The sequence below is a fragment of the Episyrphus balteatus genome, chromosome 2 (assembly GCF_945859705.1).
Source record: "Episyrphus balteatus chromosome 2, idEpiBalt1.1, whole genome shotgun sequence".
NCBI classification, from domain to species: Eukaryota; Metazoa; Arthropoda; class Insecta; order Diptera; family Syrphidae; genus Episyrphus; species Episyrphus balteatus.
The window spans coordinates 19,862,723-19,934,811 of record NC_079135.1 but is presented as its reverse complement, the minus strand read 5'-3'; the positions used below and the strand labels follow the sequence as shown (position 1 = coordinate 19,934,811).

At 30.3% G+C, this 72,089-nt stretch overlaps 4 protein-coding genes across 4 annotated transcripts; 2 read left to right on the top strand and 2 right to left on the bottom strand.

Moving 5' to 3' along the window:
- The first annotated feature begins 33,294 nt into the window (after nt 1–33,294).
- On the top strand, nt 33,295–33,900 carry LOC129910594 (uncharacterized). The gene is made up of 2 exons (XM_055988027.1): nt 33,295–33,644; nt 33,707–33,900. Exons 1-2 carry the CDS (start codon nt 33,372–33,374, stop codon nt 33,869–33,871), a joined length of 438 nt encoding a protein of 145 aa, XP_055844002.1. The 5' UTR covers nt 33,295–33,371; the 3' UTR covers nt 33,872–33,900.
- Nucleotides 33,901–39,521: 5,621 nt separating this feature from the next.
- Nucleotides 39,522–66,744, bottom strand: LOC129910586 (MATH and LRR domain-containing protein PFE0570w-like). The gene is made up of 6 exons (XM_055988015.1): nt 65,717–66,744; nt 58,711–58,946; nt 58,411–58,646; nt 58,029–58,337; nt 57,836–57,950; nt 39,522–54,415 (listed from the first exon to the last, which is right to left on the bottom strand). Exons 1-6 carry the CDS (start codon nt 65,796–65,798, stop codon nt 40,712–40,714), a joined length of 14,682 nt encoding a protein of 4,893 aa, XP_055843990.1. The 5' UTR covers nt 65,799–66,744; the 3' UTR covers nt 39,522–40,711.
- A 2,312-nt stretch (nt 66,745–69,056) lies between these two features.
- On the top strand, nt 69,057–69,624 carry LOC129910595 (immediate early response 3-interacting protein 1). Its single transcript, XM_055988028.1, has 3 exons — nt 69,057–69,255; nt 69,337–69,435; nt 69,497–69,624. Exons 1-3 carry the CDS (start codon nt 69,168–69,170, stop codon nt 69,550–69,552), a joined length of 243 nt encoding a protein of 80 aa, XP_055844003.1. The 5' UTR covers nt 69,057–69,167; the 3' UTR covers nt 69,553–69,624.
- On the bottom strand, nt 69,597–70,191 carry LOC129910593 (biogenesis of lysosome-related organelles complex 1 subunit 2). The gene is made up of 2 exons (XM_055988025.1): nt 69,825–70,191; nt 69,597–69,765 (listed from the first exon to the last, which is right to left on the bottom strand). The coding sequence occupies exons 1-2, from the start codon at nt 70,128–70,130 to the stop codon at nt 69,631–69,633; spliced, it is 441 nt and encodes a 146-aa protein (XP_055844000.1). The 5' UTR covers nt 70,131–70,191; the 3' UTR covers nt 69,597–69,630.
- Between the last annotated feature and the right edge of the window lie 1,898 nt (nt 70,192–72,089).

Here is a 72,089-nt window from a genome sequence, read left to right as displayed (position 1 = left end):
CATCAAATATTATAGAGCACTTCTGATTATCGTAGAATCTTGAAATTTGGTTGAATGGTAGAGCTGGTAGTTTATACAAATGAAAAAATTTGAAATTTGAGAATTTTAGACAGGGGGCGTGGCAACCGCCCATTTTCACGGAATTTTCATCAAATATTATAGAGCACTTCTGATTATCGTAGAATCTTGAAATTTGGTTGAATGGTAGAGCTGGTAGTTTATACAAAGGAAAAAATTTTAAATTTGAGAATTTTAGACAGGGGGCGTGGCAACCGCCCATTTTCACTGAATTTTCATCAAATATTATAGAGCACTTCTGATTATCGTAGAATCTTGAAATTTGGTAGAATGGTAGAGCTGGTAGTTTATACAAAGGAAAAAATTTAAAATTTGAGAATTTTAGCCAGGGGGCGTGGCAACCGCCCATTTCCGCTGAATTTTCATCAAATATTATAGAGCCCTTCTGATTATCGTAGAATCTTGAAATTTGGTAGAATGGTAGAGCTGGTAGTTTATACAAAGGACACAATTTAAAATCTGAGAATTTCAACCAGGGGGCGTGGCAACTGCCCATTTTCATCAAATATAGAGATTTTCAATTCTACAGCCATACCTTGCAAAAAGTAGTGAAATCACAACAAAAACATTACTGTTAAAAAAAGAGCCAAGTTCTCCTATGTTGAAATTATGCTGGCAAAAAAAGGATTGAGATATAAAAGTGTACCAAGTTCTAAAGTTTGGGTTCAAATTCGTATCAATAAAATTTTGATTGTTTACTTGGCAAATTTTTGAAATAACTTTAAAAATCGGTATTTAAAAGAAAAATTGTCAAGTAAACAATCAAAATTTTATTGATACGAATTTGAACCCAAACTTTAGAACTTGGTACACTTTTATATCTCAATCCTTTTTTTGCCAGCATAATTTCAACATAGGAGAACTTGGCTCTTTTTTTAACAGTAATGTTTTTGTTGTGATCCTTATTACTCAAAGTCACAACCAATGATCTTTCCTGAACCAAGTAGTGGACCTTTCTGGAAGAGTCTATGATACTTAAAGAAGCAATCAGTGATATTTTGTGATATTTTTCAGTGGCTAATCTTGATAATTTTTTAGGAGATTGATGATCTTAACGAAACATTCTGTGATTTTTACTTGAGCTTTCAGTGATTATTTACTGGAAACTTGTTATAATCACTGAGTACTGTCAAATTCACGAGAACAAACTGTAATACATATCTGTGAAATACTATCCGCCTATCTGTGATATAAATGCAATCTATGTATTTTATTTAACAAATAAATCCGTGATACTTAACAAGGCAACCGTAGATAATAGAGAAGATGACATGTGATACCTTCTGGACACTTACTGGTGGTACCCGTGATACTTTCCAGAATAATTCATGATACTTACTGAGACAACCTATGATTTGAATGGAGAAATATATAATACTAAATATGCCAAAGCATATTTTTAAACATAACAATCCGTCATACCTATGGGAAAAACGCATGATGTCTTAAAGGGGGTAACCAGCGATACTAACCATTGACTTCTTAAATACGTGATAATAAACGATGCAACCCGTGATACTTATCAATGGAACCTTAATACATACTAGGCAGCTCGTGATACTTACTGGGCATCCTGTTAAGCAAAGCGACCAATGATACTTATCGAAAACTCACAAGAGTTTAGAGTACAAAGCATGATACTTACTGAAAAATCCTGTGATACCTACGAGGGAAACTCGTAATACTCACCGGAGTGACCTGTGATAACATCTTAAACAATTCGTGATTCTTATTGGGATAACGCATGATATTAAGCGGAGTAATTTGTGATACTTAATGAAGCAATTGATTATATTTTCCATGATACTTTCGGAAAAAAATACAATATAATAACTGTGATATCTTCCAAAGAAATTTGCTGAACTCAACGGAGCTTATTGGGACATGAAGCTATCCATGGTACTTTCAAATGCAAATCGTGATACTTTCGGAAACAATATTTGATACTTACTGTGATACCTATCAAAAAACTTCATCATACTCATCGAAGCGACCCCTCTTAACATCAAAAATAGTTTGTGATATTTATTGGAACAATCCGTGATACTAAGAGTATCATTTTGTGATACTTAATCGAGCAATCCACTTATTTTTTTAAACGAAATATTGGTACTTTCCGAAACAATTTATGATATTTACTGTGATACCCTCATAATCAAAAACATAATACTTATTGAGACAATCTATGATACCGACATAGCTGCCTCTGATGAAATACGTGATACTCACTGCCTCAGTTTAAGGATATTTTTAGATAATCTTTCAAATAACTATTTAGATTTTCGTCTTTATAATTTTATATACATGTACTCAAATAGCTTTTCTATAGAAAAATAGTTAACTCTGGAGCAATTTCGTTACCTTTATTCAATTCAAAACTTATTTAGTGTGAAGAAGCTTAACGACACTCTGGCATCACTGGTTAAATCTCTTGAGGTATTTCCTCCCATGGGTAGAGCCAGATAGAAAATATGTAAATTGGAGCGCATGAAGTTAAATATCCATCCGTAGATTTATCTCGTTTCTACATTATGCAGATATTCTTTTTTTTTTTTTTCTTTTTGTTCACTTGTCGAGAGGGTATATAGAATGATAGAGATATACTATAAAAAAAACCTACTTCCAGGATAAAAAAAAGGTCCAACGGGGCAACAAAAAAAAAAAAAAATCTACCTAAATGATGATAATCTACTCTTGGAATGAATGAAGGAGAAATTTATTTGGCATTTTTATGAATTGCAACTTCCTCTCATCGTGTGCTTTTGGCTTTTAAAAATGGAAACATTGCTTTTTTGGTTACTAAATTTTTTTTTTATTTTCATTAAGGTATAAGGTACCTCTTAGAACCTAAAAACGAAACTGAAATGGAATTTTTCATACATAAAAAAGCTAAAAGTAATATGAATGAAATCAATGGCGTAGAAGATTAATGAATTCTTTGCATCCAAAAGAGTGTTAAAAAGGGAATCCAATTTTTTTTTTTTTTTTTTGCTTCTGCTGCCCAAAATCACTCAACAATACCAAAAGAAATTCGTTATTGTCAATTGATGCTTTTCAACAAAACCAACCTAAAAAGGGTTTCGAAAAGAACGAGTTGTATAGTGGATTCACCCGCAAAAAAAAAATAGAAGGACCATGAGTTAGTCCTTTTTTTTCATATCGCCTAGTGCCACTATAAGAGCACTTTGTTTGTTCCGGTTGAGTCATTGTAATGTAATTCTGTACCTATGCCTCAAATAAATGTATTGTATAGGTTCCATAGGAATAGGAAAATATACTCAACTCATAGTGCAAACAATCGATAGAATTTTTCGTTTTTTTTTTTTTTTTTTTTTTTTTTTTTTTTGAAATTGAAGCAAGGAAGCAATTAGTTGGTTGGCTGGTTTTCGGTTACACAGCTTCCATGTGGGACACGGACAGAGTTCTATAGTGAAAGTGGACATAAATCAAAGTCCTGACTTTGAAGGGCTTTTAAATGAAAATATATCCAAGTGGCTTTAACGTTCAGCCTTCAGAATATACTAATCACTCAAACTCTTTGATTGTTAGACAGCGCAGGTGGCCATATAGTAAATTAGTACCTTCTCTCACTAAATTACATACACCTACACACATTCTTGTTGTGATGAGTGACATTTGAAACATGATAATTTACGTAAAGGCTCTTGTTAGTTATTCTTTTGTGTGATGAAATGAAATGTATACAAAAGAAATGTAATTTTTTGGAAATGTAATTTATTTCTTTTCAGGATTTAAGCTATCATCACATAAGTCAGGCTAATTGGGTAAACAAAAAAATTAGACAAACTTATAGTTTAAATGGCGACTGTCGAGTTATTTATACATAGCTCATAAGGTTAGAGGTTAAATTTGATGTTTTATGATTAAATTTAATTAGCATTTCTCATTATGTCAATTTGTTCAGTCCTTTAGTAAGCCTTAAATTTCTTCTAAAGAATTAAACCATAACTTAAGTCTATACATTTTGTGAAAAGTAAAAAAATATTTCTAAAATCACACACTTTTCATGAAAAAAAAGCGAAAAAAATTTACTTTTTTTTCATTACACATTATAGTGTCAATATTTTTACATGACAACCTTTATTAAATTTTATATCATTGTAAAGCTTATCATTTAACCTTTAAAAATATACATCAACCATATCTGTACGACACCTAAAAAAAAAGTAACAATTTTTTTAAAGACACCATGTCAAAATTTAAAACTGAGCTTACGGTACTTCCGTCATTGGCCTTGATTCAGTCCCCATGCCAAGGCCCGCGATAATATCTATGCAATAGCTTAAAATAAGAACTTCTATGTGGCAACCCTGTTTTAAAGAAAAAAAATTGCCATATAAATTAATTTATCATACTATATAAATAAATGTTTAAAAATGTTTAAACTATTAAGCCTAAACAAAAATTAAGAAAATAGTTTATGGAATGTATTTTAGTCTAGAAACATGGTTACTCTATTCAAATGAAAAAAAATCTACATACAAAAAATTTGTTGAACCAAAAAATATGATTTTTTATACAATTAAAGGTTAAAATATACAATAAAAAAAAATAGTTTTTGATTAATTACAGAATTGTTCCTAATTTATTAACCAATATGTTTGTAAAAAATGTATCATAACTTAGTAATTTTTTAAGATTTTATAAAGACCGCATTTGCGTTTTGTTTTTCTGCTGGTTATAAATTTTGCAATAATTTTGTGTACGGCGCCATCTAGAGGCAAATACAACAAACTATCTAGGGATGGGTTCTTACTTAACCAACTTTTTTGTAAAAATTATTTAAAAGTTTTATTTCGATAATATATTTGCAGATCTAATGCACATTGAAAATACAATTAGTATTTCAAAACTTTTAACTCAAGGTGGTGACATATTAGTAAATTTTCTACAAATAATATATCCAGCGGACAAACAAGACGCGCTTCCAACGATGCCTTTTTTGACAAACTGTAATGAGTGGTTTAGAAGTTATGAGGGAATATAGATGCTCACATTCATAAAAACCAGTTAATCACGTAAAAAAAATCTTTGGATGAAAATATCTCAGGAAGCAGACCTACAAGAAACTTTTGGGTTTCAATTATGAATAGAACTTAATGAGACCTTTCTTTTGATATCTCACTCGATGAATTCGGAGGAAATTTTTTGAAATGCATTTTTTGTTCTGCAAGGGGTTAACCCCTTGTAGCCCCATGTGACATTTTTGTAACAAACCGAAAAAGATCGCCAAAAAGCTGTAAAAAAACATATTTTTATTCTTTTAAAGCTTCTTACATAATCTTTAAGAATCAAGGGGCACGGTAGTGCCCAGCCAAGCTCTCTAGCAACTTTGGCACTACACCCTTATTTACAGGAAACAACTCAGGCCATATTCGACCCCCCTCTAACTTCCACACCAAAGATGCTAGAAATTTCAAACTCACTACATTTGTTGAGCTCGTAAAAACCAAACTTTTCACAAAATTTCAGCCTCCTACGATGAGTAGTTTCTGAGATATAGGGCTTCAAAAATCGCAAAAACCGTAACTGACTCACTGACTCACTGACAGATCATCAAAATTATGGAGAACTTCCCGATATCGTAGAAACTTGAAATTTTACACGGTGATAGGACTTGTGGTGTATACAAAGGAAAAAATCGAAAATTTGAGATTTTCAATTCAGGGGGCGTGGCATCCGCCCATTTCCGCTTAATTTTCATCATATATTATAGAGCACTTCTGATTATCGTAGAATCTTGAAATTTGGTAGAATAGTAGAGCTGGTAGTTAATACAAAGGAAAAAATTTAAAACTTGAGAATTTCAGCCAGGGGGCGTGGCAACCGCCCATTTCCGCTGAATTTTCATAAATTATTATAGAGCACTTCTGAATGTCGTAGAATCTTGAAATTTGGTAGAATAGTAGAGCTGGTAGTTAATACAAAGGAAAAAATTTAAAACTTGAGAATTTCAGCCAGGGGGCGTGGCAACCGCCCATTTCCGCTGAATTTTCATAAATTATTATAGAGCACTTCTGATTGTCGTAGAATCTTGAAATTTGGTAGAATGGTAGAGCTGATAGTTTTTACAAAGGAAAAAATTTAAAATTTGAGAATTTCAGCCAGGGGGCGTGGCAACCGCCCATTTCCGCTGAATTTTCATAAATTATTATAGAGCACTTCTGATTGTCGTAGAATCTTGAAATTTGGTAGAGTAGTAGAGCTAATAGTTTATACAAAGGAATAAATTTAAAATTTTAGAATTTCAGCCAGGGGGCGTGGCAACCGCCCATTTCCGCTGAATTTTCATAAATTATTATATAGCACTTCTGATTGTCGTAGAATCTTGAAATTTGGTAGAATGGTGGAGCTGGTAGTTTACACAAAGGAAAAAATTTAAAGTTTGAGAATTTCAGGCAGGGGGCGTGGCAACCACCCATTTTCACTGAATTTTCATCAAATATAGAGATTTTATATTCTACAGCCATACCTTGCAAAAAGTAGTGAAATCACAACAAAAACATTACTGTTAAAAAAAGAGCCAAGTTCTCCTATGTTGAAATTATGCTGGCACAAAAAGTACTGAGATGTAAAAGTGTACCAAGTTCTAAAGTTTGGGTTCAAATTCGTATCAATAAAATTTTGATTGTTTACTTGGCAATTTTTGAAATATCTTTAAAAATCGATAATTAAGAAAAATTGTCAAGAGAACAATCAAAATTTTATTGATACGAATTTGAACCCAAACTTTAGAACTTGGTACACTTTTACATCTCAGTACTTTTTGTGCCAGCATAATTTCAACATAGGAGAACTTGGCTCTTTTTTTAACAGTATTGCTTTATCGAAATAATGCGCCATATTTCAAATAAATAGCACCAATAGTTTTTAATTGGCAGTTAATGTTGAAAGTTCGGCTTTTTTGGAAAACAAGCAAATTTATGTAAAAACTACGAAATTCAGAAAAAATATTTTTCGTGCATAAACTAACGGGGTTTTATTTTTGGATTTTAGGAATGCGCCTAAAAATAAATATTAGATAACTTTTTGTTTGAGTTTTTGCATTTATATACAAAAATAAATTATTTAAACTTTTTTTTTACTGCGTAAATTTCGAAATAACTAAGCAAATAATGAATTTATTGAATTTTTAAAAAATACGTGTTTTATTATAGCTAAAGCCCTTTCGATTTACAGTATTAATTTTAAAATTTACGATGTTGGGTTACAACAAGTTAACCTTGATTTTTTCTCGAAAATCAAAAAAAAATATATATATTTATCAACTTATATTTGTAAACAAAAACTTGTTGCGAGACTTAAATCCCCAGATATCGGCCTCCGAAAGTAAGAACAAAAAATGTTTGGATGCAAATAACTCAGCAATGAGAAACATAAATAGAGCTTAAAAAGACCTTTATTTCTATGTTTCTTTTTCAAAAAAAATATTATTTTACTCCGACAATTCCTTTGCAGGACAGCCAAAAGTTGTCAAGTGAAGACCAAATTTAAGTGGTATCCTTCAAAAAACAATTCAATTTCTTTGTTCTAAAAATACAAACTTCCTTTCTTTCAACATCTTCAAAATTTATCTTGACTTCGAAACCATAACAGAGCCGATTAAAGGAAGAAGACAACGTTTGAGGGTCACTGTGGTGTATGTGTAACTTTTTTTATCAAACAAATTTATTCGTCAATTGTTCTATTGCAACTTGACGAACTTGATGATTTACAAACCTTGTATGAAAATAATTACAAAGATAAATAGCTTAAAAAAAGTTATTAGAAAAAAAAAACTTAAAAAACTTTGGAAAATATGAAAGGAATCAAATTTGAAATTAAATGGTTTAGTTCCTAAAAACGCAGACCTTTGATGATAGGTATGTGTTTTCATTTTACATCCCAAATCTAATTTTTTGGAAAGAGATTGATTCCAAATTTATCTTCACCTTCGAAATATTTCAGTATGGTCAACCTCTGCACTCTGAGGTATTAAGTTTTAAAATATAACCACATATGTGAACTTGAAGTTAGGATAACCCGGATTAAACCACATCTGACAAAAGTTGTTGTTGTTTTTTTTTTTTTTCAAACCTGACATGAAATATGATAAGTTTTAATTTTTTTGTTTTCGAAGGTCATCATTAAGAGCCCTTAATTCAAAAGGGTATTATTTGATTGTTTTGTTTTTACGTTTGCTTTAACGTGTTAACCCTTTTTTTTCAAACGAGTGTTTAAAAAAAGAGAAAAACACAATTGTAACCTTTTACCCGAGAAAGATCCCAAAAATTTGCTAACATTCCACGCGCAATTTGCTCACCCAGATAGAATGGTTTATGAATATTTTGGGTGTAAAATTTTCAAATCCCCACATTGGCGTTGTTTGGTGGTCCGAAAAAAATAACCCCCCAAAAGTATACAAATAGTTTCACAGTTAAAAAAGGCAAAACATAGAAACCTAGAAATTTACCACACAAGAATTTCGCCCAGAATCAACCAAAAAATATGCTCCCAGATGTTAGGTAATTTTACAGGATTACATTATCCAACCTACATACTTATAAAAGGAAAGCCAAGCGCATAGCGCTTCTGGGCCTTGTTTATTTCCATCCGAATCATTAGCACCATTGTGGCTAACACCAATTATAGTAGTGTTGGAAATTATTTTAAAACAAAACCATTTTTTCGTTCTTTTGTTTCTACTGAAGAAATAAGCTAGACATTGAAATGCGAGACCGAAAAAAAATGGTTGGTTGAACTTGTGTGTTGCCTTTTTGCGCAAAAGTTAAATGGAAACCTCAAACTTTGTCAGATTGAACCTCTTCATACCTTAAAAAAAAAAAACAAAAACAAAAACCCTTAGTCTTTATATCCATATTGAATGTCCATTTTCTCACTTTTATTTTTTGAAAGATGTGGTTTTCTCGTAAATTTAGATTCAGGTCACGTTCAGGGATAAATTCAAAGAGGACGACGGAATAGTTATGATTATAAGTAGATTCTTTATGCGGCTTTTATATAGGTATATCCAAGCTTCGAGGGTATCTATAACCTAGAGGTCGTTACCAAAGATAAAATTCTAAATGCAAACAACAAAACATATTTTTGCTATTTTCCAAAATCCAAGAGTCTACGACGAGACACAAAACAGCACAATCTTTCTCATTCCCTCTTAGTAGACCCCAGCCGATGAATGAAATGAATACGATGAATAAAATTATCTAAAGTATCGCATAATTTAAGATGGTATAGGTGGGATGTATAGGACTATTTTACCAACCGGTGCGGTTTGGTGTGTTGGCTTGTCGGAGTTGAATAGATTAATGTAGGTATAGGTGGCATCTTAAGAGAATGACAAATTGAAGTTGCCTAAGTATATTAAACTTGGTAATGCGACAAAAAAGAAACGTTAATTTAAAGCTTTCACAGTTTTAAAAGCTTTGTATTTTATGGGCAATGGTCACTCATGTTGCAATTAATAATAACACGGTGTTACAAAAATGAGGTTTTAACATATACTTGGGTGGAGACCTATCACGTTTTGTAGAGCTAGTCGCACTGATTACGAAACGGTATTTAAAAAGTCCCTAACACCCCAAAAATCTAGCTTCGTCAAATTTGTACCCATTGTACAAAGGCAAAATTGTACATTTAAAAATTAGAATTAAATGTACAATTTTGCCTTTCGGAAATGGTATCATTTAATACTGTAAGTGTTGCCGTTGTTTTTTAATAATTTTTTTTTTTACTTTGATAATTTTTTTTTAGAAAACGCCCCTCCCACCTAAACGGGGGGAGATACACCCCCCTCCCAAAAAAAAAATTTTTTGTATTGAACCCCTCTACAAAAATCCGTTATCAAATCCTGGCGCCCAAGTTATCCTACTACGTGCCAAAACAAAATTTTTGTTCTATACCTAAAAGTTCGAATTTCTGTATCTGGGTTGAAATCGTAAATTTTTTTTTCTAAGCCAATTTTAAACTGATTTTCATAAAAAATACCTCGTTTGATTTGGAGATAAATATTATTTTAGAATATATTTTTAAAACAGCATGTTGTTGTGAAAATATATACTTTAATTTGATGTCGAAGTTGGGTAAATGACGAAAGAAATGGAATTTTTGAACTTTGACAGCTTATAAATTCTAGGTGGTTTAACCGAGTTACATGTTTTATACATTGTTGAAAAGGTATATTTATCTCCTATCAGAAACTGTTAAAAAATCGAAAATGGGTCAAAATTTGACGAAGCTAGATTTTTTTCATGGGTGAAGGTCAAAAAAACCGTTTTTTGCCCCTAACTCCAGATTTTGGGGGTGTAAGGGACTTTTTAAATACCGTTTCGTAATCAGTGCGCCTAGCTCTACAAAACGTGATAGGTCTCCGCCCGCGTATATTTTGAGTGTTACGCCGTGTAATTTTCTATGGAGTTCAAAAGTTTTGAAGTTTAAATCAAAAATCTATGGAATTAATATCCTCATATTCAATGCGGCAACCGTCAAGTTACTTAGCTCATAAGTTAAAAGGTTAAAATTGGTGTCAAATGAAAGATAAGTTCAAAAAGTTGGTTTGCCACTTTAAAAATGGGAACATCTATTTGGCAACCCTATTTTAAATGAAAATTGTTTGTCGTTTCATCTTATTGAAAATATCACAACAAAAACATTACTGTTCAAATTCGTATCAATAAAATTTTGATTGTTTACTTGACAATTTTTGTTTTAAATACGGATTTTTAAAGTTATTTCAAAAATTTGCCAAGTAAACAATCAAAATTTTATTGATACGAATTTGAACCCAAGCTTTAGAACTTGGTACACTTTTATATCTCAATACTTTTTGTGCCAGCATAATTTCAACATAGGATAACTTGGCTCTTTTTTTAACAGTAATGTTTTTGTTGTGATTTCACTACTTTTTGCAAGGTATGGCTGTAGAATTGAAAATCTCTATATTTGATGAAAATTCAGTGAAAATGGGCGGTTGCCACGCCCCCTGGCTGAAATTCTCAAACTTTAATTTTTTTCCTTTGTATAAACTACCATCCATCTACCAAATTTCAAGATTCTACGATATTCAGAAGTGCTCTATAATAATTGATGAAAATTCGGCGAAAATGGGCGGTTACCACACCCCCTGAATTGAAAATCTCAAATTTTCGATTTTTTCCTTTGTATACACCACAATTCCTATCACCATGTAAAATTTCAAGTTTCTACGATAGCGGGAAGGTCTCCATAATTTTGATGATCTGTCAGTGAGTCAGTGAGTCAGTTACGGTTTTCGCGATTTTTGAAGTCCTTTATCTCAGAAACTACTCATCGTAAGAAGCTAAAATTTTGTGAGGAATTTGGGTTTGGCGAGCTCAACAAATGTAGCGAGTTTGAAATTTCTGGCATCTTTGGTGTGGAAGTTAGAGGGGGGTCGAAAATGGCCTGAGTTGTTTCCTGTAAATAAGGGTGAAGTGCCAAAGGTGCTAGAGAACTTGGCTGGGCACTACCGTGCCCCTTGATATTTTAGAACTTTTTTTGTTCATTCGAATAGGGTTACCATGTTTAAATTTTTCACAATTTTGGCGTTTGTTTGGCATTTTAAATATTTTCGTATTTGATCAAACTACAATAAGTCATGACAAAATTAGTAACGTATCAATTTTTCTTTTTGAAATAGGGTTTCAATTTTAAATAAGGCAACCCTATTCTTTCATTTTTGGTATCATTTAATCTCTCATTTGAAAAAAAAAACTTAACCTCTTTTTTATTTTTTGTTTTTCTTCAAGTTTATGAAATATTTATACAAAAAATTTTAAGATCCTGAACTTTCCAGACAATTTGACAGCTAAGCTTTGGAAAGCCACCAACATCGTAAAAATGAACCGATATTTCAAAAAATGTAGGTACGGCGATCAATTTCTACTGACAAGATCTCGATACGCTAACGGAGTTTCATCGAAAAGAGTTACAAATTTCCTTAAAAATTGTCGTCCGAAACTTTGTACTTGTGATTTTTGAAAACTAATTTATTTTTAATAATTTTTTGAAAAAAAAAAAAATTAAATAAAGTTGTTAGGTTAAAATAAAGTTGTCGAGTGAACATTATTAAATCATAATTATTACCTTTTTTTTTACTTCGAAAATTAACCGATTGAATTCTTGTCAATCCGAAATGTTCAATCAGAACAATGCCCCGATTTCAACACAGATCTTTTCACATACAAATACCATCCATCATTTTGCAATTACTAAATCCTCATCAAATTTATAATTTCTCTCTTATACTATATATGTATATTATTGTCGAATGTCGATGCAATCAACTAATTAGTTTGTTTTCAAATCAAAAACAAACCAGAGTTACCAATGGCGTAGGAATACTGTTTACAATTTTTACTCCTATAATCATTGTATAAAGATTCTTAATTTTGTACTTAACAACTCCTTAACTAACCAAAAAAAGTTTAATTTCAAAAATTGAACACATTACATTTTTAATATTCAATTCATTATTCCTAAACCAAAGTTAAATTTTTCCAAAAAAAGTAAGTTATTATCTCCAAAGTTATAACTTATCTATAAATCCATTAAACGACAGCCCTGTCAATGCACAATACATCCGGTATTCTAATCGTACATTGGTATGTGTTTGTACTAAGTTTGTCCCGTCCTGACTTCGACCTTTTAATTGGGTAAGTTTAAATGTTGAAGGTGGAGGTGGGAAGCAGAAATGTTCATGCAATTGGAAAATCACAAGGTATATAGAGAAATTTATATTAGGGTGGCTTTTATATGTATAAGAATTTTCAAAAATTGTAAAGTTTTTTTCAAAAATCATCTTAGCACGTTCCAAAATTCAATAAAAAATTCATTTAATAGTCTTATTGGCCTAAAAACTAAGAACATTCATACAATTTTACACTTTGTGTCTCATAGTTCACACTCATTTTTAACATGAAATTTTAAAATTTTTTCTTCTTGTTATTGTTCATCATTGTAGTTTTATTGGATTGGAAAATCACAACCCATATATAGAAATTCATATTAGGGTAGCCTTTATATTTGAATGGTATAGTTTTTATTCCCAAATTTTATTTTATTCCCAAGTATGATTTAAACTTTGCTTCACATAGTTCACACTCACTTTTAACATTAAAGTTCAATTTAATATCAGTCGAATCCTTCGTTAAGGAAGCTGTACTGGCAAATAAAATATTAAAACTATCTGCGATATAAGATCCACCCTAATACTTAATGCACATTCATTAGATTCAATTCGATTTGCTTGCGGATTTGCTCAGGTGGTGCAATTAGTGATTTCCATCATCGCACAAACCCCCACCAATAGTTCAACAAGCTTGTTCAATTGTTCTACACATAATTATCCATGAATGAGAATGAGGCAGCAAATTGCTGCTAAAGTTAAATAGGCCAACTTCGCACAGGAAGTTATTCAGGATGATTTAATTCTCAAACACACACATGACAATAACCATCCAGGCTTCGTGAAATAACATCTCTCTCTCTCTCTCGTTTACTCTTCAATTGGCTGCAAATGTTTAGTCGCGCTTGAATAGACGAAGCAACATAACAATGAACTAAATACCAGTTTAGCATGTTTCTGATGCATTATGTATAAGTAATGAAGGTGGTGGCGGCGATGGCCGTCGATGGACTCGACGGACGTAACGCAACATTCATTCCTCATTACGCGGATGTGTCCATAATATTGTTTCCAATTGATATAATGCTTTTATAGGTATTCAATAAGAGTATATTGTTGTATAGTTTTTATACAGACACATTTGAATTTATATAACAATTTCAGTCATTAGGCCAGGTCAAGGATTAAGATTCAATTCAAAACTAAATAATATGCATTAACACAAACTATGTTGTGCATTGCGTTAAATTAAAATATATTTTTTTTTTTTTATGTTTTTGTGTTTGCTGTCAATAAAATTGTGTTGATTAATTAATGGCTTTAGTCGATTCGATACATTTAAAACAATTTTTTTTTTTGTACAAAAAAAAACTGGTTAATTAGATTACTGAACGGCACGTTCTAATTATCATTTTGTTTAAACAAAGTTTGAGTCTTAAATTTAATGTTCTGTTATGGAAATTTCTAAACACCCGTCGTTTCTTTAATAAAGAAAGTTTTTTTTTTTAAATCAATGTTAATTACAAGTTAGTGGTACCCCATATACCTACCTCCTTTATTTTATGCCCCAACCCAACGAATTCGGCAAATCCTGGTTAACCTACATTCGGATTCGAACATAGGAAATAGAAAAAAGTCTTCATAACGAATCAGGCCTTCAAATAGCAAAAAGTATCACCTTAAGACCTCTTTTAAGATGCGAATTTATGAAAGAAAAAAGCCTTCATGACGAATGAGGCCTTCAAATAGCAAAAAGGATGATCTAAGACCTCTTTTAAGATGCACATTTATGAAAGAAAAAAGTCTTCATGACGAATCAGACCTTCAAGTAGCAAAAAGTATCACCTTAAGACCTCTTTTAAGATGCGAATTTATAAAAGAAAAAAGCCTTCATGAATCAGGCCTTCAAATAGCAAAAAGGATGATCTAAGGCCTCTTTTAAGATGCAAATTTATGAAAGGAAAAAGTCTTCATGACGAATCAGGCCTTCAAGTAGAAAAAAGGATCACCTTAAGACCTCTTCTTAGATGCGAATTTATGAAAGAAAAAAGTCTTCATGACGAATCAGGCTTTCAAAAAGCAAAAATTATGACCTTAAAACCTCTTTTAAGATGCGAATTTATGAAAGAAAAAAGCCTTCATGCCGAATCAGGCTTTCAAACAGCAAAAAGGATGATCTAAGACCTCTTAAGATGCACATTTATGATTATCTAAGGCCTCTATTAAGATGCAAATTTATTGAAGGAAAAAGTCTTCATGACGAATCAGGCTTTCAAAAAGCAAAAATTATGACCTTAAAACCTCTTTTAAGATGCGAATTTATGAAAGAAAAAAGCCTTCATGCCGAATCAGGCTTTCAAATAGCAAAAAGTATGATTTAAATCCTCTTTTAAAATGGGAATTTATGAAAGAAAAAAGTCTTCATGACGAATCAGGCCTTCAAATAGCAAAAAGTATCACCTTAAGACCTCTTTTAAGATGCAAATTTATGAAAGAAAAAAGCCTTCATGACGAATCAGGACTTCAAGTTGCAAAATAAATGGCCTAAAGACCTCTTTTAAGATGCGAATTTATGAAATAAGAAATTCTTCATGACTAATCAGGCTTTCAAAAAGCAAAAATTATGACCTTAAGACCTCTTTTAAGATGCGAATTTATGAAAGAAAAAAGCCTTCATGACGAATCAGGCCTTCAAATAGCAAAAAGGATGATCTAAGACCTCTTAAGATGCACATTTATGAAAGAAAAAAGTCTTCATGACGAATCAGGCCTTCAAATAGCAAAAAGTATCACCTTAAGACCTCTTTTAAGATGCGAATTTATGAAAGAAAAAAGCCTTCATGAATCAGGCCTTCAAATAGCAAAAAGGATGATCTAAGGCCTCTTTTAAGATGCAAATTTATTAAAGGAAAAAGTCTTCATGACGAATCAGGCTTTCAAAAAGCAAAAATTATGACCTTAAAACCTCTTTTAAGATGCGAATTTATGAAAGAAAAAAGCCTTCATGCCGAATCAGGCTTTCAAAAAGCAAAAAGTATGATTTAAACCCTCTTTTAAAATGGGAATTTATGAAAGAAAAAAGTCTTCATGACGAATCAGGCCTTCAAATAGCAAAAAGTATCACCTTAAGACCTCTTTTAAGATGCAAATTTATGAAAGAAAAAAGCCTTCATGACGAATCAGGACTTCAAGTTGCAAAATAAATGGCCTAAAGACCTCTTTTAAGATGCGAATTTATGAAAGAAGAAATTCTTCATGACTAATCAGACTTTCATAAAGCAAAAATTATGACCTTAAGACCTCTTTTAAGATGCGAATTTATGAAAGAAAAAAGCCTTCATGACGAATCAGGCCTTCAAATAGCAAAAAGGATGATCTAAGACCTCTTAAGATGCACATTTATGAAAGAAAAAAGTCTTCATGACGAATCAGGCCTTCAAATATCAAAAAGTATCACCTTAAGACCTCTTTTAACCCTTAACTATAGTGGTGAAAATTTGTGGTGTTTTGAAATGATAAAATAAAATACAAAATTGAATTTTTTTATAAATTTTGTTTTTAAGCATCAAAAGATAACAATTTAAAAAAAAATAAAAAAATAAAAAAAAAAAAGAGAAAATTCATTTTCAACGGTTTTTATTAACTTTTTAAAAGTTGATGTGGGTCCCCTGGACCCACCACTATAGTTAAGGGTTAAGATGCAAATTTATGAAAGAAAAAAGCCTTCATGACGAATCAGGACTTCAAGTTACAAAATAAATATCCTAAAGACCTCTTTTAAGATGCGAATTTATGAAAGAAGAAATTCTTCATGACTAATCAGGCTTTCAAAAAGCAAAAATTATGACCTTAAAACCTCTTTTAAGATGCGAATTTATGAAAGAAAAAAGCCTTCATGCCGAATAAGGCTTTTAAACGGCAAAAAGTATGATTTAAACCCTCTTTTAAGATGCAAATTTATGAAAGAAAAAAGCCTACATGACGAATCAGGCCTTCAAATAGCACACTGAAAAAAGTATTATTCTTAAAAACTATGAATCTCGTTCATAAACCAAAATTCATACATTTTTAAGAAAAATTCATTAAATTTAAGCACAAATTCTTAAAAAAAAAGTTTAGTTTTAAGAAAGATTCATAAAATTTAAGAATCAGTTTTCATAAAAATTTTCCTATGGAAAATATTTTTATGAATTTTTTTTAAGAACGAATACGAAAGTTTATGAATAAATTCATAAACTTCTAGCTCCAATTTGAAAGAATATTTTGCTGAATCATAGAATCTGGACATACTTTTATGAATGAAATTTACTATTATTTTCCAATCAGTTGTATTTTGAGCTAAAATAATTTTTAAAATTGACTTTTTCCCTTCTAAAATTGAAAAAAATCTATTTTCAAAATTACATTTGTAAGAAGTTCATAAATTTTGTGTTTTTAAGTAATTTTTCTTAAAATGAATGTATGTTTTCTTAAAATGAATTTATTTTTTCATTGATCGAAAAACAAGGAATATTTTACCGTTATCCTGTATTCGGTATTAAGAACTTATTCTTAAAATTTAAGAATCTGTTCATACTTTTTATGTTCGAAATTCATATTTTTCCAAAATTTAAGAATTAATTCATTAAATATTATGAAAGTATACATATAATTAATGAACAAATTCTTACGTTTTGAGTGTTTAAGTATATTTTCTTAAAGTCTATGTACTTTTTCATCAATCTAGAAAATAATAACTGTTGTTCTGAATCTATGCCTTAGAAAGATTTCTTTGAGGATTTAATTTAAAATCTGATATTCAAAGTGGACGGTCGTTGCCGAAACAAGTTATAAAAGTTTGTGAATAAAAGACAATATTTATTATAGTGTTAAGCATTTTAATCACATAGACAATTTTGAAGAGTATAAGTACATTTCAACAGTGTAAAATGTTGTTGGTTCCTGTTGCTCTTTCCCATATACTCAGATAAGTATAAAAACATATAATGTTAAAAATTGCTTTCTTTTATTTATTAAATATATTTTATTTTTTTTTGTTATAGGTTCATATTTTAAAATTGAAAATCGTAATTTGATATTTTTGTGAAATATGGAGGCACGTACGTAATCTTCAACTTCGGACTGGCAATGAGAAAAAATCAACACAAAATAAAAACCATATTAAAGGCGATCCTCAACAAATCCTGTACACTTGAAATTGTCATTGTCACAAACTAAAGCAAAACATTGAATTTAGTAAGTGTTGCATTTTATTTTATTTCTCTAAATATTTAAATTTTGTTTTAACCTAATATTATCAACATTTCTCATAGGAACCTAAATTCTTTATATTTTTATCTTTCTCCAACTTATTCAATTTTGTATTGTTTTTTTTTCAGCTCCTGACTCTAATGCTGCCGATTAAAATAAGGTAAGAATAAGATAATACCTTCTAGTTATTTCGATTTTTTAAACAAAAAGTATATATTCATTTTACTAATGCAAACTTTTTTCTATCTTTCCAGATGATGCATCCATTAAAAAAGTAAAATTAGATTAAAAATTTAATTTATAGTGAAATTTATAGTGATAGTGATCAATAAAACATTTTTATAACGTTAATAATTTCTTTTATTTTTAGAAACAATTTTCATTTTTTTGTTTTGGATTTTGGGTTGTTTTCATTTGCTGTTTGTTTGTTTGGAATACAATTTTTTAGGAACAAGCTAAAGGCTGGAAATGGTAATGTATTATATGCATTTATATAAATAACTGCATAAATTTTAATGAAAAGTGTATTATATTTTATGAAAACAATCATACAACTTTATGAAAATTCATAGTTTTTATGATTTTTTTCATAAAATTCAAGCAAAATTTCATTTAAATTATTACGAAATTTATGAAAAAAATCATAAAATTTAAGAAATAATCTTAAAATGTAAGAAAATTTTCTTAAAATGTAAGAAACTTTTCTTAAAATCTAAGAAACTTTTCTTAAAATCTAAGAAACTTTTCTAAAAATCTAAGAAACTTTTCTTAAAATCTAAGAAACTTTTCTTAAAATCTAAGAAACTTTTCTTAAACATATTCAAAAATTTTCGAATTCGTTTATGAACAGAATTCTTAAAATTTAAGAACTTATTCTTAATTTTTAAGAACTTATTCTTAATTTTTAAGAAAGATTCATTCCCGTATGATTTTGTTCATAAAAAGATTCTTAAATTTAATGAATTTGTACATTGGCTCATTTGCCATGAATTTTTACATTAATTTAATGTACAAATTCATTAATTTTATGTACCTTTTTGGTTCAGTGCAAAAAGGATGATCTAAGACCTCTTTTAAGATGCGACTTTATGAAAGAAAAAAGTCTTCATGACGAATCAAGCTTTCAAGTTACAACATGTATGACCTTAACACCTCTTTTAAGATGCGAATTTATGAAAGAATACAGCTTTCATGACGAATCAGGCCTTCAAAAAGCGTCACATAGCCCGCTGTCATTTATGAGTAAAAACTTACCTATTATATGTCATTAAGCAATATAAAATCATTTGTATTTGTGTATACTTATTAATTAACAAACCATCATGTTGCAATATTTTCAACACCAAATTCAAAACTTGATTGTTTATTTGACATAATTTTAATGAAAACCCCCAACATCAAATATTCAATGCAATAAACCTCAGATATATCCATCAATCAAACACCATAAATACCAATTTTATCAGATTATTCCGAATCTGAAAGTGAGAATTATTATGAAACAAATAATGTTTCAGGGCAATGTATAAGTAAAATAATCGGATATCAACTTGTTTCTCTACTTGGCACACGTTTAATCCCCTTATAATAGCTTATGAATCCCAATCTCAAAGGTTTCAATTTACACATACATACATGATACATTCTATATACACAATCTATATGTATATAAAGTTCGTCCACTCTTGACAAAGTGAATTTAACATTAATTGCAAGCTGCTGATTTCGTCGGAAACCATTCAAGACATATATCAAAGTAAGAGCGAGGGTGTAGATTTATACCAATCAACCAGGAAGGATAAATCATATCCTTTATCATTTGAAACGATGTGGATTGATATGTGATGTGATGGTGGTGGATATTGATGAAGTAGTTAACCAACAACGGTGTTAAAGTACAAAATTGATTTTTTTTTTCGGTTGAAAGGAACACTAACTTACTGTGCAATATTTATGGAAATTATAGTACCCACGAAATGTATTCGAACAGGTGGAAAGAACTAACTTCATGGGAATTTCCTTCACATGGAAGAAAAATTTAACTTCTAATAAATATAATTTCACTTTTTCCTGATTAATTGAATTGAATTTTTGAAAAAAATTGTAGTAGAGTTTCGAATTTTTTTTTTTTTAAGGGCCAATTTTTCAATAGTCAGTTAAACAGTCAGTTAGCACTAATTCCTCAAATAGAGAATAAATCTATCTGCTTCTTTCTCAATCTCAACAAAAATAGTGTGTCAATTGTCAAAGCTGTTTTAAAGAAAATATTGATGAAATGAGATTATAAATTATTAAGATGCTTTTTTCACAAATTTAAAGACCACTAAATTAAAGACCACGTTTAAAAAATATAAGGGAACACAAGAAAACAAAATTAATTATGAACAAAAATGACGTTTAATTTTGAATATTTTTGAATTTGACATTTTTTTTTTGTTATTCTGTAGAATAGAGTTTTTTTAATTGAAAAATTCAATTTTGTTATCTGATTGTTTATGAGCCTAATAACTTTATTCGTCGAACAATTAACTGACTGTTTATTAGAAGATTGAAAAATCGGCTCTAAGATATAAAATTTTAAAGTGGAAATTTTGAATCTTGAATGTTTTTTTCATAAAATTCTTAAGTAACATATTTATATAGGGCTCCGTAAATCTCCAGGTGAATTTTGTATCCCTCGCATTATTGCCCCGGAACCTAATTTGCGATCATGGACACATCTCTCGCAATTTATTTCTAGGGAACAGATTATCTTACATGTTACTATGCGCGAAATATCTTTTCCTTATCATTTTCGTTTTCATATTTGAAATTAGGGGACACATCCCTGGGGAAATTTGTGTTCACGACTGTATTAATAACTCTGATCAGATTTGCATTCCATTATAAATTAGAACAAAAATATTTATTGCAAATAAAATGAAATTAAATTGGGGAAGAGCCGACATTTAGGCCAAAATTTTGTTATTTAAATGAAAAAAAATTGTATTTGATTTTTTTTTGAAAAAAAAATAAAAATGCAGTTTTATTGCAATTGCTTTTAATAATACGTTTGCAAAGTTTAATCAAAATCGTTAGAGCCGTTTTCGAGTTATTTGGTATAAATTGAAAAATTTGTATTGGAGGTACACTTTCTAAGAGATAAAAAAAAAAACAACTTTCAGAATTCCATAAAAATTATCTGTACCAAATTTGAAGAAAATCCATCCACCCGTTTGGGCTGTGGAAATGTGTACACTGAGGGAAAAGCCACCATAAAACAACGTAAAATCAACGAAAACCACATTGATTTGTTGCAACTAAATATATTTTGCATTAAAAAAAAAAAAACTGTTTTTCTTCATTAAAAAAAAAATCAATGCAAAATGTGTGCAAAAATATTAGGCGTGTTTTTTTGGCATCGCTATCTGCAGCCAAATTCGATTTCCCAAAAAAAAACGTATCCGCAGTTGCCCATCCGCAGCTGTCTAGCTGTCAGATAAAAATACAAAAACAAAAATAACGAATTTTTTTAAGATTATTTTTGAGTAGTTTTTATGCATAATTAATTTATTTTTGAAACGTTAGAAATAAAACAGACCAAATTAAATTGCTTAAAATGGATCACAACAAAAACATTACTGTTAAAAAAAGAGCCAAGTTCTCTTATATTGAAATTATGCTGGCACAAAAAGTACTGAGATGTAAAAGTGTACCAAGTTCTAAAGTTTGGGTTCAAATTCGTATCAATAAAATTTTGATTGTTCTCTTGACAATTTTTCTTAATTATCGATTTTTAAAGTTATTTCAAAAATTGCCAAGTAAACAATCAAAATTTTATTGATACGAATTTGAACCCAAACTTTAGAACTTGGTACACTTTTACATCTCAGTACTTTTTGTGCCAGCATAATTTCAATATAAGAGAACTTGGCTCTTTTTTTAACAGTAATGTTTTTGTTGTGATTTCACTACTTTTTGCAAGGTATGGCTGTAGAATATAAAATCTCTATATTTGATGAAAATTCAGTGAAAATGGGTGGTTGCCACGCCCCCTGCCTGAAATTCTCAAACTTTAAATTTTTTCCTTTGTGTAAACTACCAGCTCCACCATTCTACCAAATTTCAAGATTCTACGACAATCAGAAGTGCTCTATGATATTTGATGAAAATTCAGCGGGAATGCCGGTTGCCACGCCCCCTGGCTGAAATTCTCAAATTTAAAATTTTTTCCTTTGTATAAACTACCAGCTCTACCATTCTACCAAATTTCAAGATTCTACGATAATTAGAAGTGCTCTATTATATTTAATGAAAATTCAGCGGAAATGGGCGGTTGCCACGCCCCCTGGCTGAAATTCTCAAGTTTTAAATTTTTTCCTTTGTATAAACTACTAGCTCTACTATTCTACCAAATTTCAAGATTCTACGACATTCAGAAGTGCTCTATAATAATTTATGAAAATTCAGCGGAAATGGGCGGTTGCCACGCCCCCTGGCTGAAATTCTCAAGTTTTAAATTTTTTCCTTTGTATTAACTACCAGCTCTACTATTCTACCAAATTTCAAGATTCTACGATAATCAGAAGTGCTCTATAATATATGATGAAAATTCAGCGGAAATGGGCGGATGCCACGCCCCCTGAATTGAAAATCTCAAATTTTCGATTTTTTCCTTTGCATACACCACAAGTCCTATCACCGTGTAAAATTTCAAGTTTCTACGATATCGGGAAGTTCTCCATAATTTTGATGATCTGTCAGTGAGTCAGTGAGTCAGTGAGTCAGTGAGTCAGTGAGTCAGTTACGGTTTTTGCGATTTTTGAAGCCCTATATCTCAGAAACTACTCATCGTAGGAGGCTGAAATTTTGTGAGGAGTTTGGTTTTTACGAGTTCAACAAATGTAGTGAGTTTGAAATTTCTAGCATCTTTGGTGTGGAAGTTAGAGGGGGGTCGAAAATGGCCTGAGTTGTTTCCTGTAAATAAGGGTGTAGTGCCAAAGTTGCTAGAGAACTTGGCTGGGCACTACCGTGCCCCTTGATTTTCCTGATTTTCCATTTGTACATCCATCTGCATTTCTTCAAAGTTTGATTTTTTATTTTAGTTTTGCTTTCGGATAAGTTTTTGACATATTGGGGTATGTTCGTAGATTTGGGGTCAGTCGTCGTTCATGAAATTGAAGTTTTTATAGGTGGCCCGTTTATATGCAGGGTCGAAAGATCGAAATTGAAATTCGTATGTGAAATGTGGAAGACTTGTTTTAATTTTAACAATATTTATATAACGGCCATATTATTCACTAGTTTAAAAAATACATCTGGATGTAAAGAAATTGAAATGTCAAAAATAAATCCAAATCCATTATATTCAATATCACACAGAGAAAAAAATAGTAATTTTTAACTATTTTTAAACTATTTTCATAGTTAAAATCGGGATAACTACTATTTTGGATTTGAATTTATTTTTGACATTTGACAATTTTACATGCAGATGTATTTTTTAAACTAGTGAATAATATGGCCGTAAATAACTTTTACTTAACTACAATGGCCTTATTTTGCAAAAAGTGGGAAATTTACAAAAGTAAATTAAATTTCTTTCTAGCGCCATTTATATGTGAAAAAAAAAACTAAAAAAAATTTTTTGACATAAAGAAATAAGTTTTCTGAATCATTGTTTTTATTTTAATATATAGGTAAATATTTAACTTATGTCGTTTTTTAATTATTGCTTTTGAAATTTGTGTGAAAAATCTCAGATTTTTTCTGGTAAATAGTAGATGAAATCTAGTTTTGTATCAATTGTTTGCGAAACGCGTTCATAAAAACTTAACTTTTTAAAATAAAACAATAACAGATGTTCAGCAAATGTCAAACAGAGAAGTGTGTTTTAAATGTGTTTGTACCTATGTGTGAATCTTGATAAAAATCGAGATTCAGATTTTTGAGCCTCAAATACATATTTTTGAATCTCAAGCCTCACTTTATCACCTCTTTTAGCTGTCAGATTCACAAGTTTGAAAAAAGTGAACATTTTTAAGCTCATTTTGTGCCAGTTTCTGCACACCAAAATTAAAAGCAATGATGCAGACAACTTATTTCTTGATGTCAAAAACAATTTTTTTAGTTTTTTTTTTTTTTTTGAAATATAAATGGCGCTAGAAAGAAAAAAAAAATACTTTTGTATGTCCCACTTTTTGCAAAAAGTGGCCGTTGTAGTTATACCTTAAATCTCGCAAATAGAAAACGACATTACAGAATAAAAATATTAAACACCGTACAACAATTATGTGCGACTTGTTCCTTGATTTTATTTCACTAAAAAGCATTTAAAGATTAGAGTAGGTTAAGTTTCCATCAACGGTAAATATGTATATAAATGAAATGTAGAAATAATTTTATGTATGCGTTCCAATATTAATTCAAAATAAACTTAAATAAAAGAACGCACTTTAAGTGCGTTGCAGATTGCACTCTGCGAACATAGCTTCGAGACTCTTGATTTATCCGATTATCCGAAATTTTCTCCGATCGAGTATCGATACTCGAAAAAATCTCAATTTGTTATCCGCAGCCAGATTTAAGTTTTAGTTTTATCCGCAGCTGGGTGTTGTATTTGTAATACATGGAAGCTCCCACTGCAGATACGGATAGTTGTGCCAAAAAACACGCCTATTTTTTTTTTAAATAGGTATTCATAGAATTTCTTACAATTTTGACTATTTGGCCTTACATTAGGTTCAATATTATAGGTGAAATAGCTAATTTATGGTCAAATAGTCAAATGGTCAAGGAACTTTTGGTTAAAAGAGCTCAAAGAGACCTTTTTTTGAAGTCTCATTCGATAGGCTTGGAGCGATAAAATGTTGTAAAGTTGTTTTCGAAATTTAATGAGTGAACTTATTTTCTAGCCGTAATATTGCTTTTGTGTCTCTCTGTCGGAACTCAAACATTTCTCCAAATGTTTAAAACGAATTTCAATAAAAAGCCAGGATCTCAATCGTATGCAATGAATAAGGGCTTTGATTAATCATTAAAAAAAAACTTAACCTTAATAAATAATGTGATCCCTTTGATAAGACATCAAATACCTGTTCATTTATAAAATTCGCTTATTTTCATTCGAATTGGGATTTCACTCACGATTATGGTACCTCTGACCTTGTTAAAGCAAGGTTGTTTTATATCTAAACTCAGTTATTAAAGTGAATTAAATTTTCTACATAAAATATTTTCTTGACTAACTTTGAAATGTGTTTAGAAGACCTTAGGGTTATGAGTACTTGTTATCGTTAGGAGTGGAAAAAAAAAGGATTTTCACGACGTCGTCGTCGCTTTGCACTTGAACTCTTAGTCTTTCATTAAAGTTGTTGTTGTTGACGGTGTTGTTCTTTAATTTACTTCAAGGTGATGATTACTCCTTGATGCGTACAAAAATATTATAGAGAGCTTACAGTTCTCAAAAGATTTAATTACACACTTTTGACTTTCCCAAAGGCTTTTTTTTTGTTCTTAATCCTCAGAAGACAAAGTAGTGTGTTTTTGCAAAAGCATTTTTTTCCTTCTTGTGACGTAAGATTAATAAAGAACCAAGTTCACAATTTCAGTTAAGGTATTTAGGTTATTAGGTTAGATATCATTGCAGAGAGAAAAAAAAACCCCAATCGACATCTGAAATTTCAAAGTCTTCGTCATAAGCACTCAAGATTTCTACAAAATCTTTCATCTTCATAAAAATAAAACAATATAACACACATTTCCTTAGACCTAAAATTCTTGCAAAACGTGTCACCTATAACAGAAAATTTAATTAAGACTTCTTGTATTGTACCTTTTATGACATTTTGGACTGAATTGCATTCAATATTAGTTTTTTTTTTTATTCAGACTTGGTATCAAGATATTGCAAATTCCAAAGGAAAAACTATTCAAATTGCTAAGGGTTTTCACAGTATTGAAGTAACAGATTTTAGACAAAGAGTATCATCACTCAAACGCATATGACTTTTTATTGAAATGCAAAAAAATTTACGATCAACACTTTTGTAACAAAGAAAATAGAAATGCAAATTTTGTACATTCAAAAAGGTACATGTCTTGGTCGAATGAAAGTACTTTAAACAAGATATTGAAAAAAAAAATATCAAATAAAACCTAAATCACTGCTGAACTGGAAAATCGCAGCTGATATATGTGAAATCATAGCTTAAATGAGTGAATCACAGCTAAAATGAGTGAATCGCAGCTGGGACTGGTAAATTACAGCTGAAATGGGCAAAACAGGTAAATCACAGCCAAAAGTTTCAATCACAGGGAAATAATAAATTACTTTTAAAACTCGGAATTTACATTCGAAATTATTAAATTGGTAAATAACAGTCCACATTGGTTAATCACAGTTGAAAATGTTATTCACAGTTGAAACTGGTAAATTTCATCCGGAAAAGGCAAACCTGGTTAATCACTGCTGAAACTTTTAATTCACAGCCGAAAGTGCTTAATGACAGGGGGAACTGAAAAGTCACTTGAGTGAAACTTGCAAAAAACAACCAAAAGTAATTAATCACAGCTGAAATTTGAAAATCACAGTTAACCCTCTGTTATCAGTAACAAAGGTTCTCCTGAAACTGAGAAATTACAGCTGAAACAGGTAAATTACAACCGAAATTGAAAAACTGTTAAATCACAGCTAAGAGTTGAAAATCACAGCTGAAAGTGCTTAATCACAGGTGAAATTGGCAAATCTAGACTGAAAGTAAGAAATCAAATTCAAAAATCTAAAATCACATCTGAAACTGGGAAATCACAAATTGAACTCGAACATAACACACAGCGCAGAATCTGGTAAAATCACAGCTGAAACTGGTAAATCACACCCAAAAGTGACAAAACTGAAAAATCACAGCTGAACCTAGTAATTTGCAGCTGTTAGTAGCAAAACTGGTAAATCACTGCTGAAACTTTTTAGTCACAGCTTAAAGTACCTACTAAATCACTAGGGAACGGGTAAATCGCTGCTGAAACTAACAAATCACATTCGTAGATTTTAAATCACATCTGAACCTGGGAAATCACTAGAGATAAGCAAAAAATTAAGACCTGTGATTTTCAACCTGTGAATAACAAATAACCTCCCAAGTAACAATTTGGCTTGTATAAGGTCAATTTATTTTTCGACTCGAAAAGCTATTATGCATAGTTGGTAAAGGTTTATTTTAAGAAGTGTTTAGAGGTAGCCTTGTAAAAACACCTTTTTAAGACCTGTTTGAACCGTTCTAAGGAGCATGGCCTCCTTTTCAAGTGACAAGCAACAGTTCTAGTGTAAATGTGAATTATTTTACCGGAAATACTTAAACATAAAAATACGTTGGAATTTATTTTTAACCTGTGATTTTCACCAAAACTACTTTTTGAAATTTTATGATTTCTTTTGGTCACTATGCTTGTTCAAAAAACCGACAGGTGGCACTCCTATCTACTGAAGATAATTCGAGTATGATGAACGCGATAGCGTCCTTAGTTTTTTAAAGTTGGCTCAAAGATTTTGGCTTTTTTTGGTTTTAAACCAGAAATCAACAAAAAGTTTTATATCGATGTTTATTATAGCATACTCGAATTATCTAAAGTAGATAGGAGCGTCATCTGTCTCCATTTGCATTTTCAAGCAAAGTGTAATTGGTCAAAACAAAATCCCAAAAAAAAAAAAACAATTTTAGCAAAAGATCTATTGTAAACGTGAGTTGTTTTGACCGGAAATCACACAAATGCCCTTTTTAACTTCTGTTTTTCTCAGAAAAAAATATGGGTTACGCAATGAAATCACGAGTTGTTTCAGTTGATCTTATGGTTTTAAAAATTGTTCTATAAAACAATCATACTCGACTGAAACTGTTTATATGATGAAACTTGAACTAAACGCATAAGGCATATTGCAATTGCATATTGTATAAGAAGGTACAATATGCAATTGTTGCCTTTGCCCTTGCAGTTTGAAAAATTCGATTCCCACTTGAAGAAAAGTCCTATAAACGTGAATTTTGAAAAATATGAACGTTAAAAACTAGTGTGTTATACCTACTTGTAATAATTTTTATTTTGTAGGTATATTATTTTTTTAGAAGTAGGGAAAAGTGGCCTAAAATGGCACCCCAAGGTAAAATGGCCCCCTTGCTAGAAATCGTAGAATCGAAAATAATTAGAAAGTTTTATGAACGCGATTCTTTAGTTTATCTGGCAAAACCAACATACGAAATTTCAGGAACTTCAAGCCATTATTTAAAATTTGACAGGTCAAACTGTCTCTATCCACATCAAAAAGTACACTCGTTAAAATTTTGTGAAATTTTTTTTGCAAAAAAAAAGTATAAAAAACATTGTATTTTGGAAAAAGAAGTTAATGTGTGTACGCATGAAGTATTTCTTATTAATTTACTGAAATAAGTTGGTGTAAAACGATTTTAAATTTGTTGGTGTAAAAATTAAATTGAAAAGTCTCAAAATGGGCAAAATGGCCTACTTAGTGCTCGGGTAAAATGGCATACCTATTTCACAAGTCATTTTCATTTTTTTTTCACATTTTCATTTTTTTAAAGTGAAAATAGTTGCTATTTATGAACGATGTACAGAGAGGAAGTCCTGGACTGAGGAAAGCCCTTGAATCCGTCAAAACCTGGAAAAAAGCATCCAAAACACTCAAAGTTGCAAAAACTACAAAAACGAGACGAGCAACCAACATGAACATGGTTTTGAATGACTCGATGAAAGATCTGGGGGGATTAAGCACCACTTGTTCCAAGAAAATGGAAAAGAAGCCCTTTGACTTAATTTTGCATTTAAAATCACGTATGTTTGGACTTTGTGCCATTTTACCCGGGTAAATTTGATCAGTGAAATTTGTAGACGTCTTGAAAATTTAAAAAATTAAATACTTTTTGGAACTTTTTCAACTCTCAAATGAAAAAAATGTGAGAGTAATATATTAAACTTTGAAAAGTATATAGCATTTAAGTTTGAATGCTACTGTTTTTCGAGATATAGGACATTTTCCTTAGGGGGGCCATTTTAGGCCACCTTCCCCTATATAAAATTTGTTTGAAATCACGATTAAAAATCACAGTTTAAAATCACAGTGAAATACCTGTAATTGAAAAATCACGACTTAGCTCATCTCTAGAAATCGAAAGAGAAATTCGTACACCATAACCGAACAGCAGAAACTGGTAAATCATAGAAAAATCTGTTAATTCACAGCTGAAACTTGTAAATCACAGTTGAAATTTGTAAATCACAGCCAAAAGTACATATTTAATCACAGGAAAAATTAAAAAAATCACTGCTAAAAGTAAGAAATCACATTCAGAAATTAAAATCACATCTGAAACTGGATAAACTCGAACGTAACACACAGAATAATCTAGGAAATCACAGCTGAAACTGTTAAAATTCCGGTGAAACTCGTAATTCACAACTAAAATTGAGAAATCACAGTTGAAACTTGTATATCACAGCTAAAACTGGGAAATACCAGTTGAAACTGAAAAATCACAACCAAAAATGGTTTTTCACAATCTTTAGAGACAAAACTGATTTATCGCAGCTGAAACTGAAAAATTAGAATTGAAAGTGGTATATCACAGACGCAACTTGCATGTGCAAATTTCATTTGTTCTTCTTAATTTGAAACTTGTTTTAAATTGCAATGATCACAAGAAACAATTTTCGAAAGTCATAATCCAGTTCTAAATTACTTATATTTTTATTTCTGACTTTAATGACTGTGACCTAAAACGATTGCAAAATATTTTCTTTATAATTCGTAATAATGTCGATATTCTTACGAATACAAAACCTACCCCATAGTCATCCTCTGTACCAACATGCAATAGCAACACTAATAAAAACGGAAAACAAAATCTCAACACTACTGAAGCATCTCTGGATATATCCTTACCAGTGACAAAATAGCCCCAAACTGTTACCTACATAGAGAAACAAGGTACAAATGCATTTAATAAAAAAAAAAAAGAAAAAAACAGGATTCTCCTTACTGAATTGCCCGGTACGGTATCATAGTGAAAAAGGTGCTGAGTTGTATTATTATAGTTTGTTTTAGAAGAAAAACAAAACTAAAAGCAAAAGCAAGTTACAGTTAAAAGGATTAAAGTGACAAGGACAACATGAAAAATAAAATTTTTCTATTTTATGTGTTTTGTGATTTTGTGCTGTAGAAAAACACATCCCACAAGGATGCTTTCTACTCGGTCAGATTAAAGCTCCTTTTTAGAAAATGTTTTTTTTTTTTATAATATCTTTCATTTTTGTTTAACCTTCCCTCCTCCCTCTGGGGTATGAGATACCCCAGAAAAATTTGTAAAATCGAATTTTTTCTCTAAGTATATTTTTTAAATATTTTTTTTGTGTAGAAAGTATTTACTTTTTAATTGTTTGAGTTTAAAATATTATTTGAAATCGGTGTACTAAAAATATAAATGATGAATAAAAAATAAATTTTATGAAAACAATATAGTTTTTAAATATTTATGATTGGGGTATGTCATACCCCAGTTGGAGGAACGTGTAAGAAAAAATAAGATGGAGGAGGGAAGGTTAAGTATCATGACCATATCTAAAACTATTATACCTACACTGGGAGTCAAATGGTTTAGTATTTAAATGTTTTATTATATTTTTCTTTTGTTTTTTACATAATATAAGAAATGGTATTTTATTTTTCTTTGCAACTTGGCGTTAAGGATAATCCAAGGATAATCTTGAATTTGTACCTTAGCAACTATGTATCTTTTTTTTATTCCTGAGAAATTCATAAAATTTTCCTTTGTTGGTTCTAAAATTAGCGTTCCCGGAATAATGTTTAGTCAAAGTATGCTTTTTATTACAGTCATTTCATTACTATTAAACTAAAAGTCATATATTTCTTAGATTAGAAATTTTCTGGATAAAACCGTGCACAGTTTTAAGAGAACAAATTAAAGTCAACTAAATTCAGTGGATCCAAAAGTTAATTTAAAAAACATGAATTTGATCTTTTGAGTTATGAAAGCGTTCCCGGAATGCTTAAAAAAAATGTATGACTTTAATCAATTGTTGCTGAGTGTACATGTCTTAGTAGTTAATACTGGCTTTCATTTTAGTAGAAAGACGACACCTCATTTTCGGTTTAACACACAACTTAATAAATTTTCAGGATTAAATGTGGACACTATTATAGTAGTGGTTTGTTTAGATTCAACCGAAAAAAAAAGTAACAGGGAAAACATTAATTAAATTAATCCTGTGGTAAGAAACGACGATGTACATAATAAGTCTGGTATACTTACATAATGGTTCACAGAGAGGCTAAAATATGCGAAACACACCACAACTAGTGTCTTTAAGTAGTGTTCATACTTGTAATTTTCTCTGCTAACCGAGTTTGGAAAAATTAATGTTCGAGTAGATAAGTTCTGCCAAGATTATTTAGTACCTACTTTCAATAGATAAGGTACACATGAGGTGTTATTAAAAAAATTATAAGTTTTTTTTTTTTAATTAACTTTTTTTAAGAGAAATCTAGTAAACATTATGTTGAAAGATATGGAATAAAAAGTGCTTTATTATTATTAACGAATATTTTTGTAAATTCTTTTTTTTTTTATTTATAATTGGAGTATACCTACAGTGACCATATTTTTAAATTTCAAATAATGAGTAACAGAGTTTTTAACTAGGTATTGTTTTTTTTTATTTCAAAATGTAACACAAAAAAAAATGTTGAAATTTTTGTCTGAAGCTACCCGTCCAACTTGCTACTGTTTTCCTCTGACTTTTTTCCCATAGGTAGTGCAATTTTAACAAAAAAAAAAACAACAGTTTCGAATGCTCGAATATTTTTCAAAAGCCTCAGGGTCACAAGGGTTAAAATCGCATGTAATTACATTACGATTTTTGCACATTCAGAAAACTGGGACACGTATGCATTAGCATTTTGTTCCAAAAATTCGTTTTTGTTTCAACAAAATTATAAATACTGAACAAAAAAAGAAACACCTTTTGAAAAAATTAACATTTTTATGTTTTTTAACACAAAATAATTCATAATGAACATGTCCTTCAAATAATGAACAGTTCATTATTATAATGAACGGATGGTCACCGTAAGTATACCTAATTAAACTTTTTTGGTGATAAAGAAAAAAGAAACAATAAACAAAAAAAAAACAGAATTTCCGCTAAAATCTTACCATTTTCCCCACTTTCACACTTAACTTACAGAACAACTTTGTAAAAATAGTGAAATTTCACTGACAACACCTTCTATAAGGCATCCATAAAGACTTTTTCAGAAGCACCCTTCTTTTAGAAGATAAAATTGCAAAATTTGCTTGGTTTATAATATATTTTATGTATATGAAGTAGAGACTTCCGAAATACTTCTTTAAAAGATTCTTTAAATTCCCAACATTGCATTCGTAATACTTCGTTAGGGCCTTACAAGAACATTGTAATTAGGACTGCAAATATTGTCTAGTATTTTTCTTTTAATAGAAAAAAACCCTTAGTGAAGCTTTAAAGAAGTTAGAATGTATGTAGATTCTGCAATACCTTACAAAAGTAACGAAGTAACACAAAGTAACTACTCGCCAAATAGAAAAGAGCAGAAAATAATGAAGATATAAAGGATTTGGTTCTTTTACATCAAAAGAAATTATTAACAGGACTTTCTTTACATTTTATTTTATATAGACCTGAATACAAAGAAAAGCCTGTGTACAATGAATTCATGACTTAAAACGTAACATAAAATCTTAACGGAGCTTTAAAGAAGTTTAAATAGAGATTCTGCAGTTTGGTTTAATTTTTGTGCATCAAACTAATGCAATGTTGGAGTTAAAGATGCGCCTCCTCATTACACATTTTAATCATTTTTATTATTTTCGATATGATTTCAGTTTTTGTCTATAGCAGAGTGAAGGTTTCTGTGTAACAACAACTGTCTTGAGGAATTAATTTAAACGAGACAGTACGTGACGGCAAATTTATTGGTACGTGACCTTATGACTTTATAACTTATGTACCTACTCATTTTCAAAAATGACTTTATTTTATCTTACGATTCTAAATTCAACAATTATTGAGAGGAACGATATGAAATTAGAAAAAAAATAAACAAGAGATTTTAATTTCTGATTGCTTAAAACGAAAATGGTAGTGGTTTAAATAAATAACGAAAAATAACCACCAATTTTTGTTTTTATAGATTTTCCTAATTTATTTTGAAATCAACTTTTCATATAAAAATAATTCTAATTTTTATTTTCAAACTACAATAATTATTTTGTATTATAAAAATAATTTCTTTTTTCGTTAATTAACATTTTTGTCAATTGAAATATATTTCAAAATGAACAATGTTATCAATAATCTAAATTATGATTTTAACATACTTTTGCATCAATTTGAAAATTCACTACATGATCGACTAAATAATTCAGATAAACGTCTTGCAATCGCCTGGATTAATAAACTTAAATCTGAATCAAGTTCTATTGAAGAAGCTTATTTACGGAATGATTTTCTATACTATTTGGTACAATCAGTTGAAGTTGGTTGCTTAAAACCACCTTTCGATCAAAAACCACCAAATGGGCGAATTCTTAGTTTGAAGAATGTTCTAGTAAAAAATTGCTTTTGTTTTGTTTAATATTTTTTATTTTTATTCACTTCAAATTCTTTTAGCCTGTAAATATCAAGGCAAAATTGGAAAATGCACCAAAACCATCACAACCGAGACCAGAAATATTTGAACGTTCACCCGATAAAGGTGCATTCTTAGCAGCTCAACCAGTACCAAGAAGTGGAGCTTTTTGTTATTTAGCAATTGTCAGCAAAGAGAAAAATTAATAAAATTCAATAAGTTTAAAAAAGCCTAATTTATTTATTGGTAGAAGTAATTCTTTGGCCTAAAAAAAGGGCCTACTTCAGGCTTGTAAAAAATCATTTTTTAATGCATTTGTTTTCCATTACAAAGTTAAATCAGAAATATTTACTGTCCCCAAAAATATTGCTTTAAAAACAAATATTTATTGCAAGTAAAACAATTTTGCATACAAAAAAATGTTAATCCAACTGAAAAATATTTGCATTGAAAATAAAATTTTTTTGCGAATAAAAATGTTTCGCATTAAAAAAAAATTTTATTGCAAATAAAAAAATTTCTGCATTTAAAAAAAATATTTATTGCAAGTAAAAAAAAAATTGCATACAAAAAAATGCTATTCCCTTCTTCTTCTTCTTCTTCCTTTTTCTCGGCGCTGTTATGATCTCGATGTCGAGGGGATCATAACTATCCCACGTAACTGCTTCACACTAGTGATCCGCCTGTGAGGTTCGCCGGGTTGACCTCAGAAATCGGCGGCAAGCCTCCCGGTTTTGTATTGTTCCATTTCTAAGGCCAACTGAATGCTGGTGGTTTTGCATTTGCTTGTACCAGGAGTTTTTAGGCCTACCTTTCTTTCTATTTCGTGTTGGAACGTTGTATGATATTGCTTTTTTGACGGGGTTCTCAGGATCTCTCCTTTGAACATGGCAATACCAACAAAAAAATGCTATTCCCACTGAAAAAAATTGCATTGAAAATAAAATTTGTATTGCAAATATAAATGTTTTGCATTAAAAAAATTTAATTGCAAATAAAAAAATTTCTGCATTTAAAAACAAGAAATCAATGCAAAATGAGTGTGTATTAAATATACCTACTTTATACACATACAGCAATTGAAAAAAATATTAATTGCAACTGAAAAAAATTTATTGCGATTAAAAAAAATTGAATTAAAAAAATATAATTGCAACCGAAAAATATTTGCAAATAAAACATTTTCTGCATTGAAAAAAAAAATATTTAATGCACACATTTTGCATTAATTTTTGTTTGTCAATGCAGAAATTTTTTTTATTTGCAATAAATTTTTTTTTAATCAAAAATATTTTTATTTGAAAATACAAATTTAACTTTCAATGCAATAAATATTTTTTTTTAATGCAGACCCATTATGTACTTTTAGATGAAAAACCAATTCTTTCTTTTAAGTTAGAAAGTCGTTTTATTTTCCTATTTTTTATTGGTTGTATAAAGTATCTTCCTTTTCATCCAACACAATAAACACAGACCACAAAAGAGTCTGAAAATTTAATTAAATCCAAAGCAAGCTACAAGCTCACTGAGTAGATAGATATGTGAGTAAAACAGGAAGTGTCCTTTTGTTTTCAATTTGACCATAGTTTTGCTGGTGATTTGCACTGATTAAAGTCCAGAGGTGATTTCATCCCATATAGCAAACCAGCTAACATGCATACTTACTTATATTTGTCTGACAAAGGAGCAGTGTAATAAATTTAAGGCAAAAAGTCCTTGTTTACTATTGTTTTACTTTTATCATAGTTCTGCTCCCCTATTTTATTTGTTCTTTCGTTTTATTAGACTTACCGGATACACTGAACTCGGGATATTAGTGTTGAATGGGTATTTTATATCCTTAAATACCTACAACCTGTGACCTGTCTTGGAGTCATTTCAAAGTGGTTTTATTATCAGCAGAATAAGAGGCTTAAAATTTAATAAAAACTCAATTCATGCAGAGGTGCTGGTAGGATTACAAATTTTGACATCTTTTATTTCCGGTTTATCCAAAATATTTGCATATTCGCATTTTAATATCATTTTGACATGAACTTAACACATAAATGTCCCTCAATATAAAATTTTAATTAAAATTGACAAATTTAACCATTTTTAGTAATTAATTGTGTCAATCAAAACATTATGAAAGTTAATTAATTCAAAAGAAAAATTCAATTAAAATACTAGCATTTTGATTGATATATTTATTATCACAACAACAAAATTTCATGTTTTACTTTTTTATACTTATCTACTTTACATACTTTCCTATACAAAAAGTTTCACTTAGCTAAATCAACCAACATCTAAAGACTTTTTTTTGCATTTAAAGCTTTATCCTTAAATCCTTTAGTTGATCCCTTCAATCCTAGATGGCTGCAAAATAATATACCTACTTCCAAAAAATGTTAAATTAAATGAATGACATCATGAAGGTCTTTAATCCAGCCAACCAACAACTAGGTACTAATGAAAGCCTTTCTTTTCCTTAACATAGCTATTAATTGAAAAAGGACAATCAGAGGTGGTTTAACAACAGACTGCTGTAATAAAAAAAAATACCCTTGGGAGTGTTATTTTTTTTTTTTTTTTTTTCTAATCGATGCAAGGTCAGAATTTACCAACATGTGAATGCTTTACGAAATTTGACTCGGTTTTTGTTATTTCTCTATAGGTACATATTATCACTGGTCCATTTGTGAGTTTCACTGAGAAAACTACTCCCGGTATTTGCAAGTTCCACCAGTTTGAAATTTACATTTTTCAAAAGGCTGTTGAATTGCTTTGCTGATAAAAAAAAATTCTTCAAAATAAGGGAGATTTTATGAACATGAACAAATTTTTGCTCATTATTAACAATACGTTTGGTTTGGAAATAATCAGTTTTTTTATTAGTTAGCTCAAAAAAAACGCCGAACCCCAACCGCACGTTATGAAAAATTACCTACTTTTCGTCGAACGCATGGTTTTGCGGCATTTTTCTGCCAAGCGGCTGTGGTTCGTCATTCGATAGACATTTTCCCTAGACAAAACTCGCATAGAAAAAAAAGTTGTTCACGTTCGGAAATTTCCTTGTATTTTCACCTTTTTTTCAGGTAATTTGCGAGGTATTCGACAGCTCTTCTCTCACTAAAATTTTGGAGGCGAACAAGAAACTAGTTTAGCGGAAAAAGTAAATTCCCTTCGGGTGAAACTTATAATATCTTTTTAAATTCCGGACATACAAAAATATTTTGGGTGGAAAACATTTCACGTCAAACTCACTATAGGGCTGACTGTTTTTGCGTATTTAACATCCGTGAGAGCTATCGAAATGTAGTTTGAGACATTTGAAAAGTTTCACATACGGTACCTTTGGCAATTCATTGTAAACAAATTTTGTACAAATTTACAGCTCTATACGAATTTTTCAAAAATGCACAAACTAAGATTTCACTTCATAGGAATCGTACACCAAGAACAAAATCTCCAATTTCGCATTATAATGATCTTCATTTTGAATCAAAGTTAAAAGACTTAAATCGGTGCATAAATCTTTTAACCCCGCATGTGGTTAAATATAAGTCTTTTAACCCCGCACAACTCGATTGGTTTTTAGTTTCAGGTTAATGTACAATTAGCTACAAACGCCCATTATTCATTTATTCAACTGTGGCATGTTGTGAACGCGGGTACCAATCGCAAGCTTCGATTTCTTATTTTACTTATATAATTCAGTTTACTCTCATTTTGAATAGGTAGTGCTTTGTCTCCAAAATTCTTTTGTGTACAGAAATTCAATCAAAAATTTAGCATCCACCAGACCTGAACTAATAAAGATTATGATTTCGGTTAAATACAAATTTTTCAATTGTGTTATGATAGATTCTCGAAACTTTCGGACATTTTATGCAGGACATCTTCGCCAGGTCAAGCGGGTAAACGGCACCTACTACTGCCCGGCTGATGGGAACATTCACATTTATGAGCGCTTTCAAACGTACAAGCCCTAGGCTAACCTTGCCAGTTTGCCGGCTATTTGTGAAATAGGCGTTTGCAATAACCAGAATGCTACTAAAAAAAAAAAAAAAACAATCAAGTTTCACATTTCAATACATAAATAGAATTCTTTATTTCTTTTTTATTTTAAATCATTGTTTATACATTCAAACAGATACATAGATACTTTGTCAATTAATTATCATTGTGTTTTTCATTATTTTTATATTTTGTTCGAAGCATTTTTACCTTCAAAATTTATTACTAATTTTAACATCCATAGATTATAAGATAAAGTTTATATTTACATTAATAGTTTTATAATAATATATTCTTTATTATAAAAAAAAAATGTTTGTATAAGAATTTATTTTTATTTTACAAAATTTAAACACTCTTAGGCCCAATTTATTCACTCTCCATTATTTTTAAAGGCTCCATTAAAAATTATAAAACTGTCAAATCGCATACAAATTGTAAAATTTCCCTTTTTTAATGGCGACTTTAAATTTAATGGAGTGTGAATAAATTAGACCTTAAAGCTTAGCTTACATAAATCCATTTTTATTAAGAAAAATACTTTTTAATGTAGATTAAAATTTTAAAGATTTTTTTATTCTGTACACATGCATACATTTATGTTATTGTATTATAAGTTATATAAATGTAATTAAAATTTTAATATAATAATATATCTCTTGATTTAAAAATGTATTTGAAATTGATTTCTTTTTTTTTATGATACATTCACACAAAGTAGTTTTTAGCAAAATATTATCTAATTCTAAGAATATTTTATAATTGTGCATGTGCAATGCATACCCACACATAAACGACAAAGAGTGTAAATATAAATTACAACCCAGACGTTTTGAAAGAATATTCAATATTTATGTAATATCTCTATGATCGGCTCAAATATCTTCCAATGAATTTTAAGTATTGTTAATATTTTTTTACAATTAATAGTCAATAATATTGACTCAATATATTATTTCACAAACATGTATTTAAATTAAGATACAAGCAAGATTTAAAATGTGCAGATTACACTACAATTATCATTAATTAAGAATTTATTCTTTTTAAGAATATTTATACCTATCTTATTGAATAATTTTTATGTAATTCCATTTAATCAAATTTTATTTCAATTTTTATTTATTATTTCTTCTTCTTAAATTATTTAAGGTCTATAAAATTTTAGATTGTGTTGAGCTTTTCTTATCAAATTATTTGTGGTGGTAAGTTTATGAATTGTACTTTTTAAAATGATATATATTTCCATTTAGTTCACCTTTAACTCAAGGATTACATTTTACTGGTTTTTATTTAATAGAAAATCGAATGTAAAAATATTGTCTTGTCAAATCTAGATCTTTCTCAAGTGAAAATTAGTCACTTGAGCTGCTCGTAACTCAAAGAAAACGTAAGCGTTTGCTTAAATTTTAGCATTTCCTCATAAAGTACAAGTACAAGTACAGACATGTACTTGGAAAACACTTTGACTCGAGTGACGGCTATGAATGAACTAAATCCTAAATGTTGTAGATACGATTTGTAATGAATTGGTTCAAAGTGCGTTCCATTGAAAATCGCTAGTAGACTACTAGTAGTACTTTGCCACCTCCCAAAGGAACAGGGCTAATATAAAAAAAAACTAATCTGCTTACTAAGTGAATAAAAAAAGAAAAAGGATGTCACGTCCAGGCAAAGAAAATCAACCAAGAAATTGTATGGATATTGAACAGAAAATATTACATGTTTTATAAAGTCTACACTGATGGTATATTTTCTGAATTAAAAAAAAAATTAACCTCACAGAAAAAAAATTTCGTATCTATCTCAAGTCATTTTTTTTATTTTCAAATAAACTTCTCAAAAAAAAAAAAAAAATAGGGCCCACCCAAGATTTATTTTGAAATTTTTTTGACGATGTTAACCAATTAAGTCATTTTAAGGCCAATTTCGAAATAAATCTTGGGAAGGCCGTATTTTGTTTTGAGTAGTTTACATACATAAGTAAAGAATTTTCCAACTGGGAAATGAAAATTTTGTAATTTCATTGTGGAATGATCCAATTGTCAATTCGATAAAAAACTATATTTTCATCATTGATCTTGGTAAATTTTACGATCAAAGAACGATTATTTCCAAAATTTCGAGTCGGTGACGGATATTTGAAGAGTGTTAAATCTAATTTATGGTCTTAATTTTTGTTCTAGTAGATAAGTCTAGTAAACAATTATAAGTTTTGTTTTTAGCTAGTCCTTCGCGCAGAATATTTTATGATTTTTAAAAACTGTCGAATAAATGAAAATTTACCGACTATCGAATAGGTCGATATTTTTTTTTCGTAAGTTCCCATCACAAATTGAAGGCTTTACATTAATTTAACTTCAATTGACTTTAGCACAGCGAAGTGTTCAATATCGTAATGTGTTTTTTTTATTTTTGGCTTACAAAAAAAGTACTATCGTCAAAATCTTTGGAGTCAGTTTTAAGAAATTTTAAACTTTTTCAAAACTGCTATATAGGATGAAGTCTCCAAAAAACGATACATCCCAATTTCGAAGTTTATCTATCCATCCGTTTAAACTGTAGATCCTTTTACAGACTGATTGATAGACAAACTGACTGTTGTGACAGACTGACAGAGAGACTTTTTTGTCCATTATCTATCATCGTAATGTGTGCGTTTCGTAACACATTTAACTGAGTGTTTTAGTCAATAGAAATTCATGAAACATACAATTTTATCCCAAATCAGACACATACTTGTAGCCTGTACAACGCTTTATTCAACTACAGATTTTCATCTTAATAGTTCATTGCACTACGCCAAGGGTAATCATTATTTTTCCTATTTTCTTAGATTGCAAAAAAATTTAGCTAAACCCGCTCACACACATGGTTGAACATCAGTATCTAACTTTAAAAAAAAGATCCCAATAGATTCCGATTCCGAGAATAGTAATTCCATGTGCGTTAAATTTATTTAAAGAAAATATTAAACTGATTTCGAAGAACGAACCAACAATTTATTAAAGACAAATTTTCTACTCTTCAGCTTCCTTTGATTTTCACCAAAATTGAGCTGGATTTTTGATAATATCTTCTGCATTAACATGTGCCGGATTCCAAGGTTGCCATGTTTTAACTTTAGCATTTTTATCAATCAATTGATCATTTTTAATGATACTCAAAGAACCCACAGTTTTGTCAAGTTCACTAAATTTATTAACATATTTTACACGAGGTCTTTTCACAGCAGAAGATGATGATGACGATGAAGCAATTGTATCATCTGATATTTGTGAATTGTGTTTGCGTTCCGAATCACTGTGTTGTCTTTTCAAATTATATTGAGAATGATGATGATCATTCTCAAAAGGTTTTCGTTCGGAATGTGATTTAAGAATTTGTTTTTCATGTTCTCGTTGTTTTCTCTTTAATTCATGTATTCTTTTTTGTTCATTGTGGGCTTCTTTTTTCAATTCATTTAATTCTTTTTCTTTATTTGATAATTGTTCAAGCAAAGCTTTGCGATGTCTATGAGCACGATAATTTGAACTTCCTTCTGGTAATTTACTGATTTCATTTTGTATGTGTTTTAATTCTGTTGTTACTTTTGATAGTTTCATAGTTAAAGATGAATTCAAAGATGACAACGAGGACGAAGCAAAGTGTGATGTACTAGAAATAGTTGCTGTTGATGATCTTGATACATTACTACATCTCGAAGTTCCAGTTGAACTTGAAATTCCAAAAGGTGTTGAATTTGATAATTTTGGTGTTGGAATTGAATTTGATTTGTTCGAACAATGTGGTGGTGGTTTGCGAATTGAACTTGCTACCTTATCAGTAATGTGCTGTTGTTCATGAACAACTCTATAATTCTTTGGACTCTGAGATAATTTTAATGTAGAATCGATAGATTTTTGACCAATTGGCGAATGAGAAGGTGTTGAAGTTGAACTTGGTGTTCCAAAAGGTGTTGTGCCAGTTGATCTTGGTTTCGGTGTCGAACAAATTGGTTTACGAATTGAACTTGTACTGCTGTGGTGATCAGAGTCAATTCTTATATTCTTTGGACTCTGAGAAGATAGTTTAATAAATGTAGATTCTGAAAGTTTTTGACTTGGCGAATGAGTTGGTGTTGAAGTTGAAGTTGGAGTTCCAAAATGAGTTATTGGTGATATTGGTGGTTTTTTGGAATTTGAAACTGTCTTTTTAGTCATGTGCTCTGAGACAATAGGATGTTTTTGATTTATCAAAGGTAAACTTGTTATTGGTTTTGTTGAAGAAATATTTGAAATATTCGGACTATGAACGGGTTTTGTTGAAGAAATATTTGGAATATTCGGACTATGAACGGGTTTTATTAAAATTGTTTTTTGATTTAGTGCAGGGGAAATTGGTTTTACTAACTGATTCGTTGATGTTGGTATTGGCTGAGACTGATGTGAAGTTTTCTGAATTCCAACTAATGATTCAGTCTTTGTTGATGTAACATTTGGTTTCAAATTGAAAACATTAGACTCTACTTTGTTTGTTATGGTTGAAGAGGGGGAGACGGATAATTTAGAGCATAGCATTTTTGATGGAGGTTCTTGTATGTTGTTATCTTCGTTAATGAAACGCTTCAATGAGATTTTTTGTGGAGTTTCATGAATTTCTTTGACTTTTTCTAATGAGACGGATGGTGTTTTCACGACTGGAATTGCTGTTGTTGTTAAGTTGGGTTTTTTAGGACTTAAATTTTTCTGTTCACACAATTCTTTTGGTGAACCTAACAATGATTTAGTAGATACACCAGAGATTTTAGGTGAAGAATTAAGCGAAGTTTCGTTTTGTCCGATTATGAGTTTTTTTGGTTTTTGTCCCGGTCCCGATTCAACAATTTCTTCTAATGAATCTCTTGTTCTAGGCATACGAGATCGTCTTGGAGGTTTCTGTAAAGACGATTTACCATCATCTTCGGGTAAAACTATAATTTTAAACGGAATAGCAGTTTCATTATTAGTTTGAATCAATAAATCGTTTGATGGTTTGGTCGATTCAAAAATAGGTTTTTTTATAATTTCATCAGTTGTTGTTGTTTTCGAAGGCTGTTGCTGCTGCTGAGTAAGAACATTTTGATCATTAATGATAGTTGATGAAATTGTGATTTTAGGTTCATCTTTTGTTTTCAATATCTCCACTATTTGAGGAGAATGCGATGGTGTAGAAATTGAAGGCATAGAAGTAACTATTGATACAGTTTCAACTGATTCTTCGTTAGTTTTTGTTGATGAAACTTGTTTCAAAGGAGATTTAGCAGCAATTTTCAGACAAGTATTAATAGGAGTTTCATTTTTAAGTCGATCAAAAAGATCATCTGTTTGTGAATTGCTAATCAAAAGTGTTGGCTTCTTGGGAAGATCATCAATTTCATTTGACTTAATTTGATCTTCATTAATTTCATTTTTACTTAAAGTCGTCTGTTTGCCTTCGAAAATTTCATCAATTTCAGATAATGACTTAACATCATCAATTTGTAAACCACTTATCGAAGTCGAATTATCTGATTTCTTATTACTTTGTTTCCAAAATAATTTCGAACGACATGTTAGCTTACTTTCAGAATTGTCTTTGTCTGGTGTTTTATCTAATTTTTTAGTATTTTCAATTAGATTAGCGGCAATTTTTGAACGTATTTTGTCGGTAAGAGGTGACTTTTCGGTATTATAGATAACCCCTTTAGATTCGTCGTTAAGTACATGTTCAGAAGTTGTTAGTTTGTCTTCATTAACAAGTATTTCTGGAAGGCATGTACCAGACGGTTCAATCGAAACATTTTTAATCGATGGATCTTTGTCTGTAGACAATGTCAATTGAGGTTTAACTACTACCGAACTATTTCCAACTATTTTCTCAGCAGAATTGATTATTGTATCAACTGTTACTACACTTGAATTAAATTCAGCAACATTATTTTTACAATACATTTTGGGATTATCGCTAGCATCAGTTCCATTGCCATTTGGTACATTTTCAGATCCATTAATTAACCATGGATAGCCACCAAATAATTGATCACAAAATAATTGATTATTATCATCAGGACTATCAAAAGTTGCTGGTCCCCATGTTAAATTACACGAAGCTAAATAATATTCATCTTCTTGTCCACGATTACCAGCCAACATACAATCAGATGTTTTAACTGATGCCTTTTGATTTTCAAATTCAAATTGTTCAGATTTTTTATCACTATCGATTGATTGTCGTGGTTTAATTACTTTATTGGTGGAAGAATTAATTGCAACTACTTGATTTGTAGCAGCATTCAATTCAAAACCTATTTGATCTGTTTCAAATTCATATTCAAGATTTGATAATGAAAGTTGTTGGGCATTTTTGTTATCTTCATTTTCTGATTTATTATTTGCTAATGATGATGATGGTTGTTGCAAAATTTCTGAATCAGTTTCATTAATTGTTTCAGATTCATCTATTGTATCATTTGTAAAGGTATTAGTTAAATCTGAAGTACTATTACTTCGTCTGCGTTGGAAAACTGACACTGAAAAATTCTGTTGACTTTGATCGCCATCTAGAGATGGGCGTTTACGTTTTGGAGGAGTTCGAACATCTGACAATTTGGATCCCATAATATTTTCGATAAATTGTTCGAGAACTCTATTGACTTCATCTTCCTTTTTGGTAGGAGTATTGAGTATTGAATTTCGTTTTGAAGAAACATCGGACGATGAATTAGAAGATGAGTGCTGCTTTGCTTCTTCTGGGATCTTTGCAGAACTTTTCATTTCAGCAGCATCAAGAGTTGCTTCTTTTTCATTGATTTTTGTTATAGATTTAGAGGTAATGATTAATTTCGATTTGTCAACTTGTTCTTCAATGGTTGATGATAATGGTTGATCCAAAGATTTATCAGCATTCTCAATTTCTGCATTTTTTGGAGTTGGTTGAACTCCTTTTTCGTCTTCTGTTAAATTAGGTATATTCACCAAAGTATTAGGGATTATCGAAGAGGATATTATTGATACAGTAGCTTCGTCTTTGTCTACGGAAGACTTTTTATCACTGACTTTTTCAACAATTGCTGTTGTTTTATCAACTTCTTTGTCTACAGAAGTGTTTTTATTTTTGATTTCTTCAACTATCGGTGTTTTTTCTTCTACTTTTTGATCAATTTTAACGCAATCAATTTGGTAAGATGTTATTTTGTTTGAATCTTCCAATTCCTTGACAGATTGGATCGATTCAAGATGAGTTTTGGGCGTTGTTTCTAAAAAGTTGATAGGAGCTGCTTTATCAACTACAGTTGTTAATATTATGGGTGCCTTCTTTGGAACTTCTACGAGTGCAGGTTGGTTTTTGGTTTTAGTCAGTTTTTTCTTAGTTTGTTTCGGTTGGTTTGCTGCTGTCTCAAGCTTGTCAGTTTCTTTGTTTTGTTTTATGGAATTGTTTATGCCGATATTGAGTTTATCATTCTTAATCTCTTTCTGACTACTTGATTTTTCCATTTTTTGTTCATCAATGTTAAACAATGATACTTTAAGACTTGAAATTTTTTCAACAGGTTTTTGCTCTTCTTCATGAAACTCAAAAATGGACTTAGACTTGATTTCCTTAGAATTTAGTGTTTCCATTTTTTGTTCATCATTACTTTTCAATAATGATACCTTTAAAGTTGGAGTTTGTCCTCCAGCAGGTTTCTGCTCTTTTTCATGTATGCCAAACTTAGATTTAGACTTGAAAATTTTCGGAGAATGTAATTTTTCCATATTTTTTCCATCTCCACCACCTATCAACAATGATACTTTAAGACTTGGAATCTGATCAGCAGGTATCTCCTTTTCTTTTTCATGCAATTCAATATTGGGTTTAGCTTTGATTTGGTCATCTTTTAATATTTCTTCAGTTTTAGAGATGATTTTGTTTGGCAACTCATCGGTTATCAATTTACGCTTACGACGAGGATCACGACAAGAAACGCTAAGAGATTTTAATTTCTTTTTAGATTCAGCGATTGAAGAAAATTGGCCATTTAGTGACGACGACGACAAATTCGGCTCAGACTGTACTCTTTTTGAAAGATTCGCTGCAGAAAATTCTTTAGGTTGTGTATCAAGTGATTTGCTAGTTTTTCTCAAAGATAAATTATTAAGCCATATTTCCTTCTTATTCATCGATTTTGATACTTCAATGTTAGAAGATCTCGATAGTTTAATCTTTTTCTTTGCAGGTGCAGCAACATCTTCTTGTTTATCAAGTGCAACATCATCTACAATGCTTAATGGCTGCGGTGTTAATTTTTCTTTGTTCAAATGATGTTCTATGGATTCTTCGAAAGATTGATTATTATTTTTCAATGATTTTTCATTCTTTTTTGTAGTTTCTTTCTTAGGTTTTATATCTTCGACAACAGTTTCGGATGTTTCTGTTTCTGTGTCTTCTTCTTCTGATTTATTTCTTCTTCGTCTACCTCTGCCTTTGCCTTTACCCTTACTCTTACCTTTTGTTTTTCTTTTTTTAGATATTGATTTAGATTTTGGTTTTTTGTTTGCCTTGGATTTAGTTACAGATTTCTCATCTTCATCTACAATAACCAATTTGCATGTACTATCGCTATCTGTATAAATATTTGATTGTTGTGTTAATTCCTCATTAAGTGGATTGATTGAAGATGCTGGAAATATTGTCAATTGATTTTCCAATTCAGAAGGAGGAGGAGGTTTTTGATGATCCAACACAACAACATTTTGACTTTTTGTATTTCTTGTACTTCTTGTTATCCTAGTCTTATTTTCTGTACTCACTATGGCATTGGCTTTAAATGACGTTAATATGGCTGCAACATTTAACTCTTGTGAATTAAAATATCTTTGATCTTCCAATTTCTTATCTACTTCATATTCTGATTGTGACTGATCTTCCGAACTTAGATCTTTGGGTTCCAACATAAATTTGACTTTTCGTGGATTTGTTTGTTTTCTATTTTTTGGATTAATAATACAACTCTTTTTGGTGAAATTTGTTGTTGAAGAAGAAGTTTGAAGCTGTGGTGCATCTTCATTCGTCGTCGTCGGCTGTATTTTAATTATTTCTTTATTTGGGGAGCAGTTTTTCGATATGCCTAATTTCTTTTTCCAAAGTTCTTTATTTTTATCATCTTCAGTCGAAAATGGTGTAATTGTTGTTTCTTTACATTCTTCATCAACCAATACTGGTTTAAATATTGTTGTTCCGTCTAATTTATTAGATGGTGAATTCCAAACAGATTCTGGTCGTCTCTTAAAAAGTACATTATTTAATGGTGATTCTATAGAATTGGGTATTGGTGTTGTTATTGGTGCAATTAATTGCGATGATTCATCAACTGTTGGAACTTTTATTGCACGCAAACAAATAATTGTACTTTCACTATGTTGTGAAGATTCATCTTCTGTTTTTTCATCCATTACAGGTGTACCATTATCATTGTTATAAGATACAATATTTGTATTATTATTACTTTGAGTAATATTTCTAATTTCATCATCATCAATACTATCCCTTGATGGATAATAAACAATATCACGATCTGATTCTAATGTTATTGATAATTTGTTGGCAATTTCAATTTCTGAATCAGATATAACAGATGGTTCTTCAAGATCTTCAACTTGAACTCTAGTTGATAGATTTGATTCATCTTCTAATAAATTATCTTCAGTTTTTTGCAATTCTTTTGCAACTTGTGATGTTGAATCGGGTATAATTGTATTTTCTTGTATTTTATCGGTTATTTGTGAAAAAACTTCTTGATTACGATTTCTTATTAATTCTTGTTTACATTCAACAATATTTTGTAAAATTATTGATTTTTCATCAGAAGATTTTGTAGAATCTTGTTTTGGTGATTTTTTATAGACAATAGTTTGTTTTGGTTCAGTTTGACATTCGACAGATTTTGCTGATTTCTTGCCGGTATTGGGGCCGGAATCTTTGACGATTATTTCTTTTGATGTTTGTTTTGTAATTTTAAAGCTACAATCTGCTGCTTGTTTTGGTCTAGTTTGAATTGAATCTTTTAATGGTTTTAAAATTGATAATGTACATTTTTGATATGATTCTTCTGTTTCGTTGGAAGATTTATTGTTGTTCTTGTTCTTCTTCAATGATGATGTCAAATCTTCTACTGATTTTTTAGTAGCAGTTCGTTTTTTGCTGTCTGCTGGTTTTTCTACTGGATGGAAAGAAATTTCTGACAAAATTGAAGGTTGTAGAACAATTGTAGTTGTTGTTTTACACTTTTTCGGATTATCAATTTTCCTTTTGTGTGATGATTTTGTTGTGGTTGTTATTGTTTTGTCATTCTTCTTAACTTCATTGTTATCAGAACATTCTTTAAATATTTCTTCAGAAAGAAGCTCTTTAACATTATTTGGTTTGATAGAAACTTGTTCACCGGGAAGTTGAAAAGTTACTTTAAGTTTGGGTTTTTCTGATTTAAGTTTATCATTTATTAAAGTTTCTTTTATGTCTGGTTTTATGACTTTCTCATTCACTGATAGTATTAATGGTTTAAGTTCTTCTTCTTCTTCATCATCTTCTTCCAAAATAATATTTTGTTGTTTTTGTTTGTTACCCTTTCGTTTTCTTGATTTAGTTGGTTTTTGAGGTTTTGGATCGACTTTAGCTATACGAACTCTCAGATTCTTTAAATTGCTTTCTGATTGCTGTGGCTCTTGTTTTATAACTTTTTCTGAATCTAAGATTAAGACTGTCGAAGATAAAGATGATTTTTTTGTTAATTTTTTATTTGATACATTTACAATATTCAATTCTTTGTTCTTTTGTATATTTTGAGTATTTTTGATAATTTTTGGAATTATTATTTTCAGAGGATCCTTTTTGTCATATTCTGAAGATATTTCATCTTGTTCTGTATGAGATTGATTTTCATCAACAATTATCTTTAAATCAGGACTTATTTCTTCAATGGCTTCTATATTTTCTGTACAATCAATTAGGTCTGAATTTTCTTTAAGCTTATAATCAATAGATGAATCTTTTTCTATTTCAATTGGACCACTTGTTAATGTGGTAACATTTTCTCCAGTAATATCCAATGGATCCAAATCAATATTTTGATATTTTTTAACTTTTTTATCTTCTTTTTGTATTTCTTTACGTTTTGTTTCTTTAGAAGATTTTTTCTTTTTTAACATATTTTTAGATTTTTCCTGTATTATTTGATATTCAATTGATTGTTTACCCTTTTTAGGTTGTTCGAGTATTTGTTTTTTAATACGAATTCTAAGCTTTCGTATTGGTTCAATATCAGATAATTTTGCAGGCATTGATGAGACGATGTCATTCTCCAAGTGTTCACTCATATTTTTGGTTAAATAAGATGTTTCAATTATGTTGTTTTGCGTATCTTTTTCATTTTCAATGATTTCTGGTGTTATGGTCAAAATATCTGGTTGTTTGCTTACTTCTGTATTTTGTTCGATATCAGATGTTATTTTTTCAGCTTGATCCAAATCAATTTCTTTAATATCAATAGTTTCTTCTTTAAATAGTTCATCGTTTTCATTGTTTTCAATTTTAGAATCTATTGAGGTTTTAGCATTTTCAGTGATTTCTTTTTCGTCAGTAGTTTGTTTTTCAATTGATGCATCGATTTTGTTAGTTGGTGAACTATCTTCATTGTTTTCGATTACTACATCATTGTCGTCAAAAGGTATAGTATCAATAGAAGCATCGTTAATTGATTGTTCTTCATTATCCTTTATATCTTTTTCGATTGTTTCATTATTTTGATAAAATTCTTTATTTGTTTCGTCTTCATTAACAACAGATTTAATATTTTTTTCATTTAATTTAGTATCAACTAAAGTTAGACTTTCATCTGTAGATGTAGTTTTCACTGCTTTATCCTTGCAGTCATTTGATGAAGGCATATTACCTAAATCTTTGTTTTCTCTTATCTCTGTAGTTTCTTCATTATTGATAGGTACTACATTTTCATCACTTAATTCAGTACCAATTGATACTAAACTATCATCAAAAGATTGTTCACTAGTACTTGATTGACATTCATTAGTTTCTTCAATATCAACTTTCTGTGTTTCAAATGAATCATCTTTTTCAATTTGAAGTTTCATTGCTTCGTCTTCGCTGTAAGCATTTGAAACACTATCAGCGTTTTCAACATTTTTCTCAGCAGTAATGGATTGGCAGTCATTAGATTTTTTAACTTCAAATGCTTTGTCGTTTTTATTGTCAGTTGGTATGTTCTTATTTAATGGATCTTTGTTTTCCTCAATTTGTGTATCTTCTTGACTATTAATAGGTTTTACTATTTCATTACTTAAACTTTCGCCATGAGACTTTTCCATCGTAGTTGATTCGCAATCATCAGTTTCTTTAAATCCAATAGTTTGTTTTTCGATTATTTCTTCATTTCGGTCCGATACTTGAGTTGTTTCTGGTAGTTTCATCTTTTCAATGTTTTCCGTTTCAACTCCCTCACTATTATTTTCAGTACCAACAAGATTTTTCTCAATAGCAACGGATTGGGATTCAATATCTTCTTCAACACCAAATGTTGGTTTCTTGATTTCTTCATCGCTTCGGTCAATTGTAAATGACGGTTCTTCATTGTCTTCAGTGTCTCCTAGTATTTCCTTAGAAACAGTAAGTTTATTTTCAACATTTAATTTAATATCAGTTTGGTCTTTGAGTTCTTTGTCATCTTCGCTATTAGCGATCAATCCAATTTCACCAATAAATTCAGTGACAGTTGCACTTTCTTCCAAAGATGTTTCTTTTTCAGTAAAAACAGATTGACTAATATCATTTTCTGTTTGTTCTTCAATTGTTTCATTCTTTTGTTCAATTGCTGGACACATGTCTTCATTGTTTTGTATGTTTTCAGCAGCATCGCTTACAGTAAATATATTTTCAATTTCATTTTCATCAAAAGATTTTTCTCTGGTAGTCGATTTAATTTCATCAATTTCTTGATCAAATGTTTGTTTTTCAAAAATTGTTCCTTCATTTTTGTTAATTGGTTCTTCATTGACCATTTCAAATGGAACCTCTTCATCGTTAATCTTATCATCATTAGATTGATCTATAAGATCTTGGCTATTAATGTCTATATCAATACTTTCAGAATGATTTCCATTTTTCAAAATATCATCTTCAATTAATTGATTGTTATGTTCTTCTTGTGTGACTTTCATGTCATGAAGATCTAATTTGCAACCATCATCATCATAATTATTATCAAAGTAACATTCAGTGGGAATTGTATCATAAATAACGTCCTCAATCCATTGATCTTCGTCAGAATCACATTCTTCTTCAAGACTACATGATTTATTATTTATTTCTTGGTCATTTGATTTTATTTCTTGAGTGATAGCTTCATTACCAATTATATTTTCTAAAATTTGATTTGGAGATATTTGATCCATTGAGATTTCTGAAGTGAAATGAACATTGTCCACATTGTTGTCATAAGTTCCTTCAATAAAATCAATTCTTGCTGTAACATAATCATGATCAGAATTAATGATATCTTCAAATTTTAAATTATCATCTTCAATGTCTGTTGCAGCAGATTTCATTTCTATTTGTTGATTTGTTGTAACAATTTCTTTTGCTTTTTCACAATTTGATGAATTTTCATCTACTTGTTTGTTTTCTTCTATTTCAATAGTTGGTTTTTGAAGATTTGGAAGATTATTTAATTCGCCTTCATTTTCAGCAGAAATATTTTCATCCAATTCAATAAAAGCATTTGAATTATCAACAACAACTGAGTCAACTGTTTTCTTAGAATCATCTTCATTTGCTAATAATTTTTCTTTATCATTGGATTTTGTATCAATTATGTCAGGGACATTCGATGCAGATTGCTGATTTTTATCTAGATTTTCATCAACTTTTTCAGCAGTTGTTTCCATCATCTCATTGATTTTTTCTTCATTTTGTTGGCATTTAATTGGACAAATAGGTTCATAAGTTGGTGATTCGATTTCGTCATCAGTTGATGACATAGATTGATTTATATTCTCATCTTCAACAAATGGTTTTCTTTTCTTTTCAAGATTTTCTAAAGCATTTAATGAATCTTCATTGTTTGTAGTGTTAATACTTGCTGATTTATCATCTTTAAATTCATCAGAATTATTGACATCGTCATCTTTTAAGGTCGAAGACTCATTAACTTTCATCTTATCTTCAATGAATTTATCTTCTTTTGGAATATTTGAAGATTCATCCATCGAATCAACTTTGTTGGTGATATTTTTGTTAGTTTCAGCTTCTTTTAACTTATTTAGCTTTTTTTCATGTTCAATTACTTTTTCTAATCCATTGTCGGTCTTTGTCTTTGATTCTCTCATACCAATGTTAATCAATTTTTCAGTGAATTTTTCAAATGTTGCAACAACAATACCATCTTTATTAATAACCTGTTTCCTTTGTTTTAAAACTTCATATTCTGACGATCCTCTAACCACTGTTTCAGTAGACTCATATATAGTTTTAATCTTGTCAAAAGATTCCTTTCCTTTATCAGTTGAAGCTCCATCTTGAGTTTTTGACTTTCCACCTTTTGCTTTAGTTTTGGTCTTTTCAGATCCTCTTAGCACTTTGTCAGTAGAAACTTTATCTTGAGTTTTGAGTTTTTTAGAAGATCCTTTAGCTTGTGTTGTAGTAGCAGCTTTGCTTTGAGTTTTGGGCTTTTCAGAAGATTTCTTAACCACGGTATTAGTGGAGGCCTTACCTTGTGCTGTGGGCTTTACACAAGATGTTTTAACTACTTTTTCGGTAGAAGGCTTTTCAGAAGATCTACTAACCACTATTTCAGGATCAGCCTTATGTTGAGTTTTGGTTTGCTCCGTTTCATTTTTGGGCTCTCCACCAAGTTTTCTAAACATGAATCTAGTAAGTGTAGGTCTTAATTTTTCATCAACACCATAAAATTCAAAAGATTCTCTAAGCATTCTTTCAAATTCAATAAAATCTTGATTGATGGCCATTTCAGAAGATCCTTTACCCACATTTTCCGAAGCAGCCTCAGTTTGAGTTTTGGCCTTTCCAGAAGATCCACTAGCCACTGTTTCAGTAGCAGCCTTATCTTGAGTTTTGGATTTTATAAAATTTTCTATAGCTTTATCATGAGCCTTTAGAATTAAATCAATACTCTGTTGTTCTTTCAAACCTGATTCATGTTTCGGGTTCTTGAAAATTGAAAATGTGTTTGTTTGTGACTTATTTTGTTCATCATCAAGTGGTTCATTTAAACTATAACCTTGTCTTGGAACAGAAAACTTTTGTCTTTGCTTTTGGATTTTAGTAAAAATATCATCCAAATAAGCATCTGCCAACATTTGAGCTATATCACTTGGTGATTTATCAGGGGCGGATTTGTCTTTGGGACTTTCTAAGCCATATTCATCTAGTAAACCAGATATATTGTTAAGAAGATCATTTATCTCAGAAGAATTGCTTTCATCAACAATTGGAACAGTTGCTTTATCAGCGTTATTTATTGGCATTTCTAATCTTGATGTTGTTGCATGATCAGATGCTACCTGAGCATATCGAGAACATGTTGGTAGTCTACTACTATCCGACATCTCATTTGCACTACTCTCTACAATCTTATCTGATCTAATAGCATCTTTCTTTATTTGCTTACGGGTTGTCACATTTGATATATCATTACGTTTGGGTATGCTGGGTTTTGGCAAAGTTTCTGAAATGAATCGGGAGCAAGTTGGTCTTTCTGCATCCCTTGAATGAGAGACATTTGAAACACCATCATCTGGGATGGGAGATGAGTTTCTTGTCGAACAGGGACTGTTTGAAATTGATCTTCGCGCATGACTATTGACATGTGCAGAAAATACAACATTTGGTTGTGTTCGTTTTGGAATTTCATTTGTTGAAGAAGTTGCTTCTTCAACTACTTTCGAAGAGGAGCGTTGTAAAATAGGGAAACTATTAGGGGCTATAAAACCACCATCGTCATCTGAGATGGGAGTGTTTGCATCTCGTGTTGTTTCCGGTAACTCTGGATTTGCAACACCATCGGGTGTGCCAGAGTAATCAAACGATGTGGTACTTGACACAATGCCATGTTCACAACGTCGTTTTTGAATAGGTTTTTCAATAATTGGAGGATTAACAACAGCTGGTGCTGCTGGTGCTGCTGGTGCTGCTGGTGGTGGTGGTTGAACATTATTATTATTAATTGCTGCTTCCTGATCAACAGGTACTGCAGCAACAACAGCAGCAGCATTAGATGGGGCTTCGTTGACACGATTTTCAACATTGACTGCGCCTGTTCTAAACCTACCAGGGGCATTTGTGGAATTTCTATCAAACCTATTCGTAGGATTTTCTGGTCTAGAGTTTTCGTTACTGTCCTCTTCGTCGTCATCGTCTTCACTATCATCTAGCTCAATTACATCATCATTTCTTAATCTTAATTCTACATTATTATTTCTACTATTTTGTGGTTGATTACTATTATTAGACCTATGACTTAGATTTTCAACATTATTATGACTATTATTTAAACTTAAATTTAAATTATTACAATTATCACAGCCTTTTGATAAATGCTGATTTACAGCCTTATTAGTACCTTGTTTTCCATTGTTTTTATTATTTAAAATTTGAGAATTTGCTTGACTTGAAGTCGAGGGTCCTGGTAAAATTTGTTCTGATGATCTTGTTAAATCTTCAATTAATACTGGTTGGAGTTCCTATACAAAAAATAAGAAAAAAAAAAATTAATTTACTTTGAAGAAAATAATAAATTTTAAATTTCAAAAGTTACTTTGATTTGTAAATGGTATCAAAGTTATGCGTATGTGAAAAAACAAATAAAAATAACTTTCATTTATTTTTAAGGAATGTTAAGCATATTTTTAATTTTGTTTTTTTTTTTTTTGTAAGAGTTTACTTTTTTTTCATAATTAAAAATAATATTTACATATTTATTTATATTTTATTAAGGGCTAATTTTTCAATAGTCAGATAAACCTCAGTTAGAGCTTATTCCTAGGAATAAAAGTTTTTTTATATTGACATTTATTCTTCTGAAAGTCTAACTGACGACTGAAAAAGCAGGACTAACTTTTTTAGAATAATTTAATATTTTATTTTGTTAATTAAAAAAATTATGTTGATTGAAGAAAATGTTGATTGAAGAAACTGTTGATTGATTTCAGTTGATTGGTGATTGTTGATTGATGATTGTTGATTGATGATTGTTAATTCAAAATGAGATCCTTTGAATTTCTCTGCAATTGGATACTGTGTCGGAATCCATGAATCGACTTAATTTTTAGTGCATAGTCAGGCTAAGTATTATCGAGTGTGACAAGTGATATGCGGAAGTTGAAATATCTGGCGTGTGGAGATCCATTTTTCATCTCCCAGGCTCCCATCCCAGAATGAGGCAACAAAAAAGGCTATCTTTTATGCTTGGAAAGCAACAATTCAAAAGGAAAATCAGTATGTATAACGTTTCTCTGTTAGGTCTAAGGTCTTTTTGCAATACGGCTTCAAAGTTCCCGAAAATTATGGTTATTCGTCACATAACTTGATATATTAACGAGAAATATTTCAATTATGTTGTTACTATATGTGAACATTTTAACATCGTTTGTTAAAATGCGCGTGGAAACTTATTTTAAACTCAGTCAAGATGCAATATATGACTATCATATCGGTGATCGATTGATCTTAATAATTGTAATTATATTTAGTATTCATTAAATTAAAGGAATATTGATTCCATTTATTAATCTCCGAATATTTTTTCGTATTAAGAATCTGTTTTACAGCTTTAGCTTGATCCTGACTTTTTCGGCTGTTCTCTTACGCACAAAAATCTGTTTGTATAAATCCCTCCTGGCATTGCATCTATCTTTTTCACGGTTTAAGATTGTTGATTGTTGACTATTGATTGTTGAATGTTGATTGTTGAATGTTGACTGTTGATTGTTGATTGTTGACTTTGTTGATTGATGTTTTTTTATGCAACAAAATAATGCTTCTTTAACTTGCAATATACATCGGAATACATTTTTCTGTTCGTTGAATTTGTTCATAAATTGAATGTTACTTAAAAACAATTCTTTTTGAATTTTGTTTAGCAAATATTACAATATTTGTTTCAAAAAATTTTACTCAATTTAATTTGTTTTCATAAATTTTATAATAAAAAAAATTAAATATTTTTCAATCTAAAGAATCATGAATTAAGTAAATTTTAATAAAAATATTGTTATAGAAAAACAGGATAATATAAATGGATGTTGAGTGGTTATAATAAGCCTGAAATAATTTTCAATAAATTAAGTATAAATAGTTTCTTTTCCTAATGTTAAAAAAAATTATGTAATTATAAATATATTCTAATCTACCAAGTATTTATTCTAAAATTTTGTTTATTGTTATATTATTTTTCAAAAGTTTTTTTTCTCGAATGGTTAGATAATGACAAAAATTTGGACTGAGATAAAGGAAACATAAAATCTCTTATGGCAGCGTATTCCTACCGATCGCTACACAGGGACCAAATAAGAAAAAGATCAAACACAAAACCGGAGCAAGAAATGAAAAAAAAAAAAAGAAATATTATTTCGCAAGATTAATCTTAACTAGTGGAAGTACTCGCTTAAAGATACATACATACATATGTCAACACCCTGCACTACTGTTTTTACACACGTTACTTAAACTGGACTGGGTAGAAATGCTCCGGTCACAAAAAGAGGGATTTTTACAAGCAACTTAAGGGCATTCCAAAGAAATATTTGTTGTTTGTTGGCTAAGATTTGAAAGGACACGTGGGGAAGGCAATGATTATGAAGATTCCTATAGAGGTTTCAGATACGTCAGAAATATTATATCTTCTGGTGAAGATAACTTGAGAGTGTGCGCTTTTGTAATTATCGAAACGGAAGGGGCAAAAATTGGTTTAACGAACAATAAGGGCAGAACCAAGTTAAAAAAAGGGCACCCAACATCAACGTATTGGACAAAACGTCACCATGACCTTTTAGGTAGTAAGGGATTCGTGTACCTATTCTTCCCTCTAAACACAGACAACAATACCACCGCTGAGAGGTGAATTATTCTTGCCAACCGCTGCTAATTCGGTTTTTTGCCATTATCATGTTTATACCAAACACCACAGACGAGTAAAGTAACAACAAAATAGTAAGAAATGAAGAGATTACAACTTTATATGTGGGATCAAATGATGAAGCTTAAATAATACGCCACTAAGAGGTATACAAAAACTACAAACACGAATTAAAGAAGAAATGCACCCAATTTCAAACAAAGAATAAGTGTCTACTCCACTACTGGTTTTATAAAAAGCTACGACAAAATATGAATAAAAGCAGAACCAATTTAAAATAGAAGGTCAATCAAGGAACGAATAAAGTTAACAATGCTTAATAACGAAGGAATCCGTTAACCACAATAATTTTAACTAATAGTTAAAATTTTGTGACGGACTTATAAATGAACAATTTTTCTGGCTACACTTTCCAATAGCATTGAGTTCAGATGTCTAATGGTTCGTGTCTCCAAACAACGGAGTAGTAAGATGTACAGTTGGAGTCACTGAAGAATTTGAAATCACATTATGGATACACTAGGAAATAAAGATGAGTTATTCTTTGCTGTAAGAGAATATCCATGTTAAAAGCATATCACCAATGGGTGAATGTTTTAGAAGGAAATGGATACCGCATAAGTGCGCTTCAAACGTATGTAGAAGAATGAATGTTTTTTTTTATTTTCAGGGTCTGCACAAAATAATAATTATATTGTTAATGTCTACTTTGAAATACATCCTCAACGACAATCGCTGACTTTTCTAGATTAGGTTTTTTGCCTATTCATTTAGAAACTCCATAGTATAATGCATCAAAGTTTTTTTTATAAAGATATAAACTCTTATGTAGAATAGCTTAAATTAATACATAGGTACATAATATAAATGTTTAAGAAACCTTTAAATACTTTTTTGAAAAATAAATAAACATCACATTAAAATAAGTTTTACAACATAATAACCCTGCTAAAACAAAAAGTTTGTATGATAAATTACAGTTGTACGTATGAATACAAATTTTAACCTGCTTATACCAATAACTCACCACTCTTGAACATTCCATTAATTTTGGATTCTCTCTAAATATATGTTGTTTATATTGTTTGAAAAATTCTTCAATTGTATCTTCGAGTTCCAATGATTTATTGATAAGAAGTATCCTAATAAATATAAAAAAAAAATAATAATAAATAATTTCGATATACGAAAAACAATATTAAATTTCTCTTGAGTCAAACCTAGTTCCAAACTGGTTATTCGCAGCAGCATGTTCAATAAGCGAACTGATTTTGATAAAAGACCGAGTTCTTTCCATGAGTATAGGAACGGTCTTCGGCAAAATAGGATCAACCTCTGCCGATGCTGTTAAATCAACAACATTAGATCTAAGAGCTTTCACTGATTTTCCCACAGCTATTTCATTTATTAATTCCTTATCCTCTTTTAAATGGGTTAATATTTTCCATTTTCTAAAGCAAAGTATAAGCCTCAGATAAGCGATCATATCGTAAGGTCCACATGCAGATTGTTTGTTGCTGAGATATTTTCTGAAAAATGATTTTTAAAAATATTTTATTAAAAATAAAATTCTATATAAAACATTAGAACTAATTAATTTACCTAAATATTGGATACAAAATCAATCGATAATCATCGATAACGTTTATCTTCAAAAGTGTCATCAAAATACCCGGTATCCATCCGCTAAATACCAAACTCAAAGTAACCATAATCTCATCGATTATAAGACGCACTTCAGTCTCATCGGTTACTAAAGAATGCAATTGGCACTTGTAATTCACATATTGAGCCATAAAGTCTGTCAGGATAAGATTGTAGTAGTTGTCACCAATTAACTAAAAAAAAAAAGAATTATAATTAATATAAAGTTTCACATGCATTCGAATTTTTCAAACTTACATCTGTAACACTTTCAAAACAAAGCTTCATTGATACAAGCCATCGGATCAAATTTTTCCATATAAATGCTTGGGTTGATTCCACATTAACAAGTTTAAGAGTTTTTTTAAGTTCTTTTTCAAATTCTTCCAATCTTGCATATGGGAAATTATCAGAATCTTTGTATCCAGGTTGAATTTGATAATACAAAATTGGCTTGATTTTTTCAAACAAATGCTGATATTGTTGGTTTACACCTGCAAAAGAAAATAAAGAATTTTTTGATTAAAATACCGTATAGTTATTTATAAGGAAATGTTGGTGTTGAGTCTTATAGAGAACAAAAAAATACAATATTTGACTAACATAGAATTAAGAAGATCTTATCTATAACCTATCTTAAACTTTATTTATCACTAATGTTACTAGTTTTAGTTAAGTTGAATGAATTGGTGAACACCTCGAATGGACTAGAGGCTATAGCATAGAGAGCCTATAAGAAGTTGTTAAACTGAATTCTTTATTTCATGAAATTCTAGGTTGGAAATCCCGCAGCTGACTGAAGTAAATGCCCAAGGAAGAAGTAATGTATTATAAATATGAACCAATAACAAGCCTCGAATATTGACCATCCCAGGAAACAAATTTTGGATAGGTAAATAAATTTTTTGGCACGACACTTCACCAAAAAGCATGCCTTAGTGACTAACAACTCTCAACTATTCTTGTGAATGGTTGTGAATTTACTGCCGAGTGCGAACGGCTAACCCAAGATGCACTTTTTCAGGGCAATGATACTGTTGGAAACTTTGTCAATTCATCGCAAGAGGCAGTAGAGATGAAAAAATGTTTTAGGTAGTGGAGGCTAGGGTACGAACCCAGACCTCTGGCGTTGTAGAGCATTACTCTTGACTCTTGTCAATCGCTGTTTCTTCGGGCTAACAAGGCATTCAAGCAGTAAAGCTCTCTCTCTCTCAAAGAACGACGGAGGCCCTGTACAAGACCTTGACAAGACCGGATGAAAATTCAGCGGTTAAGATGGCTGGTCGCGTAAATCATATAAACATCGTCCCAACAGCCCGTCGAGTTTTGTATCCAACCCCGATGGATAACGTGGAAGAGGAAGACCTCATCTTAGGTGGTGCGTCCAATAAGGGAACAACCTCAAAAAACTATATACCTACATATGCGCAACTGGAAACAGCTAACTATGCATATTATGTAGCCCTGGCTAAAAAAAGCTTGTTGTTTGAGGTCGAGATCGATACTGGACTGTGAACACCCCTTTAAGTAAATAACTATGCACCGTTTATGGAAGTGTAACGGGAACACTTGTTTTGCTATATTAGATCGAGTCCAATGGAACTGAACACTTTTCTATGCATAGGGCTCACCTTCGAGCGATAAAAGCAAACACATTTCAGTAAAAAGTGAGTCTACGAAGAAAACTAAAATCAAGCCCCTTGACGTTTTATTGCCGAATAGGCAAATAAACTTTTTAAAACACCACCAACCACCTCAATCTGCTGATGAGAACGATGGCCACCCACAAACCAAACTGCCACCAAAGCACTTTAGTTTAATACAGCCTTGGTTTCCAACCCACAGAATGTAGATCATCGGTTGCAAGCACAAGTGTAAAACGACATCAAAGAACTCGGTGTCTGCAACTGGAGACAAGTAGACGGAAACCGAATTTACTGGCTTGTTGATCGACAACGAATTCACTTTCGATCTTCCTAAATACATGCTTTAAACTTATCATGGAAATTAATAAAGTAAGTCCTTGAAAACAGCTTTGAAGAAGTTGTTTGTACTAATTAGATATCAATCATATCATTAGTATCAAAAATAGCAAGGCGGGAGAATGTTGATAAGATGACGTGAAACTAAACAGGTGTTGTTTTAAATTCACCTAATTAAAATTCACATCTACCCAAGTATTTTATAAGAGATTTTAGTTTATAAGAGATTTTAGTTTATTTTTCATGGCAAAGCATAGAATAAGGGTGAATTGAAGATAGTGATCTGTTTTATTTTTAATTAATAAAAGCTTTATTACCCTGTAGCTGAAATAAAATTTAATTTCATGCAAACTGAGACTTTTATTATATTCCCACCCAAGAATGGTTTAATAATTTATTTCAACATTCTATGAAAGGAAGCACCCACCTATCATACCAATAGAACTGCATACATATGTAGTAGATTGTAGATACATAACAACGCAAATCCTTGTTTTTTGCTCTTCTTCTATATATTTTCAAAAGAACGTAATAACTGCCTGCAATTTTGTATGCAAATGCGTCATGCGCTTTCAGAGCATTCAACAAAAAACAAAAAAAAACCGCAAAACCGGAACTGAAAAAGAAGTCTTTAAACTACTTTGTTGCATAGTGACATTTACCCATAAATACCATAAATAGCTCTAATATTGAAAGATAATTTTGATGATAACGCAAATGCCGTAAAATTTAATTTCTCTATCTATGGTCAATATATAATGTATATATGAATGCATCTTTTAAGGTCTTTTTTTATGCTGATATTGTTTTTTTGTTTTTTGTCTAGGTTATCAATGAATACCATAGCTATCTAGACAGATGATAAGCAAAGCACACTTGAAGCTTTGCAAAATATATACCTACATAAGCAAAAGTATCATACTGAAACATTTAAAACAACAAGAAGCTATGCGCATAATCACAGCTCTATACAGCAAAAACAGAATAACGAAAGATTAACTTTTCGTACATTATGGATGTTGAAAAAAAAAATGCATAAGGCATCAATAATGAATTCCCTTTCCTCAAAAACACGCATAATAAACATAAGAAAGCTATTCGATAGCAAAAAAAAAAATAATAAATATGCTTGTGCATAATTACAATAAAACAAGAAAAAATCTATATGTTGAGTTATTGTGTATTATGATATCAAACTTTCCCCATGTCTATGGTTTCGTAAGCAAAAGAAGAGAATATTCTGCATTTGACAGTCGAAATTGCATATGTGAAATGTCCGGGATTTTTAGACAAAAAAAAATGCATCTACATTTTAAGCACATGTTAAATAACGTAAGAAGAAGAATTTGGATTATTTGAATACATAATTATGAAGTTATAGGTACTTATTCTTGTAATCGGATCTTAACATCTTTTCTGTTTGGAAGTCTAAATCGCTATATTGGATTGGTTTCACATTTTATAGAATCCGATTGTGTGGTAAATTGATACAAAAAAAAAATCATTTCATGAGAATAGGGTACATATTTACATGACAACTTACAAACGACAACTTACAGTGGTATGGAAATAACACAGTTTATGTTGAAATTGAATGTTTAGAGAAGCCAATTCTGCATGAGACATAATAATTACGGTGATAGAGAATAAATTGGCTCCTGCATTCCCGGTGCGTTTTGTTTTAGAATTAAGAAATTTTGAAACTTAGAGACTTTAAATGCAATATGTACTATAGGCGAGTTTTTAATCATCTGACTTAAGATCTACAAAAATGTGTTCGTTAACAAAATTTCAAATCCGACTAACGCAGGCCACGAAAGATAAAACAATCTCCAAAATAAACTACATATCTCAGAAAAAATCACAATAGATTAAAATCTGTATGATGGGTCTAAGGAAGAAATCGAGAAGAAATTTATTTCACTGAGGATAAGACAGTGCCATGTAAAAGAGTCAGTGGTTAAAAATAAACTTGGGTTTTTGAAAGATAGAAACTATTTTTTTAACGATAAAACGGGGCATGTTCATTAAACTAAGAAAATCATAAAAATTTTGTTTCAATAGAAACAAAAAATTTGTTTTGAGAAAAAAACGATTGGTGCTTGCTTTGCTCAGTAAACTAAAGTACCTAATTTTTGGTTTGGAATTTTAAAAAGAAAGCGATAGCAAACAATTTCCAAATCAAAGTGTGAAAAGTGCAGAAGTGTTATTGATCAAATGACATGGTCATTGAGAAAGAAAAATACCCAGAATGATAGCGTAATCGAAAAGCTAACGGAACACCGTTTTCTTGAAACTGACGAACTTTTTAATCACTTACTTTGGTTGCGTGTGAACAAAGTGAAAGTGAATTTTCAATCGCTTTTGTCACAACCAAAATTTTTTTTTGGGGGCGGAGTGTATTTTTTTTTTTTTTTTTTTTTAATTTATATTTTTATGGAATTTTAATTACATACTATTTTATGTATTTTTTTTTTTTGTTTTATTAGTGTCCCTTTATGATTTCAAATATTTTGTTTTGTTAACGTTCAAACAAATATAACAATTAAAATTAAAACACCAAAATTAAAATTTACAAAATTGTTACATTTATGCATAGGTATTTATACGACAGTAAAAAGTTGTTAAAATTAATAAATTATTGTGGTCATCAGCTTCACGCTTTAAAAAATAAACTAAGTTAACAATAAAGTTAATTTTTTAAAGCGTGAAAAGTTTTTTGTCGTATAAATAATTGTAATTTTTTAATTCAACTACAAATAAATTAAAAAATAATCAATATTTAGTGACAAAAGGTTCGTTTTCTATCACGTCCTTTACCCATGAGCCATTGCATTGGTTCAATTAAATTTATGTTTAACGTTATTTTATTCCAAGCCTTTTCATAATAATCTTCTGCAATTCTAACTTCTTCTCGATTAATTTTGCGTTTGACCATCTTGCATAGATTTTCGTTTGGATAAAAATCGAGTGACGGCAGTGGCAATACATAACTGTAATATTGACATAATTAGCCGTGTTTTTGGTCATTGTCGTGCTGACACCAAATCGCTACTAAGAGAGTATTTGTACTCCCCATGCATACACCGTGCTCCCATACTCCTCACTCTTCAATTTTACTCCTCTCAAAAATATTTCAATATTGGATTAATATTATTTAAATTTTAATTTTTGTATCTAAATTCTATACTTCCATTAGGTACCTATGTATGTGGTCTAAATTATTTTGCACGTTTTCATAAAAATTGCTATAAATACATCCATTTCTTTTATACTGACCTATGCCATTGTCGATGTGGTTGGTATCTGGGTAACAGTATCTGTCAAACTTTAAATTTCAAATGTATAAACTTGTAGCAAGCTAAATTAAGACACTATAAAATATAATGTAAAATAAGTTTTTACTTTTTTTTTTCATATTATGTAAATTCCAAAATAAATGACAACCTTCAAAATAACTTTTGAAATTTTTTTTTTAAAGAATATCATAACTTTTATCTTTTGTAAAGTATTTTGTTTTTCACATTAATGAATTTATTATTTATTTCAACTTTTGAATTATTTATATTTATAGTACGGTACCTATTGTTTTTTTTTTTATTTTTAACATTAAAATTTAATTGAAAAATAATATTAAAAACATTTAAGTTTTCCCATAAATGAAAATTATTCCTATTTTCGTGACCCACTTAGAGGATCATAATGTTGAGTTTTTACTAATTTTTTAAAAATTAAATTATATGTGTTTAAAGTTTAAAAAAGGCGAATGGAATAATGTATTTTTATTAAATGGATTTCTACATGGTTTTTTTATTGGCGTTTTCGATTGGCAGTCCGGAAGCGTCCGGAATCATTCTGAAAAAATTTTATTCATACAAAACTGTCAGTTTTGTGCGAATAAAACGCTTTCAGAATGATTCCGGACTGCCAATCGAAATTACTATAAGAAAACTTCCGTCTTCAAAAAAAAGTGACGAATCTTCTGAAGTATTAATTTAATAGAATTTAGTTTAGTTTAATAAGGAAATCATTTTATTTTTATACGGCAAAACAGGATACTTATGTAAATCGCATTAATTAGATGTGGGATCCTATAAAAATAAAATGTTCAAAACTTAAAAATTACTCGTCTAGGAACATATACCTACCTGGAAATCGTTTCCTTTTCAGATTTCTGAAGGAAAAATTATATAGGAGATAATTCTATAAAAATTAAGCTGATCATTAAGGATCCGAATTATTGATTTTATGAGAACATCTTGTTAACTTGTTTGTTTTGAGAAATTTATAAACATGAGACTCACATAAGCACATCCACATAGAATGATCAAGAAATCTTTTTATGTTAATTCGAGTTTTTTAAGAATAAATCTTTTATTAAAATTATTTTTTATGTAATTAGGTCTGTTTAATGAATCTGATCCACTCAGAAAAGATCCGAAAAGTACAAGTTTGTATGTTCCATGAAGGAAAACCTTGCCCTAAACTGTTCTACAAACTGTCATTTTGTGTTTCATGAAGTTGTTCAGAACAGTTTAGTTCAAGTTTTTCTACTCCTACTTTTGAGGTAGAGCAAATGAGTGAAAAGTGTCAAACAGCAGCTGATTTGTTTTATTCTGACAAAAATATTATAAAATTAATTCAAAATAATGGAAATTTCTTTAGAATCTTCTTAATATGAAGAAAAATTCAAAATGAGATCAAATATTCTAATTAATTATGATTTATTTGAATGAAAAGTCATAACAAATGAATTTATTTTTGCTTTAGTTTCAAAACTGTCAACCCCATAAAAACGGATGTTGTACTTTTCTGATCTTTTTTGTTTTGACAGTTTTCACGAATTTGTGCTGTTCTAATCTTTTCTGTTCTAGTTTTTCTTCATTAAACAGACCTAATAATAAAAAATCAAATTTTTTTACTTTGCATACTCCTCTTGAGCGTGAAATACTCCCCTCAAAACATTTAAAGTACTCCTCAACGCAAATTCGAAACGGCAGCCCTGCTGACACCCCCACCCAACGTAATCTAATGACTCTTCCATTTCTCAAAGTGCAACAATTTTACCTACATATATTAATATTAATAAACTCTGGGTGACTTCACCTGCATAATGTATAAAACAAAAATTCAGTTTTATATAATGATTAAATTTTTAATATAATTTAGGTATGTATGTAAATAAAATGTTGGAAATAATCATGAAAACATATACGAGATTTTCACTGTTCCACGTTTGAACCAAGTACAAAGGGAATATGATGAATTTTTTTTTTACTTACTCTTTCTCGTCCATACATTTTCCTCATCCTCCTCGGAGTCAGAACAACTCACAACGACATCATCATCATTCTCCCTCGCCATGGTTTTTTGAATATATATTTTTTATAGCGTCGTCGCTATCAATAGTTTTGTTTTATTTTTATTTGAAAATAATTTCAAGTTTATTTTGTTTGTTTTTTTTTGTTTTTGTTTCACAAAAATCCACACCAATCTACTTCATAACGAAACACAATACAATTCGCTCTATGAAAGATATTTATAAATTTTCCACCCAATGCCGCTTGGATAGAAAAAAAAAGCGCACTTCAACACCTTGGAAATTTGATTCCCAGCTAAAAATTGTTTTTTCTTTCTTTTATTTATTTCAATTTTTGTTGTAAATATAAACACAATTTGTAAACAATAATAAAAATTACACAATTTTACACCTGTTTTTTTTTTTTTTTGTTTTATAAAAAAAAAAGAGAATACAAAAATATAAAAAGACAAAATATATGTAACCAAGTGACGAAGCTTCGTTTTTTTCTTCCAAATAAAGGAATAAAATTTGTTTTTTTTTTTGTTTCCTTGGTTTTTGTTCTCTTCTTCTTGTTCTGCTGGTTCTACACTGGGCGAGAATAGAAGTATTCAATTTTTTTTTTTGCTTTCAAATGGGCTGAGTTGGTTCTTGGTTGGCCTGGGTTTAATGAGAAAGTTCTCCTGTGGTATATCAGATTTTTTTTTTCACGGGAGCACAGCAGAAAACACCCACTAAACGCGGATTTGACAAATTCTGAATTCTACGCAGTTTTTTGCAAAGTAAATTTTCTACTTTATTCCGACTCAAATTCAATTCAATTTTATTCACAAAATATTGTACAAGATTTGTTTAATATATTTTTATGCTTTTTTTAATAAATCTCATAAAATTTATGGGGAAATTTTTAATTTTTCTTCAGACACTTTTTTCAGTCACATTTAACATTTTTTGCTTGAAAAATTTTTATATGTAGATTGTAGATGCTAGCTTCTTTTGGATTGTATTTGAGTAGTGTAGTAGTAGTAGGTATAGCTTGGACTCTTTTCTTTGTTCATGATTTTATATGTTTTGTTATAGAATGTTGTCTCTTTGTAACACATGCACTTCCTTATTAAATAAGAATGAGATAGAATTTTTGAAAGAAAAAGAATGCGGTAATTATGGAATGTGGAATGTAAAAAAAAATTTAGTCATTTAAGGGAATGTTTACACTTGTTAAGTGGTTATACTGGGCAATAATTTCAAAAAGTGCAAAAGCTAACACTTTTAACGTAGGTATTTTTTTTTATAATTTTCTGGGTGGAAAACTTAAAAAAATGATTAGGTAGTTTTTCAACTGAAAAATAATTTGTAATTTTTTTTTTCAAAAACTAACTGTACTACTGGAAACAAATTAGATAGTATTTAATTTTTTGAAAAAGTGGCCAATGTAGTTACCTAATAGTTTTTTCACACCAAGCCTAAAACGAGGTTTAACGCAAAATGTTTTCGAAAACTCGAAAAGTGTTCAAACCTGATGTTTTCAGGTTTTCTTTTGACACTATAATTAGTTTGCTTCTGCTACCTCACACACATCTCCAAAATAATAACAAAATAGTTAAACAAAAAAACATACCCATTTCAATGATATTAAATTGCTTATTTTTTAAAAGTACAAAAGCGACAACCAATAAAGCCTTAACTATATTGGCTCAAAAAGTGAAAAAGTACAAAAGTGAAAATTTTCAAACTTATTTTTGTATAGTTTCTCGTGATGAAAAATTAAAACAAATGATGCAGAAAGCTTATTTTTTGGCCTAAAAAACACTTTGTATACTCTTTATCACAAAACAATTGCGATAGATAGAAAAAAATCTTTTCACTTTTGTACTTTTTGAAAAAGTGGTGTATGTAGTTAAGCCTTAACGCTTAAAAATTAAATAAAATTTTTTGAATTACATTATTTCTTTCTTTTAATTTCAAGGGCTTTTCTTCCATACGTCAAAGTTCTTCTACTCCGTCTGTAAATCTATTTTGTTTCTTTGTCTTCTTGAAGAAAGAGAAGGACAAAGAAAGTTTTAGTACACTTACGGCTATATTATTCACTAGTTTAAAAAATACATCTATAAGTAAAGAAATTGAAATGTCAAAAATAAATCCAAGCTTAAGCAGAGGATTGAAGGTACAGTTCAATGCAAAACTAATTTTGGCTTGTGTAAGAAGAAGAATAGGCGTCTTATACAAATCAATTTGGTGCATATTACCGAAATTCCTCAACACCTTCCATCACAGGCAATCCAGGAGCTAAAAGCTTGTGAAGAACAGCGTAAAACGATCTTATGGAGGCCAACAACACTATGAAACATTTTAGCGAGGCTAACTATCACTTGCATTGGATGTTATCCCAACTAACATTTCAGCTTGGGTTAAGGTATTACAAAAGCTACATTTCAGCTTCTTTTAAACTTTAGTAAGGTTGTTGGGCATGGAAAAAGGAGGATCTTAAAGTGTCCGAGCTAGATTATTTAATATCAAAACCAAAAATCAAATACAAATCTTGGTAATTTCTGTAAGGTTTCTATAAATTCATTAAACAGGCTTATCCGAAAAACAGGCTTTCTTCGTTTAAGTCTCTTTAACAGTATTTAAACAACTTATTAGAAGTTGTTAAACAAGTCCGAACTTCTATAAGCAGATAAATTCTGAAGCAAGCTAAATACAAGCTGTATAAAAAGTAGAACCTGCGAGATTTAAATTTACAGAAGCTGTTGTGCTAGTTGGGATAATAAGGCCTTATAGAGGTTGTTATAAGATGTTGAATTCATGAATATAAAAGGTTTTATTGAATTTTACTTAAATGTTTTTTTTTTTAATTTTTTTCTATTTTTCTTTTAATTTTTTTGTTATTCCAATGCTTTTTCTGTTGTTCTGAAATGGAAAGAATTTTATTTTAATTGATAAAGAACACAAAAAACACAAAACAAAATGGACCTAATGCAAGCCAAATTGTTAGCCTGGTACTCAGCTCGCGCTAAATTTTAGCTCCCATACAAATTATCGAAAAATTTTATCTGAGCTAAAATGCATCCCATACAAATTATCGATAACTTGTATGGGAATTTTATCTTGGCTAAAATTTTGCTCGAACAGCGTACCAATCTTAACAAAACAAATAAAAAAAAGTTTCTCAACAAAAGCACGCTACGCAAGCACATTTCAACTTTATCAAATCCAAATAAAAAAGTATAAACAGTCCCTTAGGCATATAATACATTTTGTGGATCATAAAATGGCCAAAATACAAACAACTTCCACTTCCAAATGTCACTATCAGCTGACACTGGAAAACCCAAAATCAAAAGATAAAAGAAACGTCATCATCATCACTTAAAAATACACGCCGCTCTTTTTTTATACAAAAAATTATTTTATTTAATTAAATTTTCTCAAAAATGTTTACTCTCTGGACCTTAATCGAATCATCATTACTCTGTCTAAATGCAATTTGTGTCCTTCACGATGAACGATTTCTTGCTAAAAGTAAATTACAATTCATCCTCTATTACTTTCCAATATTTGACATCATGTTTTTTTTGTCTCTTTTTTGTTTATCGAACACAGTTGGTTGGGGCCCAAATGCACAACATCAAGAATTTGGACAACCCAGTGTCAAGTCACAAATGTTGAATTTGATTCGTTCCATAAGAACTGTTGCTAAAAGTAAGATTTTTCTTTAAACGAGTGTCTCATCTCTTAACTTATTTTTTTGTCTTTAATTTAGTTCCTTTGATATTCCTAAATATTGCGGCAATTGTCATAAAACTTATACTTGGATGAAAGAGGGAGAGAGAGAGAGAACTACCAAACAAAAAAATATGTAATAAATAATAAAGAAATGATTTTGTTTTATTAATTTTATTGAGTTTTCCTTTGAAGCACAGATTTGACACGATTTTCTAGCGCAACGCTGTAAGCATCTAGTTTATAAGCAGCTGCTTCCAATTTATCGACAGTATCGGATATTTCATGAATTTGTTGCATTAATGGAATCTAAGAAAAGATAAATACTCTTTAGTAAATTTTCATGTAATAAAAGGTTTATTTCTTACAAGTTGTTGGAATTTATCATTTAATTCATTTGTTGATGAATTAAGACCCTCAGCAACATGTCTCATTTCAGAGTATTTTGATATTGTTGCTTTATTCATGTCTTCTAAAAGTTTATAATCCTCGAGAGGAGCATTTAATTCATTTGTTATGTATTCTTCGGTTTTTCTAAACATTTTTGTAGCTAATTTACTAAGATTTGGGTCATGTGGATCTAAAGCTTCAAAACTGGATGTACTTGTGGATAGAGTTGGGCCACGAATTGGTGAGTCGAGGAGATCATTGTGCTGCAAGTCACTTTGATTCATTTTTTTGTTATAAATTGTAAAAAGTCGTATAGAAATTTATTTTTTAATTTGCATGAAATTTTCTTTTTTGTACTGTTTTTTTTTTTTTTGTTTTTTTGACAGATCGACCAAATGACATTTGTTTTTTTTTTTTTTTTTTTTTGACAGATTAAAACATCGTGGATCCTATCGTGTGGAATGAATGAGTATAGGGTGACTTGAACCTTTTTGTAACTGAATTTATTTATTTTATTTTTTTACTTGCTCTATAGGGCAAGTATTGGTTTCGTGTCAAACAAAAAAATTGAGGTTTGAATCAAAACTAAGATTACGATGATGGAGAAGTCCAAAAAGTGGGTTTCGTCATGACGTCCGTCGGTCTGTGCGTCCGTGCGTCCATCTGTACAAGTAGCTACAGCCTAAACGGGTTTTTTTCGTAATTTCCAAGGTTTTTTTTTTGTTTTTTAATATCTCGTTTAGAACGTATACCTCCCATACAAAATTTTCGAGTTATTGCAATTTTCTCGAAAACGGCTCTAACGATTTTGATTAAATTTAACACACGTAATGCTGTACATAGTTCTAACAACTGCGTTTTTAGTTTTTCTCAAAAAATACGGATAGTGGAAATATGGTCTTTACATTTTTTTAAATCGCGGATGTCGGCTCTTCCCGTACATCATTATGGAGTTATTGCGATTTTCTGAAAAATGGCTCTAATGATTTTGATAAAATTTTGCATACGTAAGTAATTGCAGTAAAACTGCATTTTTAGTTTTTCTCAAAAAAATCAAGTCAAATAAAATAAAATTGTATTTAACTAACATTTGGCCTCCATGCTCCATGGCTCTTCCCCTACATCAACCAAATTTCTTAAAAATGTATATAGAGGCAGCTCTTATAAGCCGTGTTTCGGTGGTACTCAGTATTTTACTGAGTAAACATTTTCTGCTGTTAACAACAATAAACGATTACTTTATTTTATTATTAACAATCCTTTATTGTTAAAGGGTTACAAATGTATAATTTTATAAGAAAAAATTCTCTGTAAAAGCCCAGTACGCAGATCGCGCTAAACTAAATTTTATCTCGACAATTTTTATCTCTACACGCGTTCGCTAAAAGCCAAGATAAATTTAAATTTAAAAATAACGGCTGAATCACAGTTTCATTTACTTATACCAGCTTACATTCAATATTACATTACATATTTTTTTTACCTGCAGAATACCTTTTTTACGCTCTCATTTTGTTTTATTCCTCTTCTTTTATATATTCCAAGGTTTTTTTTTGCCTCTTACTCCTTGCAGCAACAACAACAACCACAAAAATGTCTAAATTTATCTGTGAAAAAATGCGCTGAGCATTATTTCGCGAGCTAAATTGAGTGGAGACTTTTTGCAAAAGTAGTAGATGAGAATTCGAATTTAGCGCGTGAACTGCGTACTACCTGGCTAAAAATCCTCGCTAAAATTTATCTTTGGAAGAAATTTGTATGAAAGATAAATTTTATCGCGATCTGCGTACTAGGCTTTAGTAATCATTTGTTGTTGTTTCCCGTGCTAAATTTTACTGAGCTAAGTACTGAGTTACCAATAAAACACGGCTATAATCTACAAGTAAGCTAACATAAAAGTTTTCTTGACTTATTTTTCGTTTGGTAAATTGTAATAGATGAAAAATGTATAGTTGGAAACGAATGTCTGATCTAGGTAAATCTGCGCGCTACTCTGCTGAAATTCTTAAATTTTAACTCGGCTTAATTTTTGAATCAATTTTGTATGGGAGCTATAATTATTTAAAAAAAAATGGAGAGGTCTCCATTAAAGCCCAGTACGCAGATCGCGCTAAACTAAATTTTATCTCGGCAATTTTTATCTCTACACGCGTTCGCTAAAAGCCAAGATAAATTTAAATTTAAAAATAACGGCTGAATCACAGTTTCATTTACTCATACCAGCTTACATTCAATATTACATT

What these genes read in the sequence shown, in the direction of transcription:
- LOC129910594 (XM_055988027.1), top strand. Translation starts at nt 33,372, where the DNA reads ATGAACAATGTTATCAATAATCTAAATTATGATTTTAACATACTTTTG. An exon ending in TTAGTTTGAAGAATGTTCTA is followed by an intron (nt 33,645 to 33,706) that starts GTAAAAAATTGC and finishes AAATTCTTTTAG; the next exon opens with CCTGTAAATATCAAGGCAAA.
- LOC129910586 (XM_055988015.1), bottom strand. Translation starts at nt 65,798, where the DNA reads ATGGCGAGGGAGAATGATGATGATGTCGTTGTGAGTTGTTCTGACTCC. An exon ending in AAATGTATGGACGAGAAAGA is followed by an intron (nt 58,947 to 65,716) that starts GTAAGTAAAAAA and finishes TTTCTTTTGCAG; the next exon opens with GTGTAAACCAACAATATCAG. An exon ending in ATTTTGTATCCAATATTTAG is followed by an intron (nt 58,338 to 58,410) that starts GTAAATTAATTA and finishes ATCATTTTTCAG; the next exon opens with AAAATATCTCAGCAACAAAC.
- LOC129910595 (XM_055988028.1), top strand. Translation starts at nt 69,168, where the DNA reads ATGTTTACTCTCTGGACCTTAATCGAATCATCATTACTCTGTCTAAAT. An exon ending in TGAACGATTTCTTGCTAAAA is followed by an intron (nt 69,256 to 69,336) that starts GTAAATTACAAT and finishes TATCGAACACAG; the next exon opens with TTGGTTGGGGCCCAAATGCA. An exon ending in CATAAGAACTGTTGCTAAAA is followed by an intron (nt 69,436 to 69,496) that starts GTAAGATTTTTC and finishes TCTTTAATTTAG; the next exon opens with TTCCTTTGATATTCCTAAAT.
- LOC129910593 (XM_055988025.1), bottom strand. Translation starts at nt 70,130, where the DNA reads ATGAATCAAAGTGACTTGCAGCACAATGATCTCCTCGACTCACCAATT. An exon ending in ATGATAAATTCCAACAACTT is followed by an intron (nt 69,766 to 69,824) that starts GTAAGAAATAAA and finishes ATCTTTTCTTAG; the next exon opens with ATTCCATTAATGCAACAAAT.